Source organism: Schistocerca piceifrons, chromosome X, assembly GCF_021461385.2.
Source record: "Schistocerca piceifrons isolate TAMUIC-IGC-003096 chromosome X, iqSchPice1.1, whole genome shotgun sequence".
Taxonomy (NCBI): Eukaryota; Metazoa; Arthropoda; class Insecta; order Orthoptera; family Acrididae; genus Schistocerca; species Schistocerca piceifrons.
This window is the reverse complement of record NC_060149.1, coordinates 708963417-709035505: the sequence shown is the minus strand read 5'-3', so window position 1 is coordinate 709035505 and position 72089 is coordinate 708963417. Positions and strand designations below refer to the sequence as shown.

General features: G+C 40.5%; 1 protein-coding gene across 1 annotated transcript; it reads right to left on the bottom strand.

Moving 5' to 3' along the window:
- Positions 1–32766: 32766 nt before the first annotated feature.
- Positions 32767–33718, bottom strand: LOC124722652 (THAP domain-containing protein 1-like). The gene is made up of 3 exons (XM_047247798.1): positions 33648–33718; positions 33239–33522; positions 32767–33122 (listed from the first exon to the last, which is right to left on the bottom strand). Exons 1-3 carry the CDS (start codon positions 33716–33718, stop codon positions 32767–32769), a joined length of 711 nt encoding a protein of 236 aa, XP_047103754.1.
- Positions 33719–72089: the final 38371 nt, after the last annotated feature.

Genomic DNA, 72089 nt, shown 5'->3' with positions numbered 1-72089 from the left:
TGCATGATTGTGTTGTTAACTACTGCCCACTCACTGGTGTAGTGCAACGAGTTGTATAAATTAATAGGCCTTCTGCTAGCTCTAAGGCAGATCACAATGTTACACCAAGGTGTGAGGATCATAGCTGACGTCCATGGATTTTACTATGATAAATGCATGCAATTCATCATTGAAGACTGTGCATTAATAGCATTTGCACAAATTGATGGAATGATAGAAACATTTTCATCAAGAGTTGCATCGCCGAAACGATTCAAGGATGTGAAGTGAACTAAAACACGTAGAAGTGCAATGTGGTTAAAACACTTCTATCATGGAATTCAGTGGGATGACCCTGGCATGCCTTATAAAGATTTGGTGAGAGTACTCCGAGTATTAGATCATAAGGAGACGACTGTCTACGTTAAAGATGATCCAAAGATTACCTGGCTGCGAGGAATATTTAAATTTGCTTCTGTCCAAGACCTGGAATTGTACAAATGTCCATCTATCCATCGACTGAAGAACATTTACCAAAAAAGTGATCATGTATCTGCATATGAGAATGTAAAATTGCTTTTAAGTTGGATTACAAATAAATAATCATTTATAAAATTTCCTCTTTCTCTTTCTTTCTATGACACCCAATGTGCGTAGAATGTAATATTGTTGGGTGATATTGTATACGAAGCGAATTCCAATGGAACTGTCTGAGACACATACCTCAGCCTTGACATGCTGAGTAACGTTACCTGAGTCAATAATAGACCAGCTTTCACCTCACCTGCGTGGTGATGCGTCAGATGCCAGCCACGCAGCTGCAAGCGAATGGGCTGAAAGAAAGTGCTGAGGCAAGCTGCGTGTTCATGACCGTCGGACGAAGTCCAGCACACGTCATTCAAAAATGATTTGTTGCTAAAGCAGCAAATCTTATAGCCCTGTGCAGTGCAATATGGCTGTATCCACGTCTTGTAGACACACAAAAACATATTTCTAATATTTTTTTAATAAAAAGAATGACGATTATAGAGGGGAGGAATAATAACAAAATTCGACATTTTTACAATAAAATAAGTGAATTTATTATTGAATTGAGAATTTTTTTAAACAGTGTTTGCGAAATATCAGTTTAAAGTAACATGATTCAGTTTTCACATTTATATATGAGTTTACAGGTAAATGATAAGCTTTTGACGAAAAATATCAACCTTATGCTCTTTGCAAATACGTGTTTAACATTTTACATTATTGAGAAATATAAGCATTCTCCTCACACAAATTATATATATATATATATATATATATATATATATATATATATATATATATATATATATATACACATAGACACACTATTGGCCATTAAAATTGCTACACCAAGAAGAAGTGCAGATAACAAATCGTATTCATTGGACAGATATATTATACTAGAACTAACATGTGATTACATTTGCACGCAATTTGGGTGCACAGATCCTGAGAAATCAGTACCCAGAACAACCACCTCTGGCTGTAATAACGGCCTTGATACGCCTGGGCGTTGAGTCAAACAGATCTTGGATAGTGTGTACAGGTACAGCTGCCCATGCAGCTTCAACACGATACCACAGTTCATCAACACTAATGACTCACGTATTGTGACTAGCCAGTTGCTCGGCCACCATTGACCAGACATTTTAAGTAGGTGAGAGATCTGGAGAATGTGCTGGCCAGGGCAGCAGTCAAACAGTTTTTGTATCCAGAAAGGTCGGTACAGGACCTGCAACATGCGGTCGTGCTTTATCCTGCTGAAATGTAGGGTTTTGCAGGGCTCGAATGAAGGGTAGAACCACGGGTCGTAACACATCTGAAATGTAACGTCCACTGTTCAAAGTGCCATCAATGTGAACAAGAGGCGAACGAGACATGTAACCAATGGCACCCCATACCATCACGCTGGGTGATACGCCAGTATGGCGATGACAAATACACACTTCCAATGTGCGTTCACTGTGATGTCACCAAACACGGATGCGACCGTCATGATGCTGTAAACAGAACCTGGATTCATCCGAAAAAATTACGTTTTGCCATTCGTGCACCCAGGTTCGTTGTTGAGTACACCATCACAGGCGCTCCTGTCTGTGATGCAGCGTCAAGGGTAACCGCAGCCACAGTCTCCGAGCTGATAGTCCATGCTGCTGGAAACGTCGTCTAACTGTTCGTGCAGATGGTTGTTGTCTTACAGACGTCACCATCAGTTGACTCAGGGATCGAGACGTGGCTTCACGATCCGTTACAGTCATGCGGATAAGATGCCAGTCATCTCGGCTGCTAGTGATACGAGGCCGTTGGGATCCAGCACGGTGTTCTGTATTAACCTCCTGAACCCACCGATTCCATATTCTGCTAACAGTCATTGGATCTCGACCAACGCGAGCAGCAACGTCGCGATACGATAAACCGCAATCGTGATAGGCTACAATCCGACCGTTATCAAAGTCAGAAACGTGATGGTACGCATTTCTCCTCCTTACACAAGGCATCACAACAACGCTTCACCAGGCAACGCCGGTCAACTGCTGTTTGTGTATGATAAATCGGTTGGAAACTTTCCTCATGTCAGCACATTGTAGGTGTCGCCACCGGCGCCAAGCTTGTGTGAATGCTCTGAAAAGCTAATCATTTGCATATCACAGCATCTTCTTCCTGTCGGTGAAATTTCGCGTCTGTAGCACGACATCTTGGTGGTGTAGCAATTTTAAGGCCGGTAGTGTATATACAGGGTGTTACAAAAAGTTACGGCCAAACTTTCAGAAAACATTCCTCACACACAAAGAAAGAAAATATGTTATGTGGACATGTGTCCGGTAACGCTTGCTTTCCATGTTAGAGCTCATTTTATTACTTCTCTTCAAATCACATTAATAATGGAATGGAAACACACAGCAACAGAACATACCAGCGTGATTTCAAACACTTTGTTACAGGAAATGTTCAAAATGTCCTCCGTTAGCGAGGATACATGCATCCACCCTCCGTCGCATGGATCCCTGATGCGCTGATGCAGCCTTGGAGAATGGCGTCTTGTATCACAGCCATCCACAATACGAGCACGAAGAGTCTCTACATTTGGTACCGGGGTTGGGTAGACGAGAACTTTCAAATGCCCCCATAAATGAAAGTCAAGAGGGTTGAGGTCAGGAGAGCGTGGAGGCCATGGAATTGGTCCGCCTCTACCAATCCATCGGCCACCGAGTCTGTTGTTGAGAAGCGTACGAACTCTTCGACTGAAATGTGCAGGAGCTCCATCGTGCATGAACCACATGTTGTGTCGTACTTGTAAAGGCACATGTTCTAGCAGCACAGGTAGAGTATCCCGTATGAAATCATGATAACGTGCTTCATTGAGCGTAGGTGGAAGAACATGGGGCCCAATCAAGGCATCACCAACAATGCCTGCCCAAACGTTCACAGAAAATCTGTGTTAATGACGTGATTGCACAATTGCGTGCAGATTCTCGTCAGCCGGCACATGTTGATTGTGAAAATTTACAATTTGATCACGTTGGAATGAAGTCTCATCCGTAAAGAGAACATTTGCACTGAAATGAGGATTGACACATTGTTGGATGAACCATTCGCAGAAGTGTACCTGTGGAGGCCAATCAGCTGCTGATAGTGCCTGCACACGCTGTACATGGTACGGAAACAACTGGTTCTCCCATAGCACTCTCCATACAGTGACGTGGTCAACGTTACCTAGTACAGCAGCAACTTCTCTGACGCTGACATTAGGGTTATCGTCAACTGCACGAAGAATTACCTCGTCCATTGCAGGTGTCCTCGTCGTTCTAGGTCTTCCCCAGTCGCGAGTCATAGGCTGGAATGTTCCGTGCTCCCTAAGACGCCGATCAACTGCTTCGAACGTTTTCCTGTCGGGACACCCTCGTTCTGGAAATCTGTCTCGATACAAACGTACCGCGCCACGGCTATTGCCCCGTGCTAATCCACAGATCAAATGGGCATCTGCCAACTCCGCATTTGTAAACATTGCACTGACTGCAAAACCACATTCGTGATGAACACGAACCTGTTGATGCTACGTACTGATTTGCTTGATGCTAGTTCTGTAGAGCAATGACTCGCATGTCAACACAAGCACCGAAGTCAACATTACCTCCCTTCAATTGGGCCAACTGGCGGTGAATCGAGGATGTACAGTACATACTGACGAAACTAAAATGAGCTCTAACATGAAAATTAAGCGTTTCCGGACACATGTCCACATAACATCTTTTCCTTATTTGTGTGTGAGGAATGTTTCCTGAAAGGTTGGCCGTACCTTTTTGTAACACCCTGTATATATTTAATTTTACAACTATTACAGAGGTACTGCAACTTAATTATACATATCTTACACCGTAAATACTATCGCTAGTTAAATTCCACCCGAAAAACATTTTCCACTACCACGAGCAAATAAAAATATATTTCTCTGAAGTAAGTGGCTCTAAACTTTTTCCACTACAAGAGTGAGGTGAACATATGTATATTTTTCATTGAACTCGATGCCTCTAAACATTTTTCCACTACAATAAGCAAGTGAACATATACAAAAAAATTTAATTGGTGGAACTCACATACTTATAACTAGGTCTGACTGGATGGCTAGCAGTAGGTGAAACTTACAAACTAAAATCTAATCTCCATAAGCACTCAAACGGAAGCACATATGAAGTGCGAAAAGTTTACTTTTTCTTCATATAGGAGGTACAAGTCAAGTGGGAAAATTTACCTTTTCTTCATATATTACGTACTAATGCTGGTCAAAAAATATTTACATAAATATACTTTTTTTCAGTTTTAATTCTTTTTTCATTTTTATCATTTTTCTTTCAAAAATAATTAACATATATAATTACATACACATAAAAGGTACACAGGCGCCAACACTCATTCGTACACTCAGAGATACACAGAAGCACGCAAAGTGCTACACACCAATCAACACTCTCATCCAATATTTACACTTTGATAAAAGAGCTATACTATTTCCACGCATAACCCCCATTCACAGCATTCACATGCTCATTCCCTCCCTATCAATCATCCAGAGTCCCCCACCCCTACTTCGTTTCAAGTAAATAGTGTGATTATTGGAGGGTTTCCACCCCATCCTCACAAATGACTCTTTTATCGTCATGAGGAGACAATCCGACTTTAGACTGTAGCACAGTGTACACCTCATGAGCTCGTGATCGAACGCTAGTTTGTTGAACCATGTGTGGACGAGCACTTTCAATGCTGTGACTGTATAGGCATTGCAAATAGTCCTCGACCATAAGAACACGAGATGCCATGCGTCTAACACCCTTTTCCCACCTTGGAGTGACCCTCAACCACTGTATAATATGCATACATTTTGGACCTCATTCCCACAAACTGTACAACTGATAAACCACTTGACTCATCTTTCATGAGACTGATAACATTCTTGTTCTGTCGAACAATACCGTAAGGATTATTGGCCTCATAAGGAGACTTGTTGAATTATTTACCACTGCACCTAATTACTTCATATGGATCACAGTTCTTGATCCAGTAGATAAACCTGTCTGTATCCATATAAAGTAACTTTGGTTCTACGAAATGAGGTTATGCAAACTAATAGAGGAATTGGTACATGTAGAATTTGGAGATATCCAGTATGCACATCCCCAAATAGATGGGCTTCATAAATTCTATTGCTGTCTTCGACATCTCCACAGCAACAAAGTTCTCATTGAAGATTGTGCCCCGCTTAAAATTTGGCCTGGCTATACATTTTCTCATGTCATAACGCCCTTCCCTTGAGCTTCTAATGACAATATCGCGTTCAATCTGCACATTCTGCATAGTTTTCCCGAAAATCGAATTATTCATTGATTTATAAAAGTCTTTTTTAAAATCATTATTCGCGACCGCCTTCTTTTCGGTATTTAGTTCCATATACTCCTTCAAACATGGGGATTGCTTGAAGGAGATGGCCCAGGTGACCCTAACAAGCTACATCTCTAATCTAAGGCACTGCTGTAGGTTACGAATATGAACGATATACCTCGGCTTATCCCCAACAGTAGCCAGCAGTTTAGGGATGGTGCTCCCTGGCAGAATTTGTTCCTCTGGACATAACGGCAAGTTGCTTGTCTCTCCATGCAAATTATTAGCATATCCGATGTCTGCCTCAAGCACATACCCTACATCAGAATCAGCTACAAGACCCATTATTTGTCCACCTAATCCCTTCAATTCGGCTTCGGACAGCCACCTTAACCCACCAACCGGCAGCGGTTGTACCATGGCGTGTCCATATAAGTTGTTAACATTGAAGTACAAAATGTAACTAGAATAAAGGAATGCGTTCAACTCGAGACCCATCCGCGGGTTAATTGCCTTGGCGTGCATGTGAACACATTGACAAAGTCCCACAGGCATCCCTCGCTCAAAAAATAGAAGCATTGCAGAATCTGTCAAAAGTTCAATGTTCAATTTTTGGAGCATAGCGTCTCAGGACAACCCAGGTGACATGTAATAAAAGGCAGGGTCCAGAGAGTACATGGTCACACATACACTCTGGAACTTTTCGAAAACATCTGCAAGCAAACGCACATCCGTATCCATATATAACCTTGGAAATTCTCCCAAATTGGGGATGTTGAATTCCCGCCAGACATTTACAGCATGCTCATAATCTGAAGTGGTTATGGCATCGGCTCTAAGAGAACTGATAAAAGCAGATATGTCGGGAAGCCTGGTTTCATTGAGTTTTGCCATAGTATCAACATACTCGTATGGGAAAACTCCTTTCCTAGTCGCAAGTTGGAACTTTTCCTCATCGCAAAATGCAGATCGAGTGATATGCATATCATTCTGAGGTAAAGTCTCAACCAGTTACTGGAGTGAAGTCTGCATACAGCGTAAAGAGTCAAGGAAGCGGAGCGTAATTTTTGGCGTCCTTTGTTTTGAAAAAGATATGTACTTCTCAGCACTTTGAGGGAGGACACTGACCTGATCATTCTTCATGCCGAACTTAGCCAAGTGCTCAACGAGAAAATGAGCGTCATACTAGCTCAAATTATGAAAAAAGACGGGTATGTGTCTAGGTAACTGATACCTCAAGTTGCATGCGTTGTGAGCTGCACCGCGGAACTTAACCATAAGATGACAGTGGTCTCTACGAGGAGTTTCCGGTTTTCTATCTAAGACCAGCCTATCTAAGACCAGCCTTTTCATACATTTCATCATCTTCCTTTGATTTGGTCATGGGAATGTTGGTGCTGTAGAGCCTGTCAACTTCCCATGAAAGTTTTTCAAGCTCAGTGAGAAGCCAAACCGCTGGATCGGTACTTACATAAGACTGATAGCGGTTAAGTTTAGAATCATATCCACATACAACTTGGAACGCTGCCACATACGATTCATGTTTTGTGTGAAATTTGTGTGTGAGGCTATGGTGTTTCCTTCACAACGAGTAATAGGAACCAACAAGCATTAAAAATCGGCGTACACAACAAAAGGCCAACGCTGCTGGTGGTGAGCATTTTGAAATTTAATGGAGTTCTTTTCTTCAATGGGCATAATCACACGTACAGCATCCTTGGAAGCACAGTGTCACTAAGAACCGTTCAGATGAAAAATAATACAAACACCTTGAAAAATATGCTTTTATGGTAATTTTTTGATAGTTGGGTGGAGAGGAGTCGGGACATGTCTTTGATCCACATGTAGTGGTAATTATCACCTTCAGTGAAGAGCAGCATGTTTACATGCTGTTCTCGCTCTCCTGCAAATTTTGAGCAATGGAGGGGACCTACTACTGTATGCTTGTCCTGTTCGTCTGACTTGTCCTTTTTATCTCCAGGCCATAAACGTGGACCGATATCCTGGTATTCTGAACCTCAAACTTATGTATGTCCTGGATCATTACAGAGAACTCAATTTCATCAAAGTTATACTGTCTCTTAGTATCTTTGACTTTGTAACTGCCCAGATGCTCGGGATGATGTTTGTAATTGTAATTTCTCTGACAAGCCAGAACTGACCATGCAAAACAAACATTACCATGCTGATTTTGAACATTAATGCATGCATGTTTTTTCTCAATTTCATTAGGGAGTTTAATATAACTGTACCCTCCATTTATTGGATATGGATGTATATGGATGTAGAGGTGTGGTACGCTGCTAAGCGCGTTAGCAGACCCACGTACTCCCATCTCGGAAAATAGGGCCATAATAGTGCTCAAGGTGAATTCTCGCTACCAGAGTCCTTGTCTCCACCTCACCTTGATGCTTAGATGGGTGACTCAATTCACAGCATAACACTGCAGTGCATTTAATGGCGCTAATTCCCGGATCTTGTAGGACTTTGAGGAGCTTGGTCTCCAAGACAGGGAGGCACACTTGTAAAAATCCAACAGGGTCGCGATACCTCCACCCAGATTCTAAATTCTAGTGAATGAGATTCACCCTTCTAAAGCCCTAGCTACTGGTGAGTATTCTAAGGGGGTCATTATGTGATTCTGATCCAAATCATTATCGATAGGACGGGGGAGAGAACTACCGCTAGCCACAGGATAATTACTAATACTACCATTACGGCTAGGGGTCCACCCGGTAGATGAAGGGGCTGGCAATGGTGCGTCGGAATCATTTGCGGGGGGGGGGGGGGGGGGGAATACGTGTAGGAACGCGTACCTTGGGAGTACAATGGAGGCGAGCTGGTTTGGTAAGAGGAGGTGGCGACAGCCGACTCGAAGTGCCGGGCTGCGGCGACGGCTTATGGGGGTGCATTGCTGCTGCCGATACCTGCCTGTGGCATGGGGGACCGTTGTTGTTCTTCTTCTTCTTCTCGGTCGCAGCAAACCTGTTGAGTTGCCCACGGACACCAGAGGGACTGTGCCGGTGCTGGGGGCGGAGCTTGACCGTTGTTGTTCTTCTTCTTCTTCTTGGTCGCAGCAAACCTGTTGAGTTGCCCACGGACACCAGAGGGACTGTGCCGGTGCTGGGGGCGGAGCTTTCATGCCTTCAGCCGCATCTTGCACAGCCCTCATCGGGGCTATACAAGGCACCGCGTGTCTTTGAGGCTGTGCGCCCTGGATTCCCGCCCTTGCAACTGCAGCTCAAGGTACACAGACTACACTGTGTGATATACCAGTAACATAAATAAGAAAAGAAATTACTTTAATGAATTAGATTTAAAAGAGCGATAAATGACAATAAGAGTAAATAATGGTAAGAATTTGCAGTAATGTTAATCTTCAAAACTATTCACCTTCTCTGCTCTGGCTCCATGGTTTGAGCAACTCATTGCCACATTCAACGAGGCCCCCAAACCAGTCAGGTAGGTCGAACTCCTCTTCCTCCTCCTCTAAACACTGGGTGCCCCCTGGAGTGGACATCGTTTGACAGCCATCGCCTTGTACGCTTTGGTTGATGCACCCCTCCCTGTGCACAGAATTAGGGACATCTACAAAGAAAAGACTAGAACATGAAGACTAAATGTATACCAATGGACACATATATATATATATATATATATATATATATATATATATATATATATATATATATATATATATATATATACACACACACATTAGATTAAATTATTTTGATCTAAGAACTACGTTTTTATTAGAAATGTACTTACATTCGAGCTGCGCTTGTGCCCTCTCCATCTCGAGCTGCTGGTCTACAGCAGCAAGCATTTGAGGGATGAAATCTAGAAAGATGGAAAAGACTGAGTATAATATCGAGTATGGAAAGGAAAATGTCCAGTGACTTAAATGATACAGAAATCAGCAGACCAGAACATACAGGCAAAACAGGAAACAAATGAAACATTTATGGAGAGCACTACTAAACAAATATAACAAGTAAGACAAAATCTGTTAAATGACACATCAATCTGGGTAGAATGGGCTACTATACAGATATATAAGATAGAGACGCACAAACAAAGAATGTGTTAAATGACACAGCAGTTTGTACAGAATGCGGTCCAACGCAACACAGAACATAGAAACACACACATCACTAATAAGCTCAATCTTTATAGAGAGCACTAGAATACGGACATAACACAGAACACACACAATCTGTTAAAATATGCAACAATCTTTATAGAGAGCGATCAAAAACGGATGTAGCACTAATACACAGAGTTACAGAGTACAGATATCGGATCACTGAAAATGTACTTTCCAAGTAATGTAACTTCCTCTAAGTGGGATCCTTTGGTGCTTCCACTGACACTGTCAGTGCTACTCGCAGATCCTGATCGCTTCATATTGAAAGTTTGGTAATGACGATAAATGCACAGGACCAAGTATAGGAGCAGAGTAATAGCGAGTTAGGTTGTGGTCTGGTTTATATAGGTTCTATGACGTAGAGTGAAGAGGCTAGTGCAGTAGGGAATAGGAGAGCACCATTCTAGGGGTGGGGGCTGGTACGACATGAAGGACCACAGCATCCCTAGTGGGAAAATGTGAAACTCGTCATTTGCTCATTGAACATGGAAGTGGTACATTAAAATTGAGGTGGAATTTAGTATTTGGGTAATTCATACATTAGATGTGGGATGTGAGTGTTAGAATATTTATGACATACTATGTCTACAGCGTGTATGGAGGGAGTACTTGGCTGCTCGCGGGCCTGTGACGTCAGGAGATGACTCAAGGTCGCCAGCTTTCTCTCTCGCACAGTGTCATGGTGGCGACCTTCAATGGCATGGATAGGAACTAAGGCAGTTGCAGTCCAGACTCAGTGGCAAACACATCTGCTTGTAATTGGTTAAATAATAAAGACAAGTACATTTTTTCCGCCATTTTCCTAGGTGTGCCGCATTATCATGTTGGAATTTGAATGTTGCGCGATTTTTATTGGGGAGGGGGTTATGTTAGTGGAGGTATCCAAATTTACCTTTTTCCCACCAAAATTCAAACTTCCCACCAAAATCAACAATCTTGGATGATGTCACGGTGGCGCTCTCTGGTGGTGACGATATCAGGTAAGCCAGTTGGGTTCTAGAGCTCATGGAGAACACACATGCTTGAAACTGGTAAAATAATAAAGACATGTCCCTCTTTCCCGCTATTTTTCTTGGTGTGATGCATTATCATGTTGAAATTTGAAATTCAAGCCATTTTTCTGGGGGAAGGGGGCGTGTCACTTTCTCACCAAAATTCAAACTTCCCACCCAAATCCGCCATCTTGAATGATGTGACAGCCGCCATCTTGGATAACGGTACTTTGGAACAGAACTGGCCCAGCCCCAATACTGTCGCGGTGATCTCGCGGTTCTAGGCGCCCAGTCCGGAGCCGCGCGACTGCTACGGTCGCAGGTTCGAATCCTGCCTCAGGCATGGATGTGTGTGATGTCCTTAGGTTAGTTAGGTTTAAGTAGTTCTAAGTTCTAGGGGACTGATGACCACAGCATGTAAACACTTCAAAGCAGATTCTGGAAATCCAATTCTAGTTGCCGGATTTCCCAATTTTGCAGTCGATTTTTGCTCCCATGTAAACGCAACCGGTTTTGAAACGTGCTTGGGTTGTTCACTTACGTCTTGTTTTCAGAATATTCGGTTAATATGGATTTACTGTGCAGTGAAGAGAAGCACAAATGTTAAACTGAGCATGAAGCTGTCTACCTGTAATATTTAAGTGAAGAGTAATAAGTATTGTGTTGACTGAATCAGAAACTGGATCAGCTGTTATCAGAGGCCATATTTAACTGGGCTGGCAAATCCGCAACAGACCTTAACATGTAAAATGACAGCGAGAAATGGTTTCTGAAGTTCAGTTTTCGTCTTTTGGAAGATCGGTCAGATGCAAACGAAGTGACCGCACTGCTGCTACGGTCGGAGGTTCGAATCCTGCCTTGGGCATGGAAGTTTGTGATGTCCTTAGGTTAGTTAGGTTTAAATAGTTCTAAGTTTAGCGGACTGATGACCTCAGATATTAAGTCCCAAAGTGCTTAGAGCCGTTTGAACTATTTTGCAAATGTAGCGAGTGTGAGGAGTGATTTGTTCGGTGGCAGGCAGCAGAGCAGGAAGTGCTCTTCAGGCATGGCCTGTTGTGATTTGAGCCATGCCATTTCTCTGTCAAACGAATGAACTTCAGTATACCACTTATCCGGGAATAAGTTTTCATCCTGGGGGCTCCGAAGGACAAGAGGTGGCGGAGACTATTTCTCTTGCGGAAGCCCGTGGCTGTGGCCACTTGGTTAAGTGGGAAGTGTGCTGTCTTAGAATTATGGTATGGTACCTTAAGTATGTTGACTGAATTTAGGGACAGCGTGAGGTTCTCAAAATGTTCCTTCCTGTTGCCTTTCACAGTGCGTCGCTGTCTGCATATGTGCCTTACCCACCTTCACTGCTATTACAACTATAAAAATGCTGGTTCAACCTTCCTGCTTGCTCAAGCCCTGTTTGTGGGTGCGTTGAGTAGAAGTGAAGAGGCTTGCACATGTTTCTGCCAAATTCTTGTCTTACCAGCGTAAATTTGTGATTTTCTGTCGTTAAGACGTACTGTGTTGTTGCCTTTGTGGTCTTTGATTTAAATTACCTTGTTAGGATTCTCAGAGGAAAGGATTCGTGGCAAATTTTTGATATTTAAGGTACGGTTGTTTGCCAAACATATGCATCCATTTTAAGCTACTGTCGTTTGCCAAACATATGCATCCATTCAAATTTTGTTGATCTTCCGTCCCGCGTGGTCGCCCCTGAATTGCAGAATTGCAGTTGGCAGGCCATTTTTCTTACTCCTTGTTGAGATTTTGGTTAGCCACATTGTGTTCAGTTTCATGATTAAGGGGTTAAATAAAGATCATTTATGATCTGATTATTTGTTGAACTTTTTCTTGCCAGATTATACTACCTGTTACTAGCGCCAAGTGAAGAATTGTCTCGAGGCGGGAGGTGTCCCCATCTGATTTACGCTGGGTAAGTACCAGGGTACATCTGGTTGGTTTCTGAGGTGCCCTAATAATTACATGTTATGTCGTTATAGGAACTGAAACTTTGTGATAAATGATTATAATTCTCAAGGACATACAACAGATTTCTTTGTCTCTGTAATGTGGGTTGCTGAAAGTATTTAATTCCATAAATGTGACAGTTAAGTGAAAAGCTCTTTTGTTGTTTTTGAACACAGAGATTTTCATAACTATATACTACATTTTAGGTTTGCTATGTTTTCAACAATACAATGTGGGGCAGTGTGACAGTGTATTAAAGTCTTACTTGCATCCAAAGTAAACACTGTAGCACATGATCAGGGATGTGCACATTTATGAAATTTTATCACTTTTGACGCTTTTTGTTGTTCGTCACGTATTTCTAATTACTTGCTGAAAGCTTACAAGTAAATTTTCCTTAACTGGTTTGATTTATCTTTTAAGCATACATTGTTCAATAAATACTTTTAGTCATGAATGATGTTCAACCCTTACGTTGGCCTAGTCCTCCCCTTCCCAGGCAACTCCACACAGTACCACTGTTACATTCTGACAGCAGAGCATTATTGTCTTTGGGTATAAGAGAGTTGTACGGTACTAGACATTATTCATACAAGTTTTCTTTTGGATAATTGTTGGTTGTAGCTAGGCAATGTTGATACTTCTTGTGGGCTTTGGTGTTGGAGATCGATTGCCTTCTCAATGGAGCCTCGATCGTAATTGGAGTGGTCTGTTTCATAAAGGAACATGTTCCGTTTGAATGTAAGATCCTAAACCTTTCGGATGATGGGGATGTTTTCGACTTATCAGTGCGACTGCGGGTGGCGACGGGTGTTCTGGTGCATGTAACTGTGGAGCTTGTTAGTCAGGTAAGCGTCACCATGCAGCACTGGCCACTTCAGTATCCAAACTGGAGAAAAACGTGAACCTTTTAAAAATATAGTGTTCCATGACATCATCAGATTTACCATATGCGAGCTCGAATTCTGCACTGGCTGTGGAGGGTACGAGACCTAGTCACATTTGCTACCGATCCCAGTTGAAATAATTTTCAAGTAACAGCATAGCAAAATAATTAGCTTGCTAATTGGTTTGAGTAACTTAGAGTGGCGAGGCAGCCAGGTTGGTGGGGAGGCAGATCCTGAGGTTGTCAGGAGGGAGGTAGTTATTCCGAGAGCAGGAAATCGGGAGGTGGAGGACGCGCAAGTGCCCTTCGCTAAGTTACCTACTCCTTTTTTGCAGGTGTTGCGTGGGATAGAGCGGCTCAGCGACGATATCCAGGAAGAACTAGTTGAGTTTTTGTTGTTTATTGTAAAGTTGGAGCAGCAAGTTAGTGTTTTCGAGCTATCATGGGAGACCGTTTTCCGGTTGCTATATCCGTTGTATCAAGGGTCCTTGGCGGGGATAACTGGGGAGGTCCTTGTCAAAAGTGGGTCCATAAAGGAATTGCGTGCATGCGTACCCCGAAAGCATCTATTGGCCACAGTCAAAAGTGACCTTGTTAACGAACGTTTCTATCATGTTCAGGAGATTAACGAGAGTTTGCCAAAGTCCGTCCAGGACGCGCATACTTCTGCTGCAGCCTTTAATTTGCTACTACCTGAATGGGAAATTGTTGCAACTATCCTGCAAGGCATTAATAAAAAAGATCGGTGTAATATTGTTTGCGGAGTGCACAAGAACTTATCACGATTTGGATGATCTTGTCACGCTTGTGGAAGGAGTTCAACAAGTGAATCAGAGGAGAGGAGGAACCAGGGCAGTTGTTTTAACGCATGTGGACTCCAATCCGGAGGCTGCCTCTTTTTCTAAAAAAAAAAAAGCACTATTATAAGAAATTTCTACCGTTGCTGCCAGCCTGTCTATTTTGCCTGACAGTTCCGCACTTATGTTAAATGTGCTCTGAACACGTGACGCCAGAGGAGCAGATGACGGGGATTTCATCTGTCGTGTCTACTCACTGTGGAGGCGTTGAAAGCTGCAACTACTATCGCTCTTCCCTTTTTGTGTACTTATCTTGACAATGAGTCCTTGTGTGCATTGCTCGAATCCAAGCCAGCAACCGCCTTTTGCGCTGACTGGAACCTGTATGATTTAATTGGGTTTCATTCGGGTTGTCCACTGGAGCAGCAGTTCTATCAAGCTTGCTTGATTCTGTGCTAGGTGATCTTCAGTTCAAATTTGTCTATAACTATTTAGACAATCTTGTTATTTACAGTCCCTACTTAGATGATCATATTCAGCACTTGCATTTGATTTTGGAACATTTGAAGAGAGTTTGCCTCACTGTAAATTTGACCACAGTCAGTCTAGCTTGAAGGGAGATTTCCTTTCCTGGACATTTGGATAGTGTTAGCAGAGATCAGTCGAGGACCTGGGCCATTTATAGCTTCTGTCCTCCCAAAAATAAGAAAGAGGTGGCACGATTCATCGGGATGACCAACTATTTCAGGAAATTCATACCCAGGTTCGCTGAATTAGCAGCTCCTCTGAATTTTCTGCCCAAATAAGGAGATCCCTTTGTGTGGATGAATAGTCAGCAAGCTGCCTTTGACTCTCTTAAGGTTGCGTTAAGTAATGGTCCCGATTGGCCACACCTGATTTTAACTTGCCCTTCATCGTTCAGATGGACGTCTCAAACTCTAGGATGGCTCCTATTCCTCTTCAGGAGCAAGAAGGTGAGCGATGGCCATTGACCTACTTTTCCCAGTGTTTATCAGCGTCAGAGAGAAAATATTTCACTTAGGATTTGGAGGCACTTGCTGTTCTATCCGTCCTCGAGAGGCCGAATACTGTTTGGAACATCTAGAGTTTACGCTAGAGACTGACAATCAGGCTCTCAGTTGGGTTCTGGCCCGTCTTCATAAATCTGGACGCATTGTGCAATGGCAGTCAGGATTTGCACCTTTCGGTTCAACGTGTGCTGTATAAAAGGGTATGATAACGTTGTAGTCGATGCCGTGAGTCGCATGTCTTAGGAGCAAGAAGGAAATGAGTGCTCGCCAGGTATTCTCGAGGCAGTGGAGCAACAGGTTAATTTTGCTCTTACCAATATTCCCTCATTATTTGGTGATTTGGTAGGGTATCAAGAGGAGGACCCCAGCGAGCTGAGATATATCAGGGGCAGTTAGTGTCCGGCCTGTTGGTCCCCGGTTGCGAGTTGAGGTGAAACGAAGACGAAGATCTGCCTTCCAGCCATGTTGATCCCGGCGGTATTTAAGTACTATCATAATTCAGTAACAGGAGTCCATGTAGGTCTTTATAAAACCATCCATAAAATTAGGGAATCCCTTACGTTTCCTACATTCTATCGAGATGTTAGGAGGATGGTTGCTCATTGTCAGGACTGTAAGATGGCCAATCCCAGTCGTGAAAGGCAAAGGGGGCTACTTCAATCTACTGGAGCCAAGATCCCTATGGAACGCCTCTTCTCGACTACATCAGTCCTCTGCTTCATACCCACGGTGGGTACAGATATATTTTTGCCATCACTGATGGATTCACCAGGTTAGCTGGTTGTTATGAAGTAGGGGTGTTATGCCCGCACGGAGTATTAGTTATTTCAGTTCAATTTTTTCTTGGTTTGTACTGTCCAGAGTTGTAGTTAGTAATAAAGCTCCTGATTTTACTTCTAGGGAGCTTCGTAGCTTTTTTACTGCTCTGGGGTTAAACATGTCACCACTACACCCTATTATCCCAGCCATCATTCACGGAATGGATTAATCTTACTTTGACATCTTCGCTTATTGTCTTTCACTCTGCGGCTCAAACTAGTTGGGACCATACTTTTCCCTCGTTAAATATCGCCTTTAATAACGCTAGGCACAGAACCAATCAGACTACTCCTACTTTGCTTAACTTATCTTATCCCCTTAATTCTCCCTTGACCAACCTGTGCTGCATACAAGATCTGTTGCCAAACAACCTCCCTACTGAGTCTATCAAAGATTCCTGGTGAAGGGCCAAGGCTACCACTGAGTGCGCCCATAGCAGGGAAGTGGCATGGTACAACAAGAGACGTCGTCTGGAATGTAGTCCGTGTCAGAAATGTTCATAGTAGGGATTCATGTGGTAGGTTTCCTAGTAAGTTGTCTCCCCGTCTTCTGAGACTGTATAGAGTGTTTGAAGTTTCCACTCCAGTCACACTCATTGTCAAAAAACAGGAAAATGAAACAGACTGAAAGTCCATGTGAGTCAAGACAGATGATTTCAAAAATAGTTGAAGGTTTGTAAATCCTAGCCTGTGGTTTCGAGTTTGGGGTGGGTAGGAGATTGCCCCCAAACTGTGTCGATAGGTCACGGTGCGTCTTTTGCATGCCATCTTTGCCTCTAGTAGAGGACATGCTGTTTTGACGTAAGCAAGTGGCAGTGTGAGGAGGGAGTCAGACAGCAGCAGGTAGTGGACCAGGAAGGGTTCTTCAGGCATGGCGTGCTGTGATATGAACCATGCCTTTTCTCTGCCAGACGACTGTACTTCATTATTCCACCTTAGGTCATATATCCAAGACTAAGTTTTCATCCTGCAGCTCCAGAGAACAAGAGGTGGCAGAAGATATTCCTACTGCAGAAGACCATGGTTGTGGCACTTTAGTTGAGAGGGAAGTGTGCCGTCTTGGAACTATGGTGGGGTACCTAATTTCTGTTGAGTGAATTTAGATACAGTGCGAACTTCTCAGAATGTTCATTCCTACTGTCTTTCCCAGCACGTCAGTGTCTGCTCATTCGCCTTACCCACCCTCACGGCTATTAGCGCTGTAAGAATACTGGCTCAGTCTTCCTGCTTGCTTAAGCCCTGGTCGAGAGTACGCTGAGTGCAGGTTCAAGGGGCATGCACGTGTTTGTACCAACTGCTTATTATACCAGCGCTGGTTTGTAGTTTTCTATAATTAAGACATACTGTGTTTTTACCTTCTGATTTATGATAAGTTTGTGGACTTTGGTTTAAGTTACCTCAATTATTGCTGTGAGTGGCTCTGATGCTTGCTGGTTAACTTGTTAATTCTCAGAGAAAAGGATTTGAGGCAAATTCTTGGTAGTTTAGGTACTGCCTGCTAATGTCATCAAAGTTCATTTGCCAACCATATGCATCCATTTAAATCTTCTTGATTTTCCGTCCCGCATGGCCATCCCTTGCTACCAGTGAGCCGTTGGGGGTTGTTTTTAAACTGAATTGCAATTGGCGGGCGAATCTTCTTACCTCCTTGTTGAGATTTTGGTTTGTGTTCAGTAATAACGCCATGATTGGTGTTTTGCTGTTTATACTGGAGTTCTTGGTTGTTGCCCCTTTATTGTTATGCGTGTTAGTAATTATGCTCGCAGCCATACTGTGTTCAGTTCCTTGACTGAGCGGTTAAAAACCGTTATAATCTAATTATTTGTTAAAGATCTTTTTCCTTGCCAGCTAATACTAGCAGTTATTAGCGCCATGTGCAGAACTGTGTGGAACGTGGAGGTGTCTATATTTGATTTACGCTGTGTAACTACCTGGGTACAGCAGCATGGATTCTGAGGTCGCTGGTTGCGCTGCCTCTTGATCAACAGTGCTCGCATGGGCAAAATTATGTATCATTTTTAAATAAGTGTGTGTGTAGTTTTTTAGAACTGAATGTAAATCTTTAGTTCATTACTTTAGTAAGTTTAAATTTCTTTGGTCAGTAGTGTTGTGAAACATTCAGTGATACCAAGCAACTGTAAATCATAAATAGGCTGTCAGAAAATATAATAAGATGAATTGCTGAATTGTTTGTGGCACAAATTCTTCTTTTTGTAGCTGTCATTTTGAAACTTAGGGACCGTATTAAATTTCTGCATTGTTGTTCTGTGACATAAGCTTGTACAAAAAAATTATATACCCTAACAATTACAGTGTATCTCGCTACGGAAATTCAAACTTAGTTATAAGTGATTAATTCTCAAGGAACTACAACGAATCTCTTTGTCTATGTAATGTGGATTGTTGAAAGAAATTACTTCTGTAAGGGTGGCAATTAATTGAAAAGCTCATTTTTTGTTCTTGAACATAGATATATTCATGACCATATACCACATTTTCGGTTTCCTGTGTTTTTAGCAGTACAGTGTGGATCAGTGTGACAGTATATTAAAGTCTTACTTGAATCCAAAGTTAACACTGTAGCACATTATCAGGGATGTGCACATTTATGAAAGTTGATCACTCTTGAAACTTTTTGTTGTTGTTCTTCATGTGCTTTGTAATTAATTGTTGGAATCTTACAAGTAAATTTTTCTTAATTGGTTTGATTGATGTTTTAAACATACATTGTTCAGTAAATATTTTGGTCACGAATGATGTTCAACCCTTACTTGGGCCTACTCCTACCCCCCTAGACAACTCCATGCAGTAGCTGTGCACCAACCACGACGAGAACATTCGAGAAATTGTAACGAATCCCAAGACTCACCGACCATCATTTTTCTCACATGCCATTCACTAGTGGAACAGGGCAGGGGAGGTTGTTTAGTGTTACTAGAAGTACCCTACACCACACACCATTATGTGCCTTCCAGAGTATGATGTACATTTATCAATAATCATTTTCTTATTCAGAGTTCTAGTATTCGTGTTGCTGTTATGAATTTGATTTTGCGTACTTGAAACCTTTGGATCGTCTTCAAGCATTATAAAATAGTTGCAAGTGGAAAAGTGTCTCCCACATAGAACACATTGTTCGCTTTAGGGTTAATTGAGTAGTGAAGGCAGCAGTAGCAACTTGAAACATATTTGTTGTGTATGGAGCAAGTGTACTGGGCAAATCACGTGAGACAACGATTTTCTTGTTTCCAGACAGATCGTTTTACATGAATAATGTTTGTCATTTGGGAAGTTTCGATAAGTGACATGCACGATGAATTGCAGCGATTCAGTCTTTATCCGACATTTGAATTCAATAGCCAAAGTTCAGAAGTCAGGTGCAGGAGAGTAGTAGGGCAAGGGGACTGTTGCTATATTAAGTTTGCATGCGTTACATACATTCAGGGACAAGTATATGTTTGGGTGCAAATTACCCCCTCCTCTCGCCTAACCTAAAGCTATGCTAATTGATTTACAACCTCCTGGGGTTTGATTTATGACCCCCTGAGGATAATCTGTCCTTCTGAGAAACACCCCTTCCCTCTCCCTCGCCCACCCCTATGGGAAAAGGATACCAATCCTGGGACAATTATTTTGTCACCCTTTCCCTGGTTCAGTTCTGAGCCACCTTTCTCCCTCTGGAAAATCCTCAGCCCTTCCCACCCTTCCCCCTCTCCTTCCTTTCCCCTTCCACTGCCCCACTTCACCCTCCTCTTCCCCACTTGGGAATTGGCAGGAAAAGGACTCAGTCTGTGCCAAGCTCCTGGAGAGGAAGAACAAAAGATACTGTCTTGTGTATTGTGTTCATTTATTTATATGTGTATCATCCTGCTGGAAGAATTTCCTAAATTTTGCCAGGGAAACCTGCCACTTACCCTACAGCTTTGCTGCTTGAAATCCCAATAAACTCAACTGCTTAAAATTTCCCTGATGATACAAAAACGCTCTTGTGAAAAGAGATTCATCCATATATAGAAAAACTCTCAAAATCTATAACTGAAACAAAACTATAATCTCGCCTAAACATCAAAAAATGCTTTGTAACTCACTGCACATCGTAGAAAAGTTTTAACCACTCACAGAAAAACAATGGGGAAACTTTGAAAAAAAAAAACGCCTGTTCTAATGACTTGCTGCTTGCTACTGACGTAAGAACTTTGTCCATACAGGTATAAAAACAAACACATGGAAAAACGTCTAAGAAATGCTCACACAACAAAACCACATATCATGAGAAAAAACGTCTATGGAAATTGTTCCATTTATATAGTGCTAAGAAAACGATAGTGAAACAAAAACCATAAACATACAAAACAGCCTGTCATAAATTGCCTTATCATTAAAAAACAGCAGCTCCATAATGTAGGGAAGATCCCTCTACTGCAAGACATGAAACAGCTGCCACCCATGAATGTAAACAAGGCGGCATACCCCCTGTGGAGAGCTCACATGGTCAGAGACAACTGATGTGCTGGCAATTGTATCGTGGTACCTGCATGAGCCTTTTGCCTCACTAGCTGCTCACATTGTCCTGGCTCAGGTGTACGTGTGTGTGTGTGTGTGTGTGTGTGTGTGTGTTTGTGTGCATCTTTCACCACCACTGAAACAGATGAATGCCTGTTAGAAATTAACCAGAAAATGTCTTGTATCTCTTAACAACCTGTTCTTCTACTTGCAAACAAGCGTATGCCCCAGAACGACTGTGGGTGCCTTAACAATACATGACTCACCAGTGTCGTTCCTAGATATGTTTTCGAGTATCCCAGAAAAACTGGAACTCATAACTTTGTCTGAAACACAACAATATATTCCACTGACAAGGACGATAGCGCTCTTTTCCTGAGAAGGACAATGGAGCAAGGACCACCCAGTGGAAGCCAACAGATCTCTTTCCCAACACATCTCTTCCTCCTATGGGAACTCGTAGCTTTGTCTGAAACACTGCAATTTTTCTCGTTACCAGAGGCAATAATGAGCCACCTGTTCCTTATAAGAGGAGCTATGCTCACAAAGGTTTCCAAACCATCCACTAGAAGTCATCAGGTCTCTTCATACCAGGAAAACTGGGATCATTGCTTTGTCTGAAACAGAACAAAATATTTCACTGTCAAAGGCGATAACTACTCCTTGCAGAAAGGAGATGCTTCCCCATAACAAGGGGGACTGGACCACACCAGGCGAAGAAGTAGTCAATTACATCCTCTGTGGGAACTTGCAGTTTTGTCTGAAACATGGGAATTTATCTCGCTAGCAATCCACCGACTCCTTCTAAGAAGGAGACCACCAAGTAGAGACAGAAGGTCTCTTCCTGTCAAAGACAATGGTAAAAAATGGTCGTGGGCAGGACAAAGGCTCTTGGTCTAACTTTTTGAGACAGGTAGTCTAGTTGCTAATCAGAGTTCCTGCAACCCTATCGGCTGCCACCAAAATAGAAGGAGGAGCTTGGAGTCATATAAACCCTACACCCTGCACAATCGTTCTCATTCTACCATCATTCGCGATTGTGTTAGATCACTTGTCTCGTTGTTGTGTGCTAATTGTCAGTCTTTATTCGTTAATTATTGCAAGATGAAGCGTCCAGCCAACAGCGCCAGCAGTGCCAGTGGAAAACGAACCAGGTAATCAGAGGAATGGGAAATATCAGGTAAGTACATATTCAAATCAATAACTGTAATTTTTTCACTAAGAATTCCATGATATTATTGAATACATGTAGCCTTATTGTTTCAGAATATATCCACCAAATCATCGATCAGCTGGAAGCTGAGAGGCAGCAGAAACATCATAATTATATATATTTTCCAAAGTCGTACTACTGTGTATACGAAATATGATGCTGTTATTTAGCGATCGACGAGTCTTAGACATCTTTCTCGTTAAAAAATTACTTTCTAAAAAAAAATATTTTCTAAAATTTCATCATAGTTCTGTGTATACGAAATAACTTTTGTTATTTCATGGTCAACAAGTCTGAGGCATAGCAGATGATTTCGAGGATTAGGAGCAGGGAGGGACAGAGGTTGTGATAGCGTCCACATCACGGCTATCATGTAAGTGCACATTCTAAAAAATTTTTGTGCCTGGCAGTTTTTGCGTGTATACGTTTTTTATTGGATCAATATGTTGCCCAGGTGATGTAGAGGAACTGGATCGATGGGTCCATGGTGATTCAAGCGAGAATGATGAGATGGCATAAGGCGTGGAGGAGATGGAGAGGGAACTGTGTTGCTGTGAGGAGATGCCAGAGAAGACTCCCAATGACCTGAGGGATATGTCATGGAGCCAGAGCCATATAGGTAATTTATTTACATACTCACTCTGTTTATATAATCAGTGTTCTTTCTATTCTTGGAGCAGCAGCAGGCGATGTCCGGAACATTTTTTCGTTACTCTTCCAGCACTCATGTTTGTGGGGCAACAACCATCCCCACAGTACACTGTGGGTCTGGTACTGAGAGCAGTGAAGAAACAACCATTTAGACGAGGTCCTCTGTAAGACTGACACCGTAGCTGTGCGGAAAGCTGTAGCCGCAGCTACAGCCATAGACCCCCACCGCCGCCGCCCCTGCACCAGCTCTGCTCTGGCGTCAATGGAGCACCCTGCCTCTTGCAAATGGCTCGGGGTTGTGGCAACAAGTATCTGTATAGCTGAAGCTGTAGCCAGGCTGCTCACAGTGAGGCAACGCACCATCTCCTCCACCACTTCTCGCTGAACCGCAAGGTACATGCACTTCCATGCTCCAAATCAGACCCAGCATCGGCATCGTCACCGTATAGTTGTAGTAATGGTAGTAGGAATCCTGTGGCTAGCGACAGTTCCCTCCCCTGTCCACTTTAGTAACGCCTTGGCTGCAATTATAATACTCGATGATTTCGGATGCCTTTGAGGTGTGAATCTCGTTCACCAGGATCGAGAACCCAGCAGTGTAGTACTGTGATGCTGCAGGGTTTTCCGAAGTTTGCCATCCTGCTCTGGAAACGGAACTCCTCAAGGCTGTTAATGATCTGCAGTAGCCCCAATTGCCGAATGGTCTCGTGAGTCCATCTTGGGTGCTGTACTGGACCGGTTTTCCAAGATAGAAGTGACAGGGTCAGCTAAAGCACTCATCTGAGTACTACATCTCGGCATCCATGATCCGGTATATGGGGGGTGGGGGGGTGGTGGTGTCAAACGATATGAAGCTTCATGATGATGCAGCAGCCAAGTGGGCATGTATTAATGTAAAAAATATAACGGACAGGGCTTGTTTTGTATGATCAATCCTGGTTTGCGAAAGAAATTAAGAGAAAAATCTGGAGTGCACATCTCGAGATGGTAGACACATAGACATTCACAAGTGTTATTAATTTGATGGGATCGAGTTCTCTGTCAAGATCCAGGATATACCTTGATTTGAGGCGCAGAATACCCGAATATTAGTTCATGTTTATAGTCTGGAGTAATGCAAGTCAGCTGAGCGGAACAAGCAGCATAAATATATAGTTGTCAGATCTCTCCATTTCTCAAAATTTGTCAGTGACTAACAGGCATATGTACATGATGCCATTCTCCATTGGAGACAGACATCATTATCTTTGGATCGGGGGCATGTTGCAACTCCTATACACCCAACTGTGTAAACAGAAGTGTAAAAAGCATATTTGATGATTCGAGTCTTAACCAATACAAATCTTGTGTTGGAGATGATCCTGTGGATTGGCTTGAAAACCTTTCATGGGAGCTTGATAGCTTTACAGCAACAACATTAAAATTAACCAACTCAAAAGAGAATGAAGATTTGTACAATAACATAGTTGACTGCCATATTTGTAGGCTGTTATTAGATAGAAAAGCGGAAACTCCTTATAGAGATCACTATCACCTTTCGAAGAAGTTCTGTGGTGCAGCTCACAGCACATGAAATTTGAAGGATACATACCCATGTTCCTTAACTATTTAAGCAGGTATGACTGTCTTTTTCTTGTTAAGCACTTGCCTAATTTTGGTATGGAAATGGATCAGGTCAGTGTCCTGCCTGAGACTATTGAGAAATATAACTCATTCTCAAAACGAATGACACAAAGAACTATTTCTGTTTCCTTGACTCACTCTGATATATGAAGGCACCACTCTAGGAACTTGTTGAAAATCTTCTTCAGAAGGATATGCACATCACCCGAGCTACTTTCACCAACGAGGAAAATTTTCAACTTGTGACTAAGAAGGGGTTTTTCTCTTAAAAGTATCTGGATAGTATGGCAAAACTCATTGAAACCAGGCTACCTGACATAACAGCATTCTCCAGCAACCTTACAGGTGGTCTCATATTGGATGCAGAGTATAAGAATGCTGTGAATGGCTGGTGGGAATTCAACATATCCACTATAGCAGTGTGTGCACAGATTTACATGGACACAGACATGTGCTTGCTCGAGAATACTTTCGAGAAATTCCACAGTCTGTACACGATCACATATTTTTTGGATACGGCCTTTTATTACATGGAGCCTTGGTTCTCTTGGGGCGCTATGTTCAAAAAAACAAAAAGGCAGTATTGAACCACTGACTAATGCTAACATGCTTCTTTTCTTTGAGCAAGGGATCCGTGGGGACTTTGTCAATGTGTTCATAGGTGCACCAAGGCAAATAACCCACATATGGGTGAGAGGTTCAGAGCATCCCTTGATTCGAGTTACATCCTCTGCTCATATGTCAATAACCTACACAGGAACACCATTCAACAATCACTGCTGCTGGGAGAGGTTCTATAGGTGCCTGAAGAAGAATGCCAGTGATAGGTGAAAAAATCGAGGGTATGGTGGCTGACTCTGATATTGGGTATATTGTGAAGTTAGAACACACATACCATAATAATTTTCATGAGGCGCATTGCGATTTGCCGCTGTTTTCAGAGCAACTAGTTCTGTGAGGAGACACCACCTCAAAACTGATGACAATGCTAAGCAATAAGTGGAGAGACTGTTCACTGTTGTAATCTCCAAACTCTCATATTGGGAATGAGGCTGGTTAGAATCACCCAGGCTATATCCTTTATGCAATCCCCCTGGCTGAAGGAGTGAATTGATTAAATTAAGGAATAATTCAATTTTTGGCAAAACAATGGCGAATTTGGGGTACATCGTGAAATTTTGATTACAAATGAATGGGATGACAGTTTCATCATAAAGAAGTGTATAATCAGAACAAATTTTAAACGTGTCACAATATTCAATAAGAACTTTATTGCTGTGGACATGGCAAGGGTTGCAGTAGAGTTCGCAAAACCTATCTATGTGGTGATATGTATACTAGGGCATACTGAAATAGTGAAAGTAGTTGTCAAAATAAAGTATAATAACTTCTAAAATATGTACAGCTCTTTGGAGATCTTCCTTGGATAAAGATTTGACCATTCGCTGTTCTGGGTCCACAATAGATCAACAGAGACAGATACCTTCATCTATTGGATGAAGAACAGCAATCCATATGAAGTAATGAAGTACCATTGTGAAGACTTCCACATATCTTCATACTCAGTCGATAATTCTTCACCCAATTCCTCTGAACAAGAAGGTTGTCAGCCTAACGAAAGATGAAGCAAATGAGTCACCGATTGTGGAGTGTTCAGACCTCCAAGCAAAAATGTATGCATGTCACACATTGGGAGGTGCCACCCAGAGGCAGGCTAAGGATGTGCGTTTGTGGAATTGAGAGACCTCTCAATCAGAGACTATTTGCAGTGCCTGTAGAGTGGTGTTTGTGGTGCTCCACCGCAGTAGCAGCATACGGTGCAGCAAACTAAGATTCAATCGTGAGAACATCAAGTGTGCGCTATGCTGCAAACTAAAGTCACCCTGTCGCCTCACTATGATAAAAGGGTCATTTGTGATGACGAATGGAATCTCTCCCATACTCACACTATTCATTCGTTGAGAAAGAGGAAGTGGAGGACACTGTGTGAGAGGTGGAAAAGGAGACTGGGTGTAAATGTTGCAGACTGGTATGATCCTTTCATCATAGTGTAACAAATTGTGTGTGTGTATGCGTGTCAAGCTACACTACTGGCCATTAAAATTGCTACACCACGAAGATGACGTGGTACAGATGGGAAATTTAACCGGCAGGAAGAAGATGCTGTGATATTCAAATGATTAGCTTTTAAGAGTATTCAGACAAGGTTGGCAGAGCATTGACACAAACAGCAGTTGACCGGCGTTGCCTGGTGAAAGCCTCGGATAATGCCTCGTGTAAGAAGGAGAAATGTGTACCATCACATTTCCACCGAGCGAGGTGGCGCAGTGGTTAGACACTGGACTCGCATTCGGGAGGACGATGGTTCAATCCCGCGTCCGGCCATCCTGATTTAGGTTTCCCGTGATTTCCCTAAATTGCTCCAGGCAAATGACGGGATGGTTTCTGTGAAAGGGCATGGCCGACTTCCTTCCCAATCCTTCCCTAATCCGATGAGACCGATGACCTCGCTGTCTGGTCGCCTTCCCCAAACAACCCAACCCTCACATTTCCAACTTTGATAAAGGTCGGATTGTAGCCTATCGCGATTGCGGTTTATCGTATCGCGACATTGCTGCTCGCGTTGGTCGAGATCCAATGGCTGTTAGCAGAATATGGAATCGGTGGGTTCAGGAGGGTAATGTGGAATGCTGTGCTGGATCCCAACGGCCTCGTATCACCAGCAGCCGAAATGACAGGCATCTTATCTGCATGGCTGTAACGAATCGTGCAGCCACGTCTCGATCCCTGAGTCAACAGATGGGGGCGTTTACAAGACAACAACCATCTGCACGAACAGTTCGACGACGTTTGCAGCAACTTGGACTATCAGCTTGGAGACCATTTCTGTGATTACCCATCACGCTGCATCACAGACAGGAGCGCCTGCGATGGTGTACTCAACGACGAACCTGGGTGCACGAATGGCAAAACATCATTTTTTCGGACGAATCCAGGTTCTGTTTACAGCATCATGACGGTCGCATAGGTGTTTGGCGACATCACGGTGAACGCACATTGGAAGCATGTATTCGTCATCGCCATACTGGCGTATCACCCAGCGTTATGGTATGGGGTGCCAATGGTTACACGTCTTGGTCACCTCTTGTTCGCATTGATGGCACTTTGAACAGTGGACGTTACATTTCAGATGTGTTACGACCCGTGGCTGTACCCTTCGTTCGATCCCTGCAAAACCCTACATTTCAGCAGGATAATGTACGACCACATGTTGCAGGTCCTGTACCGGCCTTTCTGAATACAGAAAATGTGCGACTGCTGCCGTGGGCAGCACATTCTCCAGATCTCTCACCAACTGAAAACGTCTGGTCAATGGTGGCCGAGCAACTGGCTCGTCACAATACACCAGTCACTACTCTTCATGAACTCTGGTATCGTGTTGAAGCTGCATGGGCAGCTGTACCTGTACACGCCATCCAAGATCTGTTTGACTCAATGCCCAGGCGTATCAAGGCCGTTATTACGGCAGAGGTGGTTGTTCTGGGTACTGATTTCTCAGGATCTATGCACCCAAATTGCGTGAAAATGTAATCACATGTCAGTTCTAGTATAATATATTTGTCCCTTGAATACCCATTTATCATCCGCATTTCTTCTTGGTGTAGCAATTTCAATGGCCAGTAGTATATATACTACGATACAAAAATCCACATCAATCTTGAGTACACTAGAATTAATTTTTTTGAAATAATTTGTGACTCAAAATTAAACCAAAGGTAAGAAAGCACATTACTTTCATCTCAACTACAATTAAACTGTATTAATTTTTATGTCTCTAATTACAACTACTAAGAGCACTAAGTGCATTTGGGTGCAAATTCGTTAATATCCCTCTCAAGCTCTCACAAACAAAAAACAATATATATATATATATATATATATATATATATATATATATATATATATATATTGTTGTTGTATCAGCCCCAAATTTCGTAAACGGTTCAAGGAATCGAAACGTGTTTTTTTGCAAATAACTTGTAAAGAATCATTTATTTCGTCGCATGATAAATATCCACAACCTTTCATCTACCGAGATATGAAAGTAACTACAGTTTCTCTGACTGGATCGATGAATTTTCTTAAACAGCATTTAATAGCATGTGAAATGAGAATTACAGTGACATGGAACATGTTATTATTTACATTATTCTATATACACCTACAGAAGTTAAATGAAAACTAATTTGCTGATATGTCATAAGATGTAATTTGGTAAGAATCCACAGCTATTGATTATTTCCTTTGGTAAGTAACAAACGCTTTCTTCTAACTGCCGTTTACTTTTATTTGTTGAAGACACATTTTGTCTTTTACGTTAAGACGTATTCGGTGGCATCTAGAATCATTCAATTTTGTTTTGATGTGTGACTTTGGAGATTTTAAAACAGTTAGGCCGGCCGAAGTGGCCTTGCGGTTCTAGGCACTGCAGTCTGGAACCGCGACACCATTATGGTCGCAGGTTCGAATCCTGCCTCGGGCATGGGTATGTGTAATGTCCTTAGGTTAGTTGGGTTTAACTAGTTCTAAGTTCTAGGGGACTAATGACCTCAGAAGTTGAGTCCCATAGTGCTCAGAGCCATTTGAACCAAAACAGTTCATGTCTTATTTTTTACTTGAATGAGTGATCACTTACAGTTAATCGAGTTTTTGGCTTTCCCCCTAACCTGGTCACATGCTGGAGGTTGAACTAAAACTTAGCTTATGGAACATAAGCACACTTTTATGTTCGCTCTTTTTTCTTCTGTCATTAGTTCTAGACATTTCACCGAAAACTGTGATTTAAAGTCATAACTACAGTGTATTCACCTCTTGTCTCTTGATTATGGACATGTTGCCAACCTAACGAGTTATATGCTGAAAAGTAACGTTTGTTTATTTCTGTTTTCCTTATATCTGAATGTGTGTGTGTGACTAGTCAGTGAGAGTTATAGAAAGTTGAAAGTGAATGCAGTACTTCTGAGAGAGTGTTTAAAAGGTTTGGTGTTCAGCTGATTCCAGTATTGGTGTAAATGTTTTGTGGAGGAGTTCATGTAAGAGTAAACTCACTGCGTACATTAATAGATAAAATAGTAGAATAACATTTCAACAGATTATTATTATCAGAATACTAGCACCTAACTCCTTTGTTCTCACTCTTAAATGAAACCCTCCACAAAATATTTAAACCAAAACTCGAATCAGCTAAACACGAAAACTTTCAACTACGCTCTGGCAGATGTTACATTCACATTCAATTTTCTACAACTCACACACATAAACATAAACAGATATAAAGGGAATGGAATAAACAGGCTTTAGTTTTCAGCATATACTTCATTGGGTTGGCAACGTATACATAAACAAACCAAATAAGAAGAGACGTAAATTGAACACACAGTAGTTACGGCTCTGACTCAGTTTTTGGTAAAGGATTCGCAGCTAGTGACAGAAGAATAATTGTGCTCCACTCCAATTAGTGCAAAGAACATGAAAATTCTGAAGAAAAAAGTTTGCAACGTAAAAATGTGCTATGTCTCTTAAGCGATTTTATAGTGCAATTTACAGCCTGCGACCAAATGGGAGGAAACGCAGATGCCAGCCAAAAATTTGATTAATTCTAAGCAATCACTTACTCACGTAAGAAAATAAGACCTGGACTGTTTCATAATCTACAAATATCGCAAAGATTCCACTGGGAGTGCCTTAAAGCAAAAGGCGAAAAGTGTCTAGAACAAATATGATACGTCACAGGAAGAAAATGGAGTTTGTTATTTACAAAACGAATATTTCTGTGCTTCTTGCAGGTGATGGGCAGGTAAACAAGTTTCTTATTTATTATTTCGTTTTGCCTTAAGACATTTTGTTTATTTGCAACACTTAGCCCACTTTATAATTACATGTACTAACACAAGATTGCCAATTACGCCTACTCTTTCCAGCATCGCTAAAATAGTCTTAAAACCAGGATGTATAGCCTCTGATAGGTAGATTTCTTTTACCGACAGATTTTACATCCCTGATCGAATCTTTATGTCAAACACCTTGGCATGAAGTACCCAACATAATATTATGTGAATCGTTTTCGACATCCATAAAGACTCACTCATCACAGTCTTGCAAGTAGTGATGAAGGACCACTCATAATAATTGGTTTCACAATTACTACTTTAGTTGTTATAATCCAACTGCCGAGTCCATATTTGGTTGCCAAAATACCGTATTTCTTTTCTGATTAACCTGCTTTCCCTGATATAAACAGTAGTTAATAGTAGTTTCATACGACGTTCGCGCATCCTTTAATAAGCTTGAGAATGGTCACATGATATCTGAACTCAGCGGAAAAGCCTCCACTGCACAAAAACGTATGGCAGCATATGAAAAAGTGCATTACGATACATTTGCCACCGATGACTTCTACACAATTGAGAACTGTCAGTGCATTCGAAAGTCATGGATAATACTTAATCAGTCATTGGTTGTTGTTTCATGAAGGAACAGATGTGTTTTGGGAAATGCTACAAATGGCAGAGTGGCCATGACAGTAATTAAACTTAATCATTTGCTGACAGTCGCCAAAAGAAAACAGCATTCAGGTTGTAACTTTTCTCTAACATAAGGCTGTTTGCAGAGACTAATAGAGATGTATACACAAATACATCACAAGTATATGTGCTAGAGGTTCAAAAATGGCTCTGAGCACTATGGGACTTAACATCTATGGTCATCAGTCCCCTAGAACTTAGAACTACTTAAGCCTAACTAACCTAAGGACGTCACACTACACCCAGTCATCACGAGGCAGAGGAAATCCCTGACCCCGCCGGGAATCGAACCCAGGAACCCGGGCGTGGGAAGCGAGAACACACGTGCTAGAGGCTATACTAAACAAATATTCTGGTAATAAATACGCAAATGACCTACCTAATTAAAAGTGATGTTATTTGCTGTTGGGCTGCATTAACAAGAAATACAATTGGTCTGTATGTTGATACAGTGTTCCACAGTAGTCTATCCCGTGTAGATCTCTTCATCTCTACATAACTACTGCACCCTATATCCATTCCAATCTACTTACCAGCCCGCATCTCGTGGTCGTGCGGTAGGGTTCTCGCTTCCCACGCCCGCGTTCCCGGGTTCGATTCCCGGTGGGGTCAGGGATTTTCTCTGCCTCGTGATGGCTGGGTGTTGTGTGCTGTCCTTAGGTTAGTTAGGTTTAAGTAGTTCTAAGTTCTAGGGGACTTATGACCACAGCAGTTGAGTCCCATAGTGCTCAGAGCCATTTGAACCCATTTCTACTTACCACTGGCAAGCCTTGGTCTCACTTTACAACTTAGCTTCCATTACCAAACTGATGATTTATAGATGCCTCGTAGTATGTCCTGTCAGCTAAACCCTCTTGTAGACAAGTTGTGCCATAATTTCCTCTTCCTCCCCTGTTTAATTCAGTACTTCTTCTTTAGTTATATGATCTTCGTATCTAATCTTCAGCATTCTTGTTTATCACCTCGTTTTGAATGCGTCCATTGTTCTCTTGACAGAACTGTTCATTGTCCACGTTTCACTTACGTAAAAGGCCACACTCCACACAAATACTATTATAAAATACTATCAAATCATTAAAATTTTTATTCGATGTGAATAAATTACCTTTTTCAGAAGCGCTTTTCTTGCCATTGATAGTCTGCATTTCATATCCTCTGTACTTCTCAGTTACTGCTTCCCTTCCAAGTCATTGAAGTCTTAGAACTGCAGATTGATTTCTGTACACGTTGTAGATAATCTTGCGTTTTATTCAACGAGTTAAAATTTCATAGAGTGGCTATAGGTCCGCCATGTTTGAAGCAAATTGAAGTTCTGGCCGCCATGTTTTCTTTAGTCAAGGCATTCGTCTGCTGTGTCCTGCCCCCTTGTAACTGCGTTTGACTTACTTGAAATAGCCCATACTAGCTTTATTTTTTCTAAAACAAGCAATAGACAGCAGTGATTTCAGTGTACACTGACAGCAAAAAGGGATGTTTCTGTCGAAATATGGCTAAAGTTTTCGATGTAGATAACACTACAAGACAACTCAAATAAGTCTGTCCATCCACTATAACGTTACCTGTTGCCCATAAATTAATGCAATTCGAGCAGGTACCACCAGAATATTACGGTGAAACTTCTAAACATGCTGTGGTTAACTATTAGAAACAGTAACAGGCGCAGAAATGCGATATTTTTGTCGCTATGCCTTGGCAGAATAAAAGTGTAGGGTCAGGGCAAATTTCCTTATTTGCTGAGAATAATGGCTTACTTTAGCACTGCACTGAAGTTCCAATAGCTCCTTCAACAAACCAACTACATGTTCACTGTTTAACATATCAGAAACTGAACTACATAGCCTTCTTCTCAAACCAGCAACTAAACTCTGTAACTGCACTATTCTTCTTTTGTGTCGTACACTAAGTTGCTTCATTTGCTTTATCCGCTTCTTTAGTCGCACATTCTCTGCTTGTACTCTGTTATATTGTGTTTTCAACTTCTTAGGGCTTGGTAGACAGTAATTGTGGTCAGCAGAAACAGATGTGGGTCCGACAGGGACTGAAAGAATGCAGTTACATCATAAGTTTATAACAGAGTTACACCATAAGATTATAATAGAAAGTATGTAATTCAAAGTAATAAGAACACGGAGTAAAATTAAATTATTGACTTACTTTGTGCTAATGATGTCACTGTAACAGCACTATCTTGCAAATTGTCGAAAGATCGCTTTCTGGGTTGTGGTCGTAATACTTTATCTTGCTTTTGTAAATGTGGTGGAAAGTTAAAGATAGTATGTCCTGCTTTTGACAAAAGGCGCCTCTGGACATTTGTGTGGTACATATATTTCTCTTCAAAATGAGCTGAACAGAGGTAACTGGCTGTAGTAGGAAACCAGTTTTCTCGCTTCATATTTATAACCCATCTTTTTGTAATTTCCTTATCTTTTAAAGGAAATCTGTAATCAACGATAAATAAATTACTTTCCTGCATTTGTCTAAAGCATAATTACAGTTCCAATGCAAATGAATCTTCAATAAACATTAAAAAACGTGTGTCGTATTTCGGTACTAATATACTTACTTATAATATGAAATATTTGTTGTTTTATCGCTGCGATTTGTGCAGTTGAACGCTGAACACACTGCAGGCATGTTGACTTTATATTTTGTAACAAAAAAGTCAACTAGAAAAGTTAAATATTGCAGTAATATCACAACAGCTGACACACTTCAAACACAAACAACAGTAACGCTTTCCTAATGTTTTGACTAAGGAGAACATGGCGGCCGAGTTAGCGTTGGTTGCCGCTAGGAGCGCTGTAACTAGTATCTCAGCCACTCTATGAAATTTTAACTCGTTGGTTTTATTGCTGATACCTCCAGAGCTTCAAAGAGTATCTTTCATTTAATATTTTCAAAACATTTCTCTAAATATGCAAATGCTATAAACATAGGTTTGCCTTTCTTTAGTCTGTCACTTAGCTAAGTGGTAGGATCAGTATTGCCTCGTGTTCAAGCATTTCGCTGGAATCTAACATTGTGCTCATGTTAGTATTTATAGCCCCTATCCCTCTCCTCTCTGTGGATTCCTTTCTCCATCTAACCTTCTCTTATTTGCTTAGTTCTGGGTTGCCAAATGAGCTCTTGAAAGTTGCTTCTCCTTTGAGCAAAGTTTTCTTTCTTATTTAATGTCGGCAACTGAGTTTTCCAAGTGCAAAATAACTGTTGTGATTTTGGACACTCTGTCAACGTCATTTATAGACAACCCTATTCCCCATGGTCTGTTTTATTTGCTGCATTTGTATATTTTCCCCTGTCAGCTAAATTCAACATATCGTTTTATCCAAGGATTTCTACCATGCCTTTTTCCCATTTACATCCTCTGCTGCATTCGCCACTTCTTCTCTGAAACGTATTCTTTCGTATTGTAGTAGATTCCTTCCTCTGTTTCAGTTAGTAGTTGTCTTGTGGTTCCTATAAGATTATTTAAAAACTCTGGGTCTTAACTTATTCAGGTTCAACGTTCTCAATCTGCAGTTCATAAACAATAAATTATCGTCGGTCTGCGTCTGCACTGGGAGATGGCTTACAATTTAAAATCCGGTTTCGAAAACTGTTTCAGATAAGTATTTTCTTTCAAGATTCTTGAGCAAAGTGTTGGCGATGATTACATTGTGCTATGAGGCGACTTCCTTTTTCATGAATGCAAGAAAAGCCTCAAATTTCCGGTGGAGAGGTCGACAAACTGACATTGGGAAGTACGTACAAAATTGCTTGCCTTGTGTGCAAAGAGCGCCTACACCAAGAACTAAAGTTCCTTTATAAACGTTACCAGAAGCATCGAAACCATTTCAGATAGAGTCCTTGGATATCTTCAACCCATTTCAACAAAGCACCAAGAACAATAAATACATATTTTCTATTACTGATCACTTTTCGAGAGAGTTACACTACTGGCCATTAAAATTGCTGCACCACGAAGATGATGTGCTACAGACGGGAAATTTAACCGACAGGAACAAGATGCTCTGATATGCAAATCATTAGCTCTTCAGAGCCTTCACACAAGGTTGGCGAAGTGGCGACACTTACAACGTGCTGGCATGAGGAAAGTTTTCAACCGACTTATCATACACAAACAACAGCTGACCGGCGTTGCCTGGTGAAACGTTGTTGTGATGCCTAATGTAAGGAGGAGAAATGCGTACCATCACGTTTCCGACATTGTTAAATGTCAGATTGTAGCCTATCGCGATAGCGGTTTATCGTATTGCGGCATTGCTGCTCGCGTTGGTCGAGACCCAGTGACTGGTGGCAGAATATGGAATCGGTGGGTTCAGGAGCGTAATACGAAACGCCGTGCTGAATCCCAATGGCCTCGTATCACTAGCAGTCAGATGACAGGCATCTTATCCGAATGGCTGAAACGGATCGTGCAACCACGTCTCGATCCGTGAGTCAACAGATGGGGACGTTTGCAAGACAACAACCATCTGCACGAACAGTTCGACGACGTTTGCAGCAGCATGGACTATCAGGTCGGAGACCATGACTGCGTTTACCCTTGACGCTGCACCACAGACAGGAGCGACTGCGATGGTGTACTCAATGACGAATCTGGGTACACGAAAGGCAAAACGTCATTTTTTCGGATGAACCCAGGTTCTGTTTACAGCATCATGATGGTCGCATCCGTGTTTGGCGACATCGTGGTGAACGCACATTGGAAGCGTGTATTCGCCATCGCCATACTGGCGTATCACCCGGCGTGATGGTATGGGGTGCCATTGGTTACACGTCTCGGTCACCTCTTGTTCGCTCGCACTGATGGCACTTTGAACAGTGGACGTTACATTTCAGATGTGTTACGACTCGCGGCTCTACCCGTCATTCGATCCCTGCGAAACCCTAAATTTCAACAGGATAATTCACGGCCGCAAGTTGCAGGTCCTGTACTGGCCTTTCTGGATACAGAAAATGGGCGACTCCTGCCCTGGCCAACACATTCTCCAGATCTCTCACCAATTGAAAACGTCTGGTCAATGGTGGCCGAGCAACTGGCTCGTCACAATACGCCAGTCTCTACTCTTGATGAACTCTGGTATCGTGTTGAAGCTGCATAGGCAGCTCTACCTGTACACTCCATCCAAGCTGTTTTACTTAATGCCCAGGCGTATTAATGCCGTTATTACGGCCAGAGGTGGTTGTTCTGGGTACTGATTTCTCAGGATCCATGCACCCAAATTGTGTGAAAATGTAATAACATATCAGTTTTAGTATAATATATTTGTCCAATGAATACCCATTTACCATCTGCATTTCCTCTTGTTGTAGAAATTTTAATGGCCGGTAGTGTAATTTTCACACTGCTGAAACTGTTGCTTGCGCCTTTGTCAGTCACTTGGTTCTGCCTTTCAGAAGTCCTGACGCAATACTCACCAACCAAGGCTCATATTTATGTCAGCACTGTTAGCACAAATTTGCAAAATGTTACAAAGCAAAAAACGGTGAACTATGCCCTTTCAAAAGAAAATAGGCGCCTAGAGCGAATGCACAAAACAGTTGAGCGAATGCTATTATATTATGTAGGGGAGACTGAGTTACATTGGGGCAGATATGTAGGATTTGTCGCCTCAGCATACAATAGTCGTGTTCACGAGGCAACGGGGTACTCCCCATACGAAGCAGTCTATGGGAGACCCATGAATTCACCATTTGAGATTGACAAATTGCCTTCTGACGTCAGCATAGGCAAAGTAAAAAGGCTACCCGGCGTATCAAGGTCATAAGTATCCAAGTTAAACGCAGTTTTTTTAAAGCCACACAAAAAGAGATGGAACGCAGCAACGAAGGTACTACACTACCTCAATATAGAGCTGGTGGTTTGGTATTACTCTGAAATCCTATGGTAAAAAAGGGACGAACTAAAAAGTTCACTCCTCGGTACAAGGGCCACTTCCCCCTATCGCACATCACCTCCCCGATGAATGCCTAAATTCAGTTCCTTGATCGTACTGCAATAGCACACTTTGGTCATCTAATGCCATATCATGGCCTAGCTGTGCCACCTCAAGCAGAACCGACTGCTCCTACCCTAAAGACGCTCTGACAGCTCTGACAGATAAAGGTGTCACAAGAAAGAAGCGCCGGCCGCGATGGCCGAGCGGTTCTAGGCGCTTCAGCCTGGAACCACGCGATCGCTATGGTCGCAGGTTCGAATCCTGCCTCGGGGCATGGATGTGTGTGATGTCCTTAGGTTAGTTAGGTATAAGTAAATCTAAGTTCTAGGGGACTGATGACCTCAGATCCTCAATGCTCAGATACTCAGAGCCATTTGAAGAACGAAGCAGAGAAAGAAGAAAGATAAGCTTTTACCAGAATGCGCTTTAATTAACAAGCATTCTTATGTCCTGAGGTCTAGTGGCTAAATGAGAGAGATGTAGTGATGAGAATGTCACAACAGGATAAGAAAGATAAGAAGCATTTGCTTATTTGTTTGTCCCTATAAAATGTATTAGCGGGGCAGAACTGAATGCAACAGAGACACGTGCTGTTCCCCCAAAACAAAACCGAAAAAATTGCAAGTTACGTTTGTGCTCTTTTATGTGTCTAGTTTTGTCATATTATAGGTCGTAGTGTTGGCCATCATCAGCGAGAGCAGAGGAAAATGATAAAATTTAACTCATAAGAACTAACTGACAAGCTAGCTAATTAGTTAACACTTTTTCAGTTGTGGTAAATTTTTTCCAGTTATAGGCTTGATGGAGATACGCGTGGAATTTATTGCATATCAGAAAGCATTGTTTCGGAAATGCTGTACAGGTGTGAAGAAGAAGATAAACCAAGAGTCTGATGATTTTTTGAAATACTGCATCTGATGTATGATATTTCAAGAAATAATATATGTATATACATAATCTCAAACTGGTTTTGTGTATTATTTCATAGCTATCTCATTATAGTCCAAGTATTACGCCTATTAATATCATTATTTTTCAGTGGTACACCTATAATGATACAGCAGCAGCACACAGTTACCGCAGACATCTCCTCACCAGTCACTGATGAAATGAATGATGAAGTTACTCTTCGTGGGTAAAATATATATAGGCGATTTCTCTGTGTAGCCAATATAGCTCAGTTGGTTAAGTGATGGAACTATAGTAGCTACATATACTATTACTATCCCTTTAAGTGTATCTTTGTATATATGCCAACTACTTGTCAGTACTTGGCGTAGTTAGTATCATGGCAGTGTGTGTGAAACATCCTCATCACAAGGACTTTGTTGTCGGTGACTGGGCCTGTGAAGATTCAAAACAAGGTCTGAACAAGAAGAAGAAGAATGGAATACTCCTTCCTGATAATATACGAGCAATTATTGTAGGTCCATCCAATTGTGGCAAGACTAATGTCCTCATGACGCTGGTAACACATGTAGATGAAGTCCCATTTGAACATGTTTGTTTATTTTCAAAAACACTGTTTGAGCCCAAGTATCAGCTATTGCAGGAGATATTGCGCGGTGTAGATAGTGTTACATACACGACATTCAGTGAAAGCAGTGATATCCCCCACCTGAAAAAGCAAAGACTAACACTGTCTTCATATTTGACGATGTTGCTGTAGAAAACCAAATTCGAAAATATTTCTGTTTCGCTCGTCTGTATTTTATCTGAGCCAAACATATTCCAGAATCCCGGAACACTTGGTTAGGAATAATTCAAACCTCATTATAGCCCTCAAACAAGACAGTCTGAATTTAAAATACATTTATCAGGCAAAAGTAGGAACTGACATGTCGTTCAATGATTTTGTAAAGATAAGCGCTGATTGCTGGAATCATTCACAGTATGGGTTTCTCGTTATTGATAAAACAAGAAAATTGAGTGATGGTAGGTACAGGCAAAACTTTCAAGAATTTCTGTATATTTAGCCTCGTAAGATAGGTTAGTACATCAGTATACGCTGCACAATGCACAAATTCGCGAGTATGTCTAGCTCTCAAAGCGAGAGAATTGGTGTACACAGACAGAACATTCGCCTGTACATGGATGCGAAAATTCAGGCTATTGTGCATAAAGTTGGAGGTTGCGCAGACAACTAGAGACCTATTACCAGACTCTTCTTAGAATGGTCATTGCGTTAAACGACTTATTTAATAAAATCGGTAAGAAAGTAACCGACCTAACTGAAAAGGTCGAGGCTATTGAGGGGAAAATAGATGCAGAGTTCTTTGTTGTTGAGAAGTGGGGGGGGGGGGGGGGGGAGCACATAGAGGAAAAGAAGAACGGATATATACCGAGATGTCAACGAAGCAGAAAGTGATTCATGCGCGGAAAGCGGTTCGAGAGAGGTTATGGTTGCTAAGGTTAGGGCATACGGATCAACAACAAACACTAAGAGAGAACTTTAAGCCAGTTACTGAATTTCTCAGGCAATTCTCAGCAAAAACAAAACCACACGATAATGACAGTGTTGCCATTGACAAATTCATTATCTGTCATGCACCTAGTCAGATAGATAGAACATTCGGCATTAACAGGCTGAGACTGTACATGTTAGGCAAGTTAATGTAACTGATCACACAATACAGTTTGTTGGTAGGTGGTCTGAGAGAACACCTGGCTTAATAAATCTTATTTTCCTAAGATCTACCAAAAAACCTGTAAATTATTCGGTTAACGATAGGGAAATGTACTGTGAAATATTGCATTTGACTGATGTGCATGAGATCGCAAAAAGCTTGAGCAACAAGGAATATAAAACCATTATAAAACCAATACTTGATTCTGAAAACAACAACAACAACAACGGCAACAACAGTGGTGATGGCATTGACAACCAGCACGCAAAACATACCCTCATAGGCATGTTATGATTTAAGGTCTGGATGATTTATGGCAGGCTGATCTTGTAGATATGTGGGAATATTCACATGAGAATAGTGGATTCAAATATATTTTAATGGTTATTGGTCCATACTCCAAATTTGCCTGATCATTACCAGATTAAAAAAAAATCAGGTGGAAATATCGCGGATGTCTTTGAGTGTTTTCTACAGACAGGGACGAATCGATGCCCAGACATCCTCCAAATCAATCACGGCAGAGAGTTTTACAATGGGTACTTCAAGGCCGTGATGCGGTATGGAATACATCACTATTCAATATTCACTCACCTGAAGGTGAGTATCGTGGAGCGTCTGAAGAGGACAATAAATCATCGAATGTGGATATGTTTCAAACTTCGCGGCTTATATAAATGGACAGATATCCTCCCAAAAAAAAAATGCTCAGTATTATCGAACCAAACACAGCACAATAAAAATGAGATCAATAGACGTTCGTGATAATTAACTCATGGATACGGTGTACTGTTGCATTAAAATGGTGGATCCACGCAGACAGAAATATAATGCATGTGATTTGGTACGTATCTCAAAACACAAATATTCTGGTATTCTGTGCCTCAAATTTAAGCATGTCCTGGGTCTTGACGAGGAACTCGATACCATTTAAGTTATAAGACCCACGAATATTATTAACTACATGGTATGTAGTGGGATGTTCAGGATGATCCCTACGATCGTACTTTCTTTCACAAGCCGGGATTGACCATGTAATACAAGCCTGATCCATTCTGTTTTTGACATTAATACAAGCCTACTTATTAGCTATATCTTTAGGGAGCTTGATATAGCTTGACCCTTCATTTTTCAGATCATAGACATGTGTATGGGTCTCCAGGTATAATATTCGTCTGAGTGCTTTAGCTGGCCCCCTGACTTCCATCTCGGTAAACGGGGCCTGTATAGCACTTAAGGTGGATTTACGAAAGCACTCGGCGATTGACACGCTCCGCATTATCACGCCTTCTTCCCCCCACAGATAATGAAGAGTAGTCTCTTCAACACTAGAATCAACATTGCATGGGTGCAGTAGTTCGATGCAGAGCAGGGCTCTGCACTTAATGGCGGGATACCTCAGATCATTGACTACCGTTTGGAGCTCCTTTTGCACGACAGGAAGGCATGCCCTTAGGAAACCAACAGGGTTGCGGTACCCTCCTACTGGGTTCTCAATCCTCGTGAACGAGGTAGGCTCCTCAAAGGTGCCTGCAATCACCGGGTATCCTAACTGCGATATGGTATCACTGACCTGATGTCCTTCACTACAAGGACAGAAGAGAGAACTGCCACTAGCCTTAGGATCATCTCTATTACTATTAATGCTATTCTGCACCCACCCTGTTGAAGATGGCGCTGGGAAGGGGCAAGTCGGTATGCGCCGAGGCACACATACCTTGCGTTTACGTCGATTATGACGAGGCTGATATGATGATGTTGATGGAGGAGGATACTGTGGTGCTACCAGGTCAGACTGATGGGAACAGCCGGGATGCGGTGATGGTTCCCGATGCTGTTGTTGCTGCTGCTGCAGACCCAACCTGGTAACTTGAGGGGTGGTGATTCGTTGCTCGGCCCACGACGCCAGAGTGGCGGTGTTGGAGTGGCGGCTGGGGCTTCCCTGGTGGTGACTAGCGGCGCCCTTATAGGCGATGTGTGTCTTACCAGGCGCCGCTTTCAGGAGGAAGCAGGTTTAGCCACCACCGGTGTGTGTGCCACACTGTGTTGCAGTTGTGGAGACGTGACCACTGTAGAAGAAGAGATAAAGAAAATAATAGTTTAGTACGTTGCTTACTGCTGGTGGTGCAGTGAAAGAAAGAATTCTGACGATCACAAAGTTATAAGCAGAGTGAGTAATTACCTTTTTCGCTCAGGCATTAACACTTCTCAGGTGACTCCACCACACCCTCAAAGAAGTCATCATCATCATCATGTAATTGGACCAGATCAGAGCGCCTTTCCTCTTCCTCTAGTTCAGTGGCCCTTTGTCTGATCCAGTCAACCATGTCATCGTCCCCATCAGAATTGGCACCTGGCAGTTGATCTGTCTCACCTACAATAGCAACAACAACAGTAAAAAACAAGATATATAAAACGAAAAAGCTGGCCGGAGTGGCCAAGCAGTTCTAGGCACTACAGTCTGGAACCGCGCGACTGCTACGGTCGTACGTTCGAATCCTGCCTCGGGCATGAGTGTGTGATGTCCTTAGGTTAGTTAGGTTTAAGTAGTTCTAAGTACTAGGGGACTGATGACCTCAGAAGTTAAGTCCCATAGCGCTCAGAGCCATTTGAACCATAAACCAAAAAAACGAGTATGAAATAAGAAAATTTTGAATCCCTAATATACAAGAACATATTACAATGAAAATTATACTCATATGGCAATCCTGGCTGTGAACCCACCACAGGAGGCTGGACGTCGAGAGTCTGCCATTGTCTAGCCTCTTCCGTTCTCTCCTCACACTCCAAGATAAAATGCTGGAGTTGCACTATAAGAAGGAGACGGAATTAACAAGGCAAATTTAACATAAACACTTCAATTTACACACAAAATGCAAATTATTTACTCACTTGGTAGTCCTGCCTCCAGAAGTCTACACCTCTTGCCACTACACTCTGAATCGTTACTGCTGCTACCTTTCTTCATCTTGGGGAGGAAAATCATGTACACACAGAGATGACAGTACTCACAACAAGGCAGACAGCAGCGGACTGAGGACAATGAAGGTTGGTTGTGGGTTTATATATAGGCTGAGGCGACCAATGAGAGAGCTTCATTTGAATGTAGAGCCAATGAGAAACTTTTATAAAACATCACTATTTCCTGGAAGCGCTTCATGCGACCATCATCTCTCTTTCCAAATAACAAGAATGCTTTTATGATTAACAGTGTTTTCACATGTGTGCACATACATGATGAAGGCTTTTAGTGGTGTGAAGTTTATCATCTCTGACACGTATGTTGAAATCAGGACATGACGATTTCTGTGACGGGTAACACATGATGCCTCATTAGGACCATCAGGAAGATTGCAATCGGTGTTATTCTGGGCTATTTTCGTGAACAAGTCCTGTTAGGACAAGAATTTCCATGCATACCAGCAGAGAGATCAGGAACCTCCTACAACAACAACAAAAGCGACCATTAACTATTTCTGTGACACTTTACGAATTCCGAGAAGGGATGAGTGTTAGGTTAGTGGAGGTAGCCCAATTGACCTATTTTCCCGCCAAAATTTGAACTTCCCACTATGACGTCATTACGATGTTGCCAGTTCTATCGCCACCATCTTGGGTCCGCCATCCTCAATAAATTTGACAACAATGCAACATGTGGCCATGTCCTTGTTGTACTACTGCTAATGCATGGAGACAAGGACCTCCACGAGGCGTATAGGAAACCAAGTCAGTTTCCATAATGTCACTATAAGTGAAATAGACGATAAATGTAGCAAAAGGCCTCTCAAATACTTAATAGTAATCCATTCCTTAGAAACACATGTGGTTGCAAGTGAATGTAAGTTTTACATGCATGTGAAGAACGCAAGTTATGCTCCACTCGAGAGTCAGTCAGAAACTACTTCTTGTGCCATAATTTGAACACCAAAAAATGCAGAGTTAGTTAATTGCCATCTCACACAATGTTAGTAGCACCCTCGGATAGCTTGAGACATAAAATCTCGCACTTGAAAGTAACAGCTGTTACCAGTACACAACTGTTCCCGTTCTTTCCACAGTGCTTCATGCATAGTGCAGTTCTATTTCTTAACAAGTATTATGAGAAGTACTGTTGGTCAATTATTTATTTTGACACAAGGAAATTGGTATGTATGTCTACAAAAGGTGTAATGCAAACGTATCACGTTACCCACTGCCATTACTTTTGAAGTCACCCAATGTTACTTACATGAAGATGAAATGGTTCACTAACACAACTAACTTCTATGCAGTGCTTAACACTTACACGAGTTTAGTTAGAACCCTACTTTTAAAGCAAAGCCATGACTGTTATTTAGAACTCAGGTTTCGCACACTGGAGCAGCAATTCAATCCCATTTAGGTTCAAAATTGTTGATTATTATCTGGTAGTAAGGAAATGTTACTATAAAACAAAAACTGAAAAAGATAAGCTTACCCTCGTCAGCTTAGAGGCAACACGGCCATAAGCGTGTTACTAAAGATTTCTACACTGTAGGAACATTTACCATTCCAACTGCCTGTAAACGTCTTTCCATTCTCCTAATAAGAACTATTAACAAAGGTACAGTTGGAAATACACTGCCGTTACGGCGAGCGACGTCACATTGCCGCCCCCGCGCAGAGGTTCGAATGCGCGCTTGCTCCCCCACCACTTCTAACGCCAACCGGCGGCCATCGCTCTGACGTGGTACGGGAACCAGCTGTCCCGTCATGAGCACGCTTCTTGTTTGACCTGCACACGCAGAGTATATTGGAAAAATTAGTTCCCTTCATAAAACACTCACTGTACCCAGCTTGGCAAAGAATTATTAAAATGTAAAGTTAAAACACAAAATCCTTTATCAAATAAAGGGTTACGTGCTTGTTTCATGGTTAAACTAAGTCCACTGTTAGACTGCTCATAGCTCACCTCAAACCATTCTGCACAATCTACCATATCAATCCTGGCATCCAAGCTAATGCTAATAGCTTTGATTGGATAAAGGAAAATATTTCTAGTTTCTCACGCAACTTGCCTCCATTGTGAGAGTGAATAATCAGAGCCATAATGGACGTATTTTGGAGTAAACACAAGTCTACCAGCCCCATCTGAAAATTAAGTTAACACTTCCCGGCAGATTTGGCGATCGTATCTGTCACTGTAGCAGAAGTGATTAACGGAGATCCATAGTTTACCAATGGTCCCGGCTATGACATGCATTTTCATGGAAATCCTTGTTACATGCGAGAGAGACAATATAATACACCAGTATAGTCAAATCCTACCCAAGTAAACGTACTCCTAATAGAGATTTCAAACTAAGCAGAAATAGCATATTAAGATACAAATACCACGAAGTTCTACTCAGGATACCATGTAAGTAACATCAATTATCGATCATGTTCAGTAATGCTCCACTCAAATTGGGGCAAGAACTACCATTTATTTTGTTGTTGCAATCGCGGTATGAGGACTTGAGCATCTGGAGGTGACTAAGCGGAACCAGATTTTCAATCTGCATATTTCCAGTCGTATCCTTACGTCACAAAACTTAGTTGAAGTGAGTTACGTGCTTTGCATATGTAATGATAACAGAAAACAATCGATCATTACAAATCAGTATGGATTCAACCATTGCGCCAACGAGCTAGATACATTTTCTAACGTTTCTCAGCAGCGTGAATATTGTTTCATCATAGACACCGAACAAGCAGCTCGTGAACAGAGATACGCTCGCTACCGGCGCTGTGACTACAGCACATACCACTAACATCACGCCAAAGCGACTGCACCGAGCCTCACTTAGCTACAGCATCCAGAGCCTTTACATAAAGCAGTTAGAAAACTTGGGAATACAGCCACAATCTTCCCTTGGCACATCAAAATAGCATATCGATTTTACCAAACACAATTATACTTGTACTCACAAAATACATTAAAAAGAGAAACACACTTCAACTACTTTTTATGATTTACAACGCCGACTTGCGGTTATCAGACTTCAAGGGTAGTCCATCACCCAGCATTCGCCCTCTGCGAGAATCTTCGATGCAGCTCAACAATTCATAGAATATTGTGCGTAGGATGAATAAATCACTCCAAAGGTCAAAGAGTACGGGCACAAGGAAACAAAGCACGTAAGGATACAAGATTATCAATGAATGTATCACCTAGTATTAAAGCAATTGAGAGAACCAAAAATAGTTACGGAGATAGTGTCTTTGCAAACAAGCAGAAGTAATATTGGAGTTCATGACGCACCGTAAGGTACAGGAAGAACAGTTAGGCGCACATTGTTCAATACTTACACGTGAAATAAATTAACGTATAAGCATAAGTAAATGACAGCAGATATAACTAGTGAAAAGTTACCGCAACAGTCCCTGCTCTAGCTACTTCTGAAAAGCATATGTGAAAATGTTTATTGCGCTTACCTTAAGATTTTGGAGCTCCTCTTGCATGTCTTTGTATTTCAGGATGTATTTTTGTATTTTATCTGACAGTCTCCCCCTCTCTCTGTGCTTGCCTGCCCACTTTGAAGTGTACTTTTATTTTATTATGTCATGTACCAAAACATTCAATGTAATTAGAGGATGCTCAAACTGAGCCATGGATAAATAGCAAATATAGGTACTTCATATTATTGTAACTTTGTTCCTTTGAAAATAGCAATTGAGGGAAACATTCCATATACGAGGACATACCTTTTCATCTAAATATTATAAATAATTATTTGCTCACACTGAGAGACGTGCACACAGTGCACTTTTTGTGCTAAACTCAAGCATGGTGTGCATGCCATGACGCATGTTACTTTAATAATCAAACTACAGTAGCAATCCCCAGTAGAACAAGGGATAGGGAAAGATTAGCCAATGAAACTGATCGTAGTTACCTGCACTAGCACATATTCAGAATCACAGTCACTAACGGTGACGCCACTGGTTCTACTGGGTATGCCAAAATATGGCACCCCGGCTTGTGAAGAACTCGCTTATTGGCCACGCCATTACGCCCTTTGGCTAATCGAAACGCCGAAACGCATAACTATCGACTGACGTGAGATTAGACACCTACTGGTTTCTATGGTAGACCGAGTAAGCTTGGATAGATTCTGATGGTACGATTATTTAAGCTACTGACGCAGCACAGTGCTTGTGCATCCGTTTTTCTGGAATTACCAGTGGCCGCCCGCATACTCCAGCAGTTAAGTTTTTGACCCTCCCACTTTCATTACTTACTCTATTGCCATGTTGTCAGCATTATTCTTTATTGTCAATGAGGAGCTAGCCGAATTAATCGGGACTAAGCCCTCCGACAGTACCAGGACTGTCACATTCTTTTCCAGTTACATTATACCAAACTATCGCTCCTCTCTTGTTGCTGGGATCCGACTCGCTTTATCAGTTCTTGCCGTAAGGCATCAACAGTGTCCCAACAAAAGAAAAACCTTACAAAGATGTCGAACGCTTCGCACATCGGTAACGCATGCCTAATCTTAAGGGATAGAAATACAACTTCGCTGCTTGTTGTTGTCACGAAACTGTGTTCCTGCGTCACTCCACTTGCTACCGCGCACATTGCTGAATGGTGTACTCAGAATTATTCCAATCAAGTGCTCATTTCAAGCGTTACATCTGTGCCTGTAGCGCTAAACCCATTGGCATCATTGTATGGATTTTGTGTAAGTACGGCTACTGTAAATCACAGGAGCCATCACCACAGGTTGTACCAGATCCCAAGCCAGACGTTACCGTGAGTAAAGTCTGATGAATCACACTACTTCACAGGCATGACCCTCACAATGGTTTAAGCTAGACAGTTTTGTATAACTGTCCACTCAAGTTTTAAGCTAATTTGTTAAAAGCAGTTTATGGGAAAGTAGTTTTCAGATACCATGACTAGAAACTAACTATTTGTAATGAAAACCTTTTATACTTCGTTTCTTCAGTTGCCAGTTACGCCTATTACAGGCTCATTCTGCATTCGTATCTATAACTTATTGGTAGGTTACCCCCTGTTTGTGAGTCACTGGAGCCTCCATTGATGCGATTCCCACCTGCGAGTGTTACCGTCGCTGGTATCCGATACGCTCATTCCGCCATCTAGCCATCTGACCATCTTTACTCTGTGTCCATATTGCGGCGCCCGGATGGCAACGCACTTCGGCTCAGCTGCAATCCAGATGGTCGCTGCCACTGCGACCACCACCGCCTTGGCTCACGCACACGGTCGGCTAACGGCTACTGCACGGACTCCAACGGTTTCACAAAGTGTATAGAAAAGGACACATTATATTACCAGATACTTCCAATTATGAACGGCTCAAGCAACACCAATGGATAATGATATTGTAAACTAAATAAACAAACTTTGTACCCCCTGCCCCTATTGCATATTTCATGATGAATTTTTGAAAATGAGAATTCAACCTTCTAGTAGTTTTAAGACCTCATTAAAAAAAAAAAAAAAACACTGAATGTACGTCGCGTTCCATGTGCATCAAAAGCGAAAGTTTTTGTGTTTTGAATTAGTCGTTAAGAGTGATTAGTGTCAAGCATTGTAACAATCACAGACCCATAACCGGCTCTCATGGAAGGAGTAAAGAATTGTACATGGTAACGGGTAAAAGTGGTAAAAAATCTGTGTCCTATTGTACTTTCATCATTTTAACTCTCAGGCAGTGGCGTGAGCAGTTACATAAACTACTCCACAGTACTTGTGGCTGGCACCCACACCATTACTCTGAGCTAGGGACACCACCACGTTATTGCTGAGTGAGAGACGCCAACTTTCTGTCACAAACCCACCAATGGGAGGACCGGATGCCATCACATGAGATACACAAGAGGATTGGTGAGGTAGCAGCTGCAACAGCACGTCGCTCTTTTGCCTGCCAGCTTCCTTACCCTCTGGATGTGTCCACCTGGCCTTCCTATTGAGGGCAAAGTGCTCTTTCCGTTCCATGTCCGGTTCACTCTGCGGCTGTAGCCAGTTTTCATTAACACTGTATCTCTTAGTGATAGTTCTTGGGAATAAAATCCATTTTTTCCCTGAATCCTAGCATTTATCATTTCAGTTGTAGGAAAAACACCCTGGATGCCCACCTGCTGCCATCTTGAAATGTCCAGTACTAATAATCAAAATAATTGCTTTGACATTTTGCTGCATTAATATCAATCTCCAAGTACCATATCTCCTCCTTTTCCTTACATATTTCTAATGGATTGTTACTAATATTTGGAAAAAAATGTCAAACTAATGTACTACGTTTTCCATCTGTCATGGACATTGAATATTTTTATCAATTTCATATTTATATTCTGGTCTTTTATTTCTAATTAAACTGTTGGGGTTATTACTATTATGATCGAACTGAATTCCAATTGTAGTACTTTCTTGTTTGCTCCTTTATAACATTGGTCTCTATTTTTTAAATTCTATTTATAGGTGCTGGGCAATAGCTGCCAAATGAATATTTTATACTGCATCTTGGCACATTCATGAAATGTAAGGTATCTTCATATAACTCACCATTTATTTCAAGATCAAATGTTAACATAAATAACATTACCTTCTCTGAATAGATCATCAAACACATGACTATTTATATTATCTGCTACATACAAGTAACCAAAATTATTTAAATACCTTATTGTTTTACTTTTACAATCTCAAACTGTTATTTTCACCATCAACAACAGCTGTACTATCTTTCTCTATATATATTTAAAATTGAATAAGAAGTAGATTACATGTATAATACAAATTAATAATACTAAGCAAAAGACATTTTCTGAGAAAAATGTTTTCCTATTAAATAAATTCATTCATTGACATCATCAACAATAAACATACATATAATGATAAACAGCTATTAGTGTTTATTGCTGAGATGAGGAATCGTTGGTTTAAGGCTAAAGATATAGCAGAGATCCTAGAACATTAAAAATAGCAAAGATGTTATTATAAAATATTTAGATGAGGAAGATAACACTGGATTTAAGAATTTTACAGAGGTCACAATTACTGAGCTTAGGAATATTGATGTACAAACTGTATTTATCAATTAATCTGGATTATATTCTCCTATTGTATCATCTAAAAAAGAAGAAGCAAAACAATATAAAAACTAGGTATCAAAAGATGTTTTACTATCAATTTAAAAATCAACACAATTTACAAAAAGAAAAAGAACAACTTACATTCGAATTTGAAAATAGCTAAAAATAGAAGAAGAGAAAAAAGAAAAACTTACTATAGAGTTTGAAGTCGAAAAATCGAAGATTAAAAATTAAGAATGAGAAACTACAAAATACCAAAAACGGAGTTGAAGACATAAGCTCTATAGTTACAAGTGACTTACTTCAAATAGATCGTTTCTTTAAAGTTGGTGGTACAACTAAGGAATTAATTAAATTAATATTATCAACATACAATATTGAGGAGCATCCTGACAATAAATTTCGTTATGTAAATATCAAAAAATGTATCAACTATAAAGTAACTATAAACTATAAAGTACAAAGTAAATCTGATTTTAAAACTTTTAGAACAGAAGAAGGTAAAGTGCTATACAATATGAAATATGAAGACATTAAATATTTTTTGGATTGCTGTCTAGATAATGAAAATAATTTACTACTACAGAAATATGAACTAAATAAAGACAAAACAAAAATTAGTTATATGGCAATTGTGTAACATCAGCAGTATGTGTATTAAATCTGTTATCATCACTCCAGATCTTACAACTTAACTTAATAATGGAATAATTCATAAAATTGTAGTACATAATCTCAGCGAAGAACAAATAAAATAACAAAAAAATTATTGTTTTACTCAATATATCCTAGCAAAGACGGAAAATAAAAAGTAAAACTGTGATCAATACTCATGTGATAATGGTTATAAAATAAACAAGAGACCTATATTTAATTTAACTAAAGAAATACTTGGATATTAAGTATTTATATTAATCTGTTTTTGACACAGTCAAGACTGCTCCTATTGCTTGTAATATTTATAAAAATTACAAATTTTATCACCATTTATATCAAATAAATAATTCACACAATTACCAGTCAATTGATTTATGAATGTAGGTATACAGACACAGCCTTTGGCATTATCACCAGTATAGCAAACAGACAGAAATAATGAGAGTGTAATTTTCTTTGTTGGGACTATATCCACTTATATATAAAAAAATTTATCATACAATTTTATCTTTATTTACCCAACTATTATATTAATTATCAAATCATAACCATTTAACACAAATATGATCACCCTTCTTTTTACATCTTCAATGATTTGTTTTTGCAGGTCTTGTTCATAAAAGGTTCCCCTGATATCTTTCAATTTGGATGAAATTGGATATGAAAGTATAACATCTGAAATATAAAAAATTTCTATAGGCCAATTTGCACTATAACTGTTATCAAAAATACTCTTCAGTTTGCTTATTCTCACCTCCTTTTACATTTCAAATGTTGGTTTACAATCATTAGCAAGAATTTTAGTAAGATTTAAATTAAATTTATCTCCATCCTTCAGTTTCATCTTTATTCCCAAATGTCATCAACCAGTTTTATTACTAATTACCTTGAAGAGCAATTTGTCTTTAATTGTGTAAATGTTGTTCAGTGGTTAATGTTATATTTTTTTATAATTCCTTGAAAATCTTTGTTCGAAAATTCTCTTCCATTATCTGTTTGATGGTTTCTCAGCATTCTTATAAATTAATTTTTTTAAGCTTCTCAAACATTTTTACTAGTTTCATCCATAACTGGAATAGCCTAAGTAAATTTACAAAAACAATTAGTTACACTTAATAAATATTTAAAATAATTATCTATTTTTCAAATTCCTTTTTACTGTCGAGAATCCATTTGTACTGAATCTGCTTGCCATAGATAATCTACATCAAGTGACATAACATTTCATTTTTTAAAAGTTTGTCTCATTTAATTTTTTCTTTTTTGCTACATTTCGATGTTGTGATAATCAATTGACTTGACGTTAATGGTCCTCTGGCATCAGTCATCCATCATCTCTAATTAAAGGGAGCATATCTGTGACAGCTACAACATGATGGTTTATATTTGATGAACTCAGTTCTGGGGCATCCCCCACTCCTGCACTTTTCTTTATCTTTATCTACTTAAAAATCACAACGGTGCAAAACAATATAAAATTGTTTAAGAAAATTAATGAACCAGAAGTAGATGTTTTAGAGTATGTAACATTACTGAATTTGAATACATAAATGTAAAATACAGGGAAAAATTTGTACTGAGCTCGGTCATGAGTTTAATATTATTTTGCTAAACAAATATTTAAAAATTACGATTGATTTCGATTTTAAATTTGTTGAAGATGGAAATATTAAACAGTATGGAGGAAACAAGATGATTGTACAGAATTTCATGATATTGAGTTTGTAATATGAAAATTATTTTGCCCAAAAGTTTTCAATGTTTTATTGAGATTTTGTAATAGCAATAAGTGTAAATTCTATGTTCTGGCTCAAACTGGAACAAAATGAAAAAGTTATGAAAGTTCAAGTAAAAGTCACAGGAAGTAGTAGAAGTATTGACGAAATGACAGGGAAATGATTGGTGATTAGAAACGAAATTTAGGAAAAAGGATGATAAAGCTTGAAATATAGTGAAAATATCCAAAAAATGATAGAAATACTCAAAAATGCTGAAAATGTTCTGACAATTAACGAAAAAACTTTTGTTTTTATTCAGTGACCTCCAACTGAAAACTTTTGCTGTTATTTCTGATATTTTGAGAAAACATGGGAAAACTTGTATTTTGTCGTAATTTTGGTTACTGCCCATGACATTTATTTGAAATTTCATGTTTCTTTCATTTTATAGAAAACTGAGCCAGAAAATACAAACTACATGAACCATACTTACAGCTTTCATTCCTCTCTGAGAGACTTGGCCAGTTTCTAACTTTTTGTAAAGATTTAAGATGAAGGAGCACTCAGACATATGCAGTTCCTCAGTGTTATCGCGAAACAGTAGAGGCTGAAATTGGTGCTATGTTTCCTCAAGATGTAATAGTGCCAACTGCACCATTCTATAGTAGCCCCATTGATTGTGTGGAGAAGAGGGACAGATCGATACATTTAGTCTTACATTCGTGACAGATTAACAACAATATGGAGCCAGAGACAGACTGATCAGAAATGGGGAGGTGCTCCTCCACCGCTTACATAGTGTGAAGGTGCATCCTTCAGTAAATCTCAGTGCCAGCAACAGGCAGATGAAGATTCATCTGGAGTGCCAAAATGACATGCCATTTCTCTGTTTCGTTCACTGTTATCGCTCCCACAAACTGCCATTCGGTCTTTATAAGAGGTCTAGACCTTTATAAGAGGTCTAGGCACTGTCATATCAGAAGATTTTAAAAGTAAGAAGTAAGATAACTGTTTATGTAGATGAAGTTCTTATCGAAAGCATGGGAAAACGGCATTGCAAAATTCTATTTCGGTTGTTCTGAGTAGAAATTTTTGGGACACATCACCAATAATTTTTTATAAGGAGATCATAGTGAACGATATAAAGAGTAGGAAGTCGTACCACCTCACTGGCAAGAACACTGTATGTGAATGAAATGAAGAGGGGCAATGCCAGTTTGAATTAATAAAAAGGAGTCTCTTGGAGGTAACCATTCTATCTCACCAGGGCTTATGTAAGGATTACTGCCTTAACACTAACAGTGCTCAGGTTGATCTTGGTGTCCATCTGTTTCAAGAGGGGGTGCAGAATGGTTGGGATGCGCAAAAGACAACTGCATTTGCAAGTAGAATGTTGAACAAAGTCGAAAGGTACTAGAGGCTCTAGCGATTATTTAGGAATTTACTAGTTTCCATTATTTTTCTCTTTTTAAGAGCTATGAATGTTGGAGAAACTGTTGCATTGACATATGAGGCATTGGGTCTTACCGTTACAAGAATTCCAATTCACAATATATTACATTCCGGGGAAGGAACAATTTGTGGGCAGCACTCTGTCACGTGGTCAGACAGGACTCACTCTAAAGATAAACTGGAACTTCAGAGATGTTTGTATCTACGTTGTGCAATTTAAACGAGTCCTCTTCAAAAACTTTGTTGGAATGACACTTAGGAATATAGCTAGGGAACAAGAGAAAGCTCCTATACTGAAGAAAGTGAAGGAGAAGTGTTACAACCGTCACCAGGCCACTATCAGAACTTTCCATAAGGTGAAGAATGATATCCTGTTCCGTAGGAGCGACTTAGGTATTGACAACTGGATGCATTGTATACCGGTAAGGCTGGTTTACAAACTCATTTGGTATGTACACCTGAACCATGTGCACTACAGACCTAGAAAGTGTTTTAAAAAGTTGAAGGAATCAGTGTCCTTTAGAAACATCTAGAAGAGAATTCACATTGTGTTGGTGTCATATAAGATTTGTCACTTGGTTAAATCTTCAACAGTATCACATAGGGCCAAACTATTTTCCTATTGTACCTAACAGGCTGAGAGAACAAGACATGGTAGACCTTTCTGAGGCAGTAACACATACACCAAATGGATTTCGGTATGTTTTAGTGCCCACAGAACTAACTTCTAGTTATGTGACGTTCACTCCTTCAAGATTTGGGACAGAACAATCAATTTCATAGGCGTTTGTGAGCAAATTTCTAAGGGAGGTACGCAGTGTAAACGCCATGTATTTACATCACGTTACCACTCAAGTTCGAACCTGGCTGAGAGAACAATAAAGAAACTGATAAAATTATGCCACACATACTGGGATCTTTATCCTCAGGACTTTCAGGCCACTGTGAATAACTTGTCTCCCAAAACTACAGGAATGGCTCCAGTCGCTGTACTCAGAAATGAATCCCCAACAGCTACACATACATGCTCAGAAACCAAGACACCAAGATACTGTAAGACTGGCAATCGATAGGTTACATACTCAAGCAAAAAAGAGAAAGGAATAACATAGAGGAAGGTAAGGAAGTTTAATTTAACTATTGGACAGAATGAACTACTTAAAAGAAATTGTCTTTGAGGGAAACAGCAGTCTATTTCTAGTAAATTCTTTATTGTTTATGCAGGACCTTTCAGAGCAAAAAGGTCTGTTTGCCTGAACTGTGTCAAGATTGAGATCTTGAGAACCAGACGCTCTAAAGATGTATAACATGTGAATAATTTAAAGAGCTTTTGGGAATAAGGTGAAGGATTGAAGGGAGAGATGAGTGGTTACCGACCTGTCAACAGTATCAAGATGTTTAGTGTGTATCTGATGTTCTCCAGTAAACTGTTCATAGTTAACCTATACTGTGATTGTTGATGTTAGCAAAATTATGATTGTTGTAGTGGACTACATATGAGGGATGCAACAGGCCAACATCATTCTAGGTACTAGGAAAGCACTAAGGATAATTATGCTGATGGCTAGTCCAATCAGAGATATAGAGGAACTGTTGAGAATGGAATCTGCTGGAAGAGCATGTACTATTTCGTTTTGTAACCATGTTTCACATCGTGTCAGCATGGCGTGAGTGATTTACAACTGGCATCACTTGAGCCGAATCTCAGTCTCAGCAGTTGATGGTGTAGCAGACATTGTCTTGATGAACATGAGGTCCATCCAGTCATGTTCGGCAGATGATGACTTTGAGGAGGGCATCAGCTATTCCAGTTGCAGACACTGGTGTGACAAAGGCGAGGTCTGTCCAGCCTTGGTGGGCAGGTGACGACTTTGAGGAGGGTGTCAGCTGACACGGGCACTTGCAGCATGTACCCAAGTGAACACACCCTACCAACAGCCTCACTCACTATGAGCCACTGTACACCCTGGAGCGACCCAGGTAAGCTGCTTTATTGTCACCACCATGGAACGGGCTACCTCAGGATCAGTTTGAGAACCAATCTTCGGAAGAACTAACCGACTACGCGCCTTTGTCATCTCGCCGCAAAAGTGACAACCATCACTCAATGGATGTTGGTTATCAGCAGTCTCTTAGAGCCATCTCACTTGACCAACAATGCCAGGATGATAGTCCTAGCTAATAATGTTGCTTGTAATTCACCTTGTCTGAGTTGGGAGGAGAGAGGATTATGTAACTTGTCTCTGAATGAACAGCTAGGGAATTCCAGAACATCACTGCTGCAACATGACAACATGGACTTTAGTAGTCACAGACATTTTCACATTTCTTCGAACTTACAGCACACAAGGATGTATATCATTATGTACTGGCACAACTAATGTAGACTTACTTGTGGGTAAGTGATTGCGAGTGTAAACAGCATAAAAATAAGATTAACATGAATATGTGCAGATTAACACAGCCAAGATACTATACAACTATGCCAGGTCGCATAATAAAACATCTGTTACCAAGGACCAAGTTTAATCAAGAGAGAACAAGTGACAGAGACCGGTACACACATGTTTAAATTAAACTAACTCCTAAGATATGAGAAAGAAGCTAGATAACGTGAAAGACACGCATATAAAGAGATAAAGAGCACAGAGAGAGAGACAACACAACTCAGAACAAGTCGTTAAAGACAATATGCTTGAAAAGTGTACCACAATACAAGCAGTAACAACAATAGTAAACAGACATATTGAATCGGCATTACAAAATCACAAGTGCCCCATCGCCAATTCAGGCAGGTACACTGAACTTTACTAGTCTTGAACTATGTGGTTGCATACACTGAACAATCTCACTTCGAGCAGTGATAGGCTGAACATGATGCACGATTTGCAACATTAACATTTGATTCAACTGACAACATCAAGCGATGTGGGTGCACTTACACATACTTGCCAAGAGTACAGTTGGATTGATGGGAATAGACTGCACCTTCCATCGATTTAATGTATTCTCTATTATATGGAAATGGGTTGTTTTTTGTGCCCCTGTTCTCGAACAGACATGGTTGGAGTTATCAAATTTTCTGCAGCATTGCTAATGGTAAGCTGTAGCCACATAGACAAACTGGATAGACTCTACAACCAATGTACATTTTTTATCCCTCAAGTGTTGGTGAACAGTTAGACGTTTGAACTCTTAGTAGTCAAGGGGTGCTGTGTGAATGACTACTTACCTCAGTACTACTAACAAGGACATCCCATACTTGGAACAGTGCCATTATTACAAGTGTAACTCACCTCAACAGTACCTAATCTCGTGTGAATTGAATGGCTAGTGTAGTGCTACAGTTAATGGGTAATCTGTAACATCTAAGGGCTGTGGTGTGTCTGTCATGTGAATATGATCTGTGAGGACTGTTCTTACTGCTTATGTTGTGGGATACGTTTCAATCACATTGTCTTTAACGACTTGTTATGAATTTTATTGTCTCTCCCTCTGTGTTCTTCATCTTCTTATATATGTGTGTTTCTCTTTATCTGTATTTTTTCTAGTATCTTAGGAGTTAGTTTAATGTAAGCATGTGTGTACCATTATATGTCACTTGTTCTCCCTGGCCTATAGTTGTATAGTATCTTGGTTGTGTTAACCTGCACACATTCATTTTACTCTCATTTTTGCACTGTTTACAGTCTCACTTACCCATACTTAAGTCTATATTAGTTGTGTCAGTACATAATGATACACATCCTTAGGTGCTGCAAGTTCCTGTTTTGTATATGATAACTTGTTCATTGTGATTTAATCCTTGTTTTACGTTGTTTACATTATGATTTATCCACATTCACTATACCTACTGTCATGTGAACCCTTGTTCTGTTCATTGTATAACTATTACAACCATCTATACTAGTTTGGATCTCTTTGTGTCACACTGTTTACGACCTTTGCTAGTAATATGTGTTTCCATTTAGCCTTTACTAATAATATGTTGTGATGGCATTACCGGAAAATAACCCCTATTTTCTATGTATGCTTTACCATATGTCATAGTATTAGTGGAAAAAATTCCTTAAATTGTTTTCCTAGCGATGCCTGTTTGAGAGTCATGACTTGTATTTAACAACACTCTCGTCTTATCCTTATTAGTCATCCCTATTGGTGATATTACAAGTATCTCAATTATCAATGCAGTTATAATTATAGTCATTGAGTTTATGTTATCTGGATTCCCGAGCAGTTGTATGATAATGATAACAAACTTACACTCTCAGTTATACTTTTACAAAACTCAGTGCTTGAGAAAGTGAAAAGGTACACTAACTGTGCCATATTAGGGTAAAAGTAGTTCGTAGCAAGGTAGATTTTGGATCACTGGGCATATTCAGTGTTTGGATTGGAACTAGTGTCCTCTCCAGTTCTATTTTTTATGTATGTGATGATGTTTGTATGTCTCTGGAGCCTAAATATCCTTGTTCCTCGTCCTTTTATGAAAAAGATGATTCCCCACAGAAATTTTCTCTGCGAAAGAAGACGTTGTTTTTGTTCCTCTTTCACTGATTACACACACCCATTAACTTAATTATAGGTCATATTAATTTTTAACTATGTTATTTCTATGAGGTAATATCAATGTAAAGAGGAAGTGTTTTTTTTAAACTGTGTGGCCGATCTGGCCAGCACTACCTACCTTGTGACTGTTCACTACACTGCATGGGAATATAAGTTTAGCTGGTGTTGGGAAAGGTTTCTGCTCTGCCTTAGTGGAACAGGACAGAGAGTGTTCGTTAGCTTTCGCGGCACAATGGCAGCATGAGCGCACGAAAAAAAATTTAGGAACGAACAATGGCACATTCCTGTGTGGTCTACATGACTTAGTGCAATCGTTGATGGACAAACGGTCCTTCCTGCCAAATTTTTAAGTGAGCCGTTTACATTTCTCAGGAGAAGCTTCTCGAATCATATGGTAGCATAATGCCAAAAGCATGTATTCCTGCACGCAGTACTCAAGGTCTATTTGGACTCGACTGTAACACAAAAAAATGTGACAGGGGATTGGTCAGTTAGGACTGTGAAAAATGAGGGCACGAAGCCATCTTTTTTTGCTGGCGAGAAGCAGAATGCTTTAGGGTCTTGGAGAGAGCAGTTCAGATAGCCATGGACTCTCATTAGTATACAGGCAGACAGCTATGTTGTGGCATAAGATTCAGTCACATTGTATTGGGGGTGTAATACGGACTATGAAGAATAACTTTAATGCAGAGTCCAGTCATATAACAGTGGGAATTTATAGGGAGTAATTTCCACGCTCAGAGTATGATATCGATATTGAGTGCTGTATAAATCAGATCTTTATCAGATGGAGCAAATGGTAGAGGGAAGACAACCGAGGTTACTGCCAAGCAGAGCTGCTTCAGTCTTCCACACTGAAATAGTAAGAAATATGTAACTGCTAGGGTAGAGATTTAGGCCTCAGTGTAATTAATATATTCATCAGTAAACCAACTTTGCTCTCTCAAAGATGACATAGATAATAGACAATCTTAGATTCATTCTTTCAGCTCACGTAAGTGTTCCGTTAGCTCTTTCAGAAAAACGAGGTCTCAGAAACGTCCATCCCACTGATATCTACCAAAGCTTTAATTAGCAGTGCTCTTACTAACTATTCCATGATTGTATCTTACATGTTCTGTAGCATTTTCTGCTCAGGCACCAGTGTTCTCTGTCAGGAACCGTAATTCAATTAACTGAGCATACCTGATGCTTACATGTTGTAACACAACAGCCTATTGTAAATGGAAGACACATAGTCACAAACACACGACCGCGGACGCACAACCAGCGACTAAGATCGTTTCATATTCGTGTTGACAGCTGAAACCAGCTTTAGAGGAGCATGTCGAGGGCCAGTATCATCCTACGCTCTACAGATGGTGTTGTCTCTGGACATCCACCGGCCGTTAAGGTGACCGTGTGACAAGGAAAACCCATCCGTTGGGCAGCACAATGGCTCCTCGTTCCTCATGGCCGCTTTTGCATTCAGTGCAAAATTAAAGCTTACCTCAAAATTAATAAATAGTGAATCATGTGTCTCACTGTGTCTCACTGAAGAGACAGTAGCCTCATTTGAAGCGTAAATGATGGAAACACGTATTCGATATCCGAACCAATTTATAAATTGTTGTAAGTTAAATGTTATAAATAATTCCTGAACTGTGAAAGTGAATATCTTGGTAACACATTATGCGATTGCAATAAATGAGTGTCTATGGTTACAGCTAGTAGAACTGTATTGGACTGCGATAGTAGATTTACTGATATTGTTCACATATTTAAATGAGAGGCCGAAAAGTGGATTTCACGCAATTGAAAACAGCTTTTCCTACAAAATATATAGAAATCCATAGAAATTGTTATTTATAAATAAACTACGGCAGATGAAAGAAAACTGATAACAACATAATATTTATCGAAAATTTTCCCTGTGATTTGATGTATCATATATGTATAAAAAGGTTAATATTCAGAATTTCAGTAATTTTCATGTTCAGTAGTTTAACTGACTTCAATGGTGCTTGACCGAGGTTTCCTGTGTGAACAGGGGTATTTTGGAGGGGAGTCTATGTTCGGATGGCGTTGGAGGCAGGCAGGCTATGTTAATCTGTCTATCGAGAAAGTTTTATCTGATGAGTGGCCAGATAGCCGCTAGTTCGCGTGTGTGAATTATTCAGAATTCCTCCTTTCGGAATGTACAAATTTTTCAGCAGCTGATGGACTTGTTATTTTCAAACGATACTGCAGTGCCTGTGCTATTCTTATTATGATGCAAATTTCCTTTGGACATGCGTGCATGTCGAAGGGAACAGGCACTGCGGCGACTACAGCCTTTAGGAAATAGATTAAACTGTTATTTTTTAGGTTGTGTGTGACACAAATCGTATTTAGAAGTTTTCAGTGGGTAGCAATTGTGGAATTTATAGTTTGAGATACTGTGGATCTTTAACAGTTTTCTAAAGATAACACACGCAATTTATTGTGGTTTGTTCAGCTGCCTCGAAGATCTAAAGAAACTCGGCCAGGCTCTGAAATTAATTGATTACAAATTGTGACTTTCGATTTTTCTATGTTCTTATTGGAAATAATCTCAAAATTGTGAAACTTAAAGAACTACATGAGTGCATACGTGAATTTTGCATAGCCAGTCCTACCTGCATACTTTTGTGAAACATTGAGTACATTGCAACGAATGTAGGTTGGCCCCCCATAGCCGAAACGTTAGCCCAATGACATTTACGGGGCCTATTGAAGTGTTTGTTTTGTGTAATCAGTGGGTAAACCTTTTCGTGCAGTTGCATGTAGGGTCTCTGAGTTGATGTAGACCTTGAAAACAGTTAAGTGCAGAGACCACCTGCTACACCCAGAGGTCTCGGCCACCATTCTGTCACCAGAAAGCCACTCCACACCCCACCGCAACAGCAGCATAGCAGTGCAGCATTCGTCAGGAGCAGTGGCAAAGTGACAATTGTAAGTTAAGTGTTGCAGCAGGCGCAATTTCCTTTGTCATTTCAGCTTTTGTGACAGCTAGAGCGATGGACCAAGAAATTGTGAAAATCAAAAAACCACTTAGTGTTTGTGAATCCACAGCTAGCGGAAGCGAGCCTCGAAGCCCACAGACAAGAAAAAGTAGAGGGTACTACCATGATGAATATGCTTAAGTCATCGATGAGCGGGATGAGAAATGTGAGAACAGGTATGGACAATATGGATAGTTCTGTGGGGAGTTCAAAAGATAAATTGAGTGGAAAAATTGAGGTATTAACCACTCAAGTCGAGAATTTATCGATAAAATTTTGGGAGATTGAAAAGAACGTGGCTGCCAGAACTGATCATCTCGCCCACCTACAGACTGGCGAAACATCTTGCCAAAAATGGGCTATTGGGAATACCATGTCGTAAACTCGCAGACATTTGTTGAAGCACTCAAGAAAATGAAAATAGGCCGAAACGACGTGATGGTTAGCCTGGACGTTGTATTACCTTTTACGGCGGTTCCAGTACAAGATACGCTGGATCTTTTGGCCCAATAGTTTCCACCTGGAATCGTCAAGTTCTTCTCTCATGTTCTAACGACAACGTACTTCTTGCACCGCAATGAATATTATGAAATGACGGATGACAAAGCGATGGGCTCACCACTGTCTCCTGCAGTCGCTAACTTCTCAATGGAGCACTTTGAGGAGCATGCTCTGAATTCTGCAGTGTTGCGTCCGTCTCGCTTCCCTAGCTCTGTTGATGACACATTCCTGGTATGACGCCATGGTGAAAATACATTGCAGCAGTTCGTGGATCACATGAAACATTAAATTTACCACTGAGATGGAGAAGGATGGAAAGCTACCGCTCTTGGATGTTTTAGTTGAGCAGAAAGCAGGAGGCTGGCTTGGTCATTCAATATACTGGAAACAGACGCACAGTGATCGAAGTTTGAATGCCGATAGTCTTCACCACCCTACACACAAAAAAGCGGTCCTGAACACGTTAATACACAGAGAAAAAGTTATTTCTGGCGGCGACCACCTGCAGTCTAAACCTTAGCACTTGAACACGTGTTCAGGGAGAATAATTATAGCAAAAGAGACATTGCAAACGCTTTCATATGCCACTGAAGAAGGGAGGCCTGTGAATCGGCAGAAGAAGCCAAACTGCGGGCGTTCCTGTGTTACAGTGGGGCAACTAGCAGCAAGTTAGCATGTGCACTGCAGAGACATGACTGAGACCAGTACTCCGCCCACCCCCAGGATACGGGATATGCTGCGCACCATTACAGACGACATAGCGGTGTGTGGTGTCCCTTGCGAGTGCGGCAGTATCGTCACATTTTCAATTCACGTTGGTTAGAGGAACATTGCCTCAGTGTTGTACATTTGCAATGATTTGTGTTTTTCTGTCCTTGAATAAAACAATTTGTTGCTACCGAAACGAAAAATGTGTACCTAGCATGCATTCCTTGCAGACATGATCATTTGTTTGTCTGTGTTAGTTTTTCGCTCTAAAATTTTGTTTCAATGTGTTAAGCCTGGATGGCAAAGGGGGTGGGCTTTTACTCTGACACTTTTGCTGGTAGGAGATTGATAGCATGAATTTTGTTTCTCGCTAGTGTCATGTCAATTGGCTGGCAGGAGAGCTCAGAAAACTGTGCCAAATCACAGTAATGATGATACACATATGAAGACAATGAAGTTTCGTGCAGTTTATGTGTAAACTGTTTGCAATGAAAGAAATATATAAAAGTGCGACGTTACATTGATTGTAGAACTTAGCCAGACATTAAATTTGTTCATTTATTGTTTGACATAGAGTTTAATGTTATTCGTCTGTGTTTACATAAACCATACTTAGATTAAGGCAGAAAGTGCTGCCACATAAGGTCGTTTACAGATTCATTTAGTTAAGTTCTTTTGGTTTTCGTGTGAGAGTTTTTGGGGTAAATTATGTCTAATAATCCATTGCTGTGTTTGATGCTACTTGCGACGCCATTTACTATGTACATGGTATAGCAAGTGAGGGTATTGTAACACAACAGACTATTGCAAAGGGAAGAGACATTTTATCCAGTCACAAATATGCGACCGTGGAGCTGAAATCAGCTTGACAGGGGCATGTCGAGGTTAGTGTCACCCTATTCTCCACATGTGGGGCTATCTCTGGACTCCCATCGGCCGTTAAGATGACAGCGCGACCGGGGAAACCCGTCCATTGGGCAGGCTGCTCATTTCTCATGGCCGCTTTTGCGTTCAGTACAAAATTAAAGCTTACTCCAAAATAAATAAATATCGAACCATATGTGTCGCTGAAGAGCCAGTAAGCTCATTTGAGATGGAAAAAGTGGAAGATTATGCGTGTGGAGATGAACCTTCGATATTCGTATCAGTTTATAATTTATTGTAAGTTAAATGTTATAAATAATTTCTGAACTGTAAAAGTGAGTATCTTGGCAACACATTACATTACGTGATTGCAACAAACAACGTGTGTGTCTACGGATACAGCTCGTGGAGCTGTAATCGACTGTGATAGTAGATTTACCGAAATTATTCACGCGTTTAAATGAGAGGCTGAAAAGTGGACTTCACGAAATTAATAACAGTTTTTCTTACTTAAATAAATAGAGAAACATTACAAGTAGTGGCAGTAATGTGTACTTTGGATATATAGGAAATTATTTAATGTATAATTTAAATTGTTTGTTAATATTTACACTTATAAATCCGAAAACAGAGAAAACCCATAGAAATTATTCTTTATAAATAAAGTATTGCAGATAAAAGAAAACCGATAACAGCATAACATTTCTCGAAAACTGCATTGCACATTAAAACTGTTCTAATCTGCCAGGAAGTTTCATATCAGCGCCCATTCTGGTGCAGAATGAAAATTTCACTCTGGAAACATCGGCCAGGCTGTGGCAAAGCCATGTCTCCGCAATATCCTTTCTTCACGGAGTGCTAGTTCTGCAAGTTTCGCAGGAGAGATACTGTGAAGTTTGGAAGGTAGCAGCCGAAGTACTGGCGGAATTAAAGCTGCAAGGAAGGGTCGTGCCTTGTGCTTGGGTAGCTCATATGGTGGAACACTTTTCCGCGAATGGCAAAGATGCTGACTTCGAGTCTCGGTGCGGGACATAGTTTTAATCTTCCAGGAATTTTCAGGTTAGAGCTTTGAATTTCGCAGAGAGTGTATTTTACTTCGTCACTCATAACACTCTCACATTCCCATACAACCCGTACATTCACAATGGCTAACATTCCACTGAGATGTAGTATCTATTTGCTTATGGCACATAGTCTGCCCCACGCTGATCTGTCTTCCCTTCAGCTTTCACTCTGATACAAATTCGTACAAACCAACAATGTGTTGTAATTCTCCATAACTCTGTAGTCCAACACAATCTCAGTCACTATGGAGAATGTCAATAAATGTCATATTTCACAATGCTCCATTTTAAATTGCCATGTTCTAAGTCCCAATATCATCAAAGTCAGTAGTATAAACCAGAAAGTTACCAGTTATATTCGGTGATCAAGTAATTATCTCCATAAGGCAGTACTGATTTAGCGTTGCCGTGTGCAGGGCTAGATTGCTATTTCTCTCTTCTATGGGAGTTTAGATGATTCATTTAGGATAGTACCCGGTACGACCCCTGCACGTATCACTGATTGGCAATGAAAATTGGAAAAGGTGCCATATCTAGTGAGAGAAGGAGTTAATATGTTCTTGTAGTACAGGAACAGTCAGCTGTAGCTAAGTCGCAAGTCTTTATCAATGATAAGCCTCAGATTTTGCCAAAGGTTTCTACTACAACTAATCAGATTAAAACAACGAGTACCTTTCACTATAAAGGAGTGAAGTGCATGAACACAATGCAGCGACCTACCTTCCCTCATGCTTCTGCATCATACATCCCCCCATTCACCCTGTTACACCCCCAGAACACAATTTATCCCTTAATACCGCTCTACTGCACATACACATGGTACACACATTTGTTGTTAACCGACTTCAGTTAAGCATAAACGCTAATTTTATATGGTTAAAACAGTGTGTTCACCAATCTGCGATCTTTCTATCCCCATTAACGTGGAAATTGTTAATCATAGAGAAAAACTGAATAAAAAAATGGTTCAAATGGCTCTGAGCACTGCGGGACTTAACATCTGTGGTCATCAGTCCCCTAGAACTTACAACTACTTATACCTAACTAACCTAAGGACATCACACACATCCATGCCCGAGGCAGGATTCGAACCTGCGACCGTAGCAGTTGCGCGGTTCCGGACTGAGCGCCTAGAACCACTAGACCATCGCAGCCGGCAATTGAATAAAACTTCTGTGTAGAAAATTTACTTTATTTCAATCTTGTACTGAAAAATTTTTTCGGTAGGAGCCGCACTTTTCTAGTTATTCGAGAAAAACATAAAAAAAGTGACCTTCAAATGCCCCCTACCCTCCATGCTCACACCCTACCGGTCAGAATTTTTAGAATGTTGTTCAAGACACTCTTAACACCTTACGAATACTTGTGGCTGCAAGATATCTCCCCTAACCGACCTTTTTCAGTCTTCATTGAATGGGTTATCCATGCAAATTGTGTTTATAATGTTTTGACTGAACCAGGTCAAAACGCTAAAAAGACACAAAAAACATTAAAAAAACGAAAAAATTAATCATCATCTACATAAAAGAATTCTGTTTGACCAGAAGATTACAAAACTGTAATTTGATTTCGTCTAGGCAAAGTATTGAGCTGGGTTTTCACATACAACAAAAGTGACCACTTAGCCACCTCACGAGTGGTGTCACCGACATTGTATGTGTAAACACCCTTGTACCATTGGAGTGACGCCACTTCTAGACGTGCCATAAAATTGTTTCAACTTTGTGACACCACTTTTCTTCCCCAATAATAGAGTTATGTGTTTCGACTGCTATCTCATGACAGAATTTCGAAGCACCATGACAATATTTCGATTTTGAGTGTTAGTTATTTTGCTACATGTGTGTTTCAGAGTGTCAGAAAATGTCTAAAAGTTCTTGTTTACAACAGTTGCGCAGTTTATTGAACCATACAAGGAGCAATTTTGTTTGTGGAAAGGCAGACATGGGTGCTATAGAGTTTAACATATCAAGACTGCCTGAAATTGTGTGTCCATGTGAAAACTTCCTTGGTTGTGATTTACTTATTACAAAAGCTAAAACGAGGACTATTCACAATGCCTACACCAACCACTACAACAGAACTTCCTGTGGGGGATCTACAGGCCCATTTAGCACACAGAAAATTGATTTCTGACAATTCTGTAACAACTCTACAGTTTCCAGAACGTTGAAATCGAGACCTTCGCCTTTCTTGGACAAATGCTCTAGTGACCAAGCTACCCAAGTACGACTCACGACACCTCCTCACAGCTTCTATTCAGCCAGTACCTCGTCAGTCGGTAGAGCACTTGCCTGTGAAAGGCAAAGATCCTGAGTTCGAGTCTCTGTTCAGCACACAGTTTTAATCTGCCAGGAACTTTCAACTGTACAGTTGTCAATAAAATAAACTACAGCTTACTTATTACTTTCTCTCATACATATTTAGAACTACATTCCTACATTTTCTTTAAAATAAAAGCCAGGCAGTTGTGAAAGTTATATAAATAATGCTACATTTTACTTTTCTTAAGCCAATACAAAAATAAGTAAGTGCACAGCTATTATGACAAGAAAATTACGTGGAGTATGATGTCATTATGTATGGTGAGTATCAAGTAACTATGACAACATGATGTGTGTGTTTTATGCTAATAGTATATACTCTGAACAACGACAACGTGGTATTTTAACAGGAACATAACATTAGCTTTCTAAATTCAACGTTGATGGTCTTTAAGGGTTTTACCACTGAAGTTATGAACATAATGGTTAATGTCTGTGGTGAAAGTATATGATGCTTCCCATAGGCGTAGCTAGGATTTGATTTCAAGGGGGTTTCGATTAACAAACATCACAAATAAAGTGGACTTGTAATATAATGGCAAAGGCAATATACACTGATGACCCAAATCATTATGACCACCTATTTGGTAGCTTGTTTGTCCGTCTTTGCAAAGAAATATATCACTAATTCTGCGTATCAGGGACCCGACAGTTTGTTGGTAGGTTTTTGAGAATATATTTCATCAGATATCTACGCACAGGTCATGTAATTCAATAACGGTCCGCTGATTTACGTACTCGGTGAAGGTGCCTGATAGCGACCCAGTCAGGTTCCACAGGATTTACGTCAGTTGAATTTGGTCACCGAGACATCAACGAGAGTTCACTATAATGAGCCTCAAACCACTGTAGCACAACTCTGGCTTCGAGACACGGATAATTATACTGCTGAAAAATGGCACCGCTGTCGTTGAACACAACAAGCATGAAGGAATGGAGTTGGTTCCCAGCTGTTAGTGTGTCTTCGATTACTACCACGGATCCCATGCAAGCTCAGGAGAATGCCTCCCACAGCATAATACTGCTCCCACTACTCTGCGTCTGTAGCATGCTGCGTGTTTCGAATCTCTGTTCATTTTGGTGACGTGTCTGTGGAGACGACCAGCGACCTAGTGTAACAAAAAGAAGATTCATCCGAAGAGCCGACATGTTTCCATTGATCTACGGTCTAATCCCAATGGTCCCGTGCTCACTGCAATCACAACCGATGAAGTCGTTGGGTAAACTGTGAACACGTAAGTGTGGTCTGCTGCGGAGCTCCATGTTCAACAATATATGATGCACGGTGTGCTCTGAAATAATTGTACGTGCATTGGCATTGTGTTCCAGCAGAGATGCCACAGATCAACGGCTATCCTCCTTTACAGAACAAACAAGCCTATTGGTATGTTAACTGTCATTCTATTTATTTCTGTATATGCTCACAACAGTAGCACATGAACATTCGACTAACTTTGCCGTTTTAGAGATACTCGTTCACAGGCTCTGCGTAATAATAAACTTTACTTTGTCAAGTCACTTATCTCAGTGGATTTCCCCATTTGAGGCCCAATCTTCGCTAGTCTAATCACCCATCCGTGTCTGCTCCGCTTGCATATTTTTTTTAGCTCGTCGTGTGCCCACAACGCCACCTGGTGGCGTCCAACGTAGCAGTGGGTAGTGGTCATAATGTTTTGGCTTATCAGTGTACAGAGTGTCTCTGCTAAGAGACTTACTATCTGGCGTTTTGTCAGATATTTGAAGTTCCGTTTTTGTGGAGTGTAGATAGAGTCAGCACAGACAAATACTGTTTGATATGTTTTTCATGCGACATCCCACGTCGACGAAAAGCGTTGTTTTGCTTCCTATTACAAGCAAAATAATTTTTAAATTGGAATGCTTCATGCCCATTTGACAGAGCAGTCTCAAATTAATCCGGTGCGATGAACTTTTTATTGACATGTATTAATAGGAACAGTCAAACACGAAGAATAACCAGTACTCCAGCATCCCCACGCTGACCACTGCCCCCATGCAACAGCCTTCCTCAATCAATGCTGGAGCACTGTTTATTCAGGCATCGCATGAGAGGCTTTTGAGCATTCTTCGTCTGGGCTGATTCCAGCTACTCATTGCAGCAATTAAATTACAAATATATGCTGAAACACCAGAGAAACTGTGCCTGACGCAGCGTAGAAGAGACCCCCCCCCCCACACACACACACTGGGTGTCTCTCCTACACTGCATCATTATAGTAAACTCACGTTGATGTCTATGGGACCAGATTCACCTGATCTGATGTAAATCCTGTGGAACCTATCTGAGTCGCTTTCGAGGGCCATCATCGGATACGTAAATCAGCGGCCTGTTATTTACACGAATTACATATATATATAATTGCAGCCCCTTATTTACACGAATTACATGACCTGCCAGCTAAGATCATTAGGGACAGAGCTTTAGTCGAATTTCTTATTACCTGAGGCGAAGACAGAAGTAAGAACTTTGCAAGGAACCATCCCAGCATTCACCTAGCGTTAACTAGGAAACTACAGAAAATCTAAATGTGGATGGCTGGTTCTGGGGTTCAACTCAGGTCACCCAGATATTAGGGGGATAGGCACTACGCAACCCATCTCAGTACTATGATAGAAATGAGAGACAAAAATTATAAGGTTTCATGAAATTGCCAAATAGGAAAATTTATGTTCAATTGTGGTACTTGTTAATAGTAATGGATATGAAATTAAACTAAACATGTAAGAAGTTTTGATCGCTAAGGTTGGCAATGGCCGGCTGCTGCACGATGTTTACCAACTTTTGCCAACAGATAAATCAACTGATTTCTGTTATAGCTTGTGAAAATTTTCCTAGCAGTTTCGCCCTTTTTACTGATTGGCACCTGTTGGTAAAAGTCTGAAATCATCATAACATTTGTGTTCCTTCTGAAGACCCTACCAACCAAGCAGTCAAGTGAATAATTGTGTTGGAGCAGGATTAATTTCATTCCATCCTCATTACTACAAATAAACACCATACTTGAATATACACATATCAATAATGTGCTTTCAAGAAACATTACTCCAGCCACCCTATATCAGAAAACATTAGTTTTTCACCTTTCGATGAACACTTAATTCTTTGCCATAAAACATGGAATACCACAGATTGCCAGTATGTTGAAGAATTTGTAGAAGAAAAGTGGTCAAGCAACAAAACTTATTTTCATTAAGTCAGTGTGTCGGAAAATCTATTTGGTTAGTAAATATCATAATATATGAGTGTCATGGAAATTACATAGTTAATGACCATCAGTTTTTACTTTCGATTTAATGGTTTTTTCCAATATCCACTCTTGTTTCATTTTTTATCAGTACAATCATTCTCTGCATTTTGTTACCCCACTGTTGAAATCGTGTGCTTCCTGCCAGTTCTTTTATTTATCATTGCTGAATTTGGCAGTAGAGGACAGACAGTCATCAAATGACCATTGTGTAGTAAACTTCATCAATGAAAGTAAGCGCCACATCTAAATGTATTATTTGTGATGAAAGTGTTATGGAATGGGTAGATATGACATGGTGAACAAACAAGGCATACAAAAGTTTATTAAGATGGTTACAACGGCAAAGATTGGTAAACATTTTGTTTTGGTGAACTGTACCGCTGTTGTTTGTGAAAAGTACAATAAATTTTATTAGAAGGACAATTTTTTTGGAAAACATGTAGTGCAAAATGAATATCACATTTATCGATCGTTTGTCCAAGAATTTGACCTGAAAACACTCAGTTTATTTTGTGAAGAAGATGCAACACAGGATTACTTGAAAACTGAGATGAAGAAACCAACTTTTTTTTAAATGTAGTTTCCGATGTAACAAAAATATTTTCAAAATCAATAATGGAAATGGTGATAAAACGGAATATAGTCTGGGGAACTCAAGTAAAATTTTGAGTAAGCTGTATTGAAGACCATTTCATTGTTGAAGGTACATACCATGGTAACTCTGCGAAAAAGTTTTTCTAATCTGATGTTGCAGTTCACAGTAGCAATGGACGCGCAAGAGATGATGAAATAGATACCTGTCAGGGTGCATTTCGTTTGTGAACATTTGCAAGCAAATGAAGACGAACGACAGTTCATACCCTAAGACTTTTGAGGAATTATTTTGGATATTTCCCAAAGATCAAGGCGAAACAAAATCGGCTGTTCTAAAAGTAGTATGAATATCTGTTACTAGTTAGACAAATAAATCAGCAAAAGAAAACCATGATATGCTTTCAAAACACAAGATAATTCATCTTATTTGACAAGTGATATGAGGCCAGAAGCAAAAACCAACAAGAGGGATGCAACTGAATGGTTGAAACTGCAACAGTAATTTTGAAGAACATTAGACCATGCATTTCAGAAGTGGAGACGCATCTCCTTTCAGACAAGCCACTGGAAAAAATTTGAAAAAGACATCCAGAGTAACTGAAATTCAGGGTTGACCTGAATTTTTTTTTAAACCAACCAAGTGGATTAAATTGGGTTTTGTCTCAGCAGAGGTTCGAGTCCTCCCTCGCGCATGGGTGTGTCTGTTTTTCTTTAGGATAATATATGTTAAATACTGTGTAAGCTTAGTGACTGATGACCTTAAATTAGGTTTTATTGGATTTTTGGACGTTTGATCGTAATGACATTTAAATGGATCCATAAAAAATTTTTGATAAATTTATACAAAAAACTAAGCCGTTCTTACAACTACTTTATTAGTGGAAAACAGGCAGCACAAACATTATCCAAGTTGTCAAACTATCGATGGATATTTCAGAAAATCGTGCTATGGAACTCTATAAGAATGTAATAAAGAAGGAAAGATGCAAGCAGTATAACCTTTTCACTATCTTGCTAGTATGTTAGAACTAAGATTGAGAGAGAGAATGGTACCTGTTCAACACGAAGAAAGTGTAGCAATCTGGCTGATAAAGATGCATCCAGAATGGGTTGGAAATGTTGTCTTTTAGGATTGCTGATTCTGATTATTTTCCTGCCACTGTTTTTTATGATGCAGTTGTAACACAGTTTCATTAAAACAAATGGTAGAAGATTATGGGGCTGAAAACAGTCAAGAACAAAGAAAACTTACAAGAAAGGATTTATTACTTTTGTGAAAAGCCTTATTTCTTTATTACCTAAGGGCTTGCTTGATCAAAATTAATAAATAGTTTAGGTGAGAAAAGAGCTGATAAATTGGTGAAGTTTTATAGAGTTCTGCATACTTTCAAAAAGGGCTCAATTTTATTTTACAGTCATTTCAATTTCACATCAAGTTGAAGCTTCTGCAAATGTAAATGTTACTTAACCCTCATATGGTGTCTGGTGTCTTTTTAGAACCCCAAGGCTCGTTCAACTACAAAGAAACAATCGTATTGTGGATGTAGACTTTTCATCCACCAGATGCACTTTTTATGGGCTTTTATTATAACTCAGCAAAATATTTATGGTTATGTCATGGTAATACAATAATTCGAAATTTTTGAAATGTG

Bases quoted from the DNA above. Each gene is read 5' to 3' on its own strand.
- LOC124722652 (XM_047247798.1), bottom strand. From the start codon at position 33,718: ATGCCTGCAGTGTGTTCAGCGTTCAACTGCACAAATCGCAGCGATAAA. The intron at 33,523-33,647 runs GTAAGTATATTA...CGTTGATTACAG, and splicing joins ACAAATATTTCATATTATAA to ATTTCCTTTAAAAGATAAGG. The intron at 33,123-33,238 runs GTAAGTCAATAA...GCATTCTTTCAG, and splicing joins AGTGACATCATTAGCACAAA to TCCCTGTCGGACCCACATCT.